The sequence below is a fragment of the Anopheles nili genome, chromosome 3 (genome assembly GCF_943737925.1).
Source record: "Anopheles nili chromosome 3, idAnoNiliSN_F5_01, whole genome shotgun sequence".
In the NCBI taxonomy this organism is placed as follows: domain Eukaryota; kingdom Metazoa; phylum Arthropoda; class Insecta; order Diptera; family Culicidae; genus Anopheles; species Anopheles nili.
The window spans coordinates 28,807,009-28,868,533 of record NC_071292.1 but is presented as its reverse complement, the minus strand read 5'-3'; the positions used below and the strand labels follow the sequence as shown (position 1 = coordinate 28,868,533).

General features: G+C 48.2%; 1 protein-coding gene across 1 annotated transcript; it reads right to left on the bottom strand.

Moving 5' to 3' along the window:
• Positions 1 to 3,675: 3,675 nt before the first annotated feature.
• On the bottom strand, positions 3,676 to 39,999 carry LOC128725986 (potassium voltage-gated channel protein Shaw-like). Its single transcript, XM_053819761.1, has 7 exons — positions 39,797 to 39,999; positions 36,513 to 36,630; positions 29,886 to 30,080; positions 29,568 to 29,786; positions 27,326 to 27,929; positions 26,932 to 27,021; positions 3,676 to 4,097 (listed from the first exon to the last, which is right to left on the bottom strand). The coding sequence occupies exons 1-7, from the start codon at positions 39,997 to 39,999 to the stop codon at positions 3,676 to 3,678; spliced, it is 1,851 nt and encodes a 616-aa protein (XP_053675736.1).
• Between the last annotated feature and the right edge of the window lie 21,526 nt (positions 40,000 to 61,525).

Here is a 61,525-nt window from a genome sequence, read left to right as displayed (position 1 = left end):
GGACTTTATTGCACCAGACCTGGGACGCCACAGGACGTGAGCCGACCGTTTGGAGAAGACGTTTGGTGCATTACTGCGCTCGGTTGTAGCGGTCGATTGAATTCAACCGAAAACGGGTTATGATTATTCGTTGAAACTGACCAGACCTGAGCTGAAGCTGTGCGCACGATAAGGTGCTTCGATCAATTGGAACGCCATGTTCGCAGGACATCGCTTTGAGTGGTTCATACGTTACACGTTATAGTGAAAACCTTTCTATCGACCCGAGCGGCCAAAAAAGCAAGCAACGAAATCAATTAAAACGAGCAGCCGGTTTTGGTGCGCTGGAGGCAACATCGATGAGAAGGTGGAGAAAAAAAAACCAGCACACCACTACGCACATTGTATCGCCGCCTTTATCCTTTTATTAGCGTTGAAATGTTTTAATTAACTCCGGCTTGCGGCGGCCCTGTGAAGCAAAAAAGCTGCCAAATTGAGCCGGGCCCTGTTGACGTTAGGCCACTGCCAGCATCGCTCTCGGTGGGCCGCTTCTGTTTCGATTCATTATTCATCATACGCCAAACGAGCAATACACCAAGAGGGAGAGAGAGAGAAAAAAAAAACACAACACATAATCACAGTGCGACGAAATTGAACGAAACTCCCGATGCGAACGGAACCGGACCCGGCCCGTACCGTGTAAGCCCGGTGCTCAGGCCGGGCTGGGCCATTCGTTCTTTCTGATTTAATTCCACCGAGGGTCCCTCTGCAACGTCCAGCCTGGTTGGTCGGGGGATTTTTTTTACGGTGCGTCCATTGCCGGCCCGTGGTAGAATAACTTTCTCCAATTGACTTGAGTTAAATGCTTTCTTTATGAACTTTGTTCAACCGGGCGGTGGAAGTTCGAAATAATACCAAAAAAAGAAAAAAAGAAACACAACACCACCCAGCAGCGAATGGGCTCCCGGTGCAATTTGTGCCGTTGTAGTTTTGCGCCCTACCTTCTCGAGGGTGCTTCACGGGCTTCCGCTTTTCCGTACGCGGATCCCGAGCAATGTCCATTTCCCGAAACAACGGCAGCGGACACTTGGCGAGTGACGGAGCGCGGCGGCTTGTTCTTTTGTGGAATGAAATTTTAATCCCATACTTTATTACCTTCAGCGTGATGTTGGGTGGGGCATGAAAAGGCATGTAGAACGCTTCTATCGCTTCGTTCCGGTTCCGGTAGCGTGCGACCTCGACCGTGAAAAGCGTGCGAGATGGTGCCTGGGAAAAGCGAACAACGGAGGGTTTTCAATTCCGTACCGACCGGGAATGATTGCGCCCGAGCGAGCGGCGAGAAAGCACATCTCATTGCGTCCGATTTCCACGATGCTTCTCTCACGACGATTGCACAGATTGCAGTCCACGGGATGACGATCGTTCGTGCGGGAGTGCAGCTGACCGGTGGTGGTGCATTCCGAACGAGGAAACCCGGCATAAATCTCTGGCACAACAAGCCGAACGGGGAATGGAACGCAACAATGGCTGATTGGAAGCGTGAACAGCAGCAGCACGGTTGAAGATCCTTTTGGGGTGGAAATTCGAACGAAAACGAGCGAAACGAGGCGGCACAAAGGCGCGTGGGGCGCTCACTTCCGGGGGTGACAATTGCGAGTCCTTCGGGAGATGAAGAAGTGAAACAGTTTCGAAGAAGTTTCGCTACAAATGCTGGGCATGATTTCATCATCGGAAAAGGCACGAAAAATATTCGACACAATGCGTTCCGTCACATTGCATTCATGGTAATTATATTTATTTCATTCCCAGTGTAATTTTCAATCGTTTTCATATTAATGCTAGCGGCATGCTCGATCGTTTTCTTGTCGTGAAATTGAACTAAAGAAAAAAATCACCCGATTCATTTGCATTCGCGGCACCACTCCTAGACGCCTCAAGGACGAAGCCACTTGCCGTAAGCTGAATTGCATTTTTTACTCCTCCAGAAGTTTAATCCGTTTTATTCGTGTGCCGCGGTGGCTAAGCCGTGAAACGGACGAAACCACCCGGCGCAAAATGGATGGAGGTAAATAAATTAATGCAACAACAAACCGTGTCTCTTTTGTCGCGCTGTATTGGAATAAGATTTTTCATTCGCTTCCATTTGTTTGCGCTGCCAGCACCAGGGGTGGCGAGAAACAATAAATGACAATGATTTCTGATTATTTTCCCGCTGTCTCTGCATTTCGGTTTGCTTCGGGCCGCTTCGTAATCTTTTGTTTGGTTCATTTTCAATATATTTATATATGTGTGTATGTTTGCTTTCCTATCGCTTCTCGAGCATTCTGCAGCTGCGAGGCGCCTGTTTTGGATCGCATTAATGCTCGTTTCAGTTTGACTAAGCTTAAAGAGTTCAGTTGTTGTGTGTTTTTTTTTACCACTATGCTTGCGCAATATATTTCAAGAGCGAGTTCAGTTTGTAAGGGATAGTTTTTGCTTATCAGTGAATCTTGTTTTGATTTATCTTAATTGAATGCGGTTCGCTTCGAAGAGCACACAACTTGTGCCGGACGAGCTCGAACGAGCAAGTGCAAAGATATTTCATGCCTATCTCAGTTTAACTAAATTACATTGGTTGCATCGGTTTTGCCTTCTGTTTGCGTTATATCTACTTGTATCACATTCAATGCTTATGATTCTGTATTTTTAATATCTCATTGTTTTGATTTATAGTTTACACACACATAAGAGAAGAATGTAACGTTTACTGACAAGAAACAAGGATGAATGAGTAAAATAAGGATATTGTTTCATTTTTATTGAAATAATTTGTTTCATTTGTTTTTTGAATGAAAATCTAATAAAAAAAACATTGTAAATAGTGTGTCTGTTTTAATATACAAACAAAAAGACTTGATAACGGTACAACATTAAGAAAACCGAAACAGTCTTGTAAATAGTGACTTAAGTTTTGTTTCATTCCAAACATTATCAATTTTTTAATATCATATATTTTTATCATTAGCTACGAGGAGCAGAATACTTTAAGATTGAGTTCACGTATGCAGAAAGTATAATTCGCTAGCACAATGCAGCATGAATGAAGGAGGTCCTCGAATTGAAACGCATCTGAACTGAAGGCATTCAGATCGACATATACATATGCGTGTATATATAAATATAACTACCATTACCTAGCGCTTAGAAACAGGTTTTCTTACATTAATGTATGGGATTAAAAATATACGTCTCATTGCTGTGAGTTGCGTTTGAAGCGTGAAGGCATAATTGAAAATTGAACCACCTTCGCGATCACCTCGGCCAATAAGGCGTATCGAGGGTTCGACCTTGCACTAGCGAAAAGTGAAACACTATGAGACCTAGCGTCAGGATGAAAAGTTTTGTTCAGTGATTTTCTTACAAATATTACACGGAAACACTCACACTGTGCAGCTTGGCTAGCTTTCGGTCGCTTAATATGCCGTTTGGTGTGGTTTCGTTCCTCTAAAGGAAACCGAAACGATCTGCATGCTGCTGCAGGACCACCTGCTGGCAAATATCTCGTGACCGTTATCGTGCGACGGGTGTATTTACAGGGCTTTTCTGTGCCAAAAGTGCGACGGGTGTTTTCACTTTATAATTTGGCATTGAAATTTGTCACGCACTTGCATACCTTCAGGCGCATAGGACAACGGTGCCCGCGCGCCAAAAAATACCTCAAAGGAATCGTTTCTCTTCCGGTGCCTCCTTAGCGGTGGTTCCGTTGCTTTTGACCACAGCGATCGCGTTCGTCAGCTGCCCGCTCGTACTCTTAACGATGTTGCCCTGACTGTTGCTGTTGGCGATGATCTTAACACTACTGGTGTTGTTGGTGTTGCTGCCCGGCGGTTTGTTGTTGTTCGTCGCCGTAACACTGTTGTTATTGTTGTTGAGGTTGGCCGAGCTGGAACCATTGTTTGCTGCTGCTCCCGTGGAAATCGTTGGCTTAAAGCTGGAGTCACGCGGAACTAGCAGCATCGGAGTTGGAGCAACCGTTGGCGGGCGAACTTCGAATGTTGGCTTGCACATGGCCAGAGCTGGATTGGTGTGAAGGCCAACGTTTTTCGGACACATCGCGACGATGCTCGCACCGATCGGACCTGTTTGGGTTGGGTTGATGGAGAAGATGAAAATGAGAACATGCAAAATTACACCGCTAGCGCTGGAACGTTTTGGGAAGAAAGGACACGTTCCGGTCAACACAGGTACGCATGCCTATATAGGTTTGGCTACACACAATCATGAACCATCGAAACATACCATAGGGAGCACACATTGAAAGAGTAGTGACAAAGAGAAAGACAGAGAGAGAAAGAGAGAGAAAGTCGTGGAGGAGGACACAATAATTCAATAGTAGGAACACCAAACGAGCGGCTCTAAAAGGAAGTGAAAGTGAAACGAATGTGGGAGTTGCTTTCGCATTCGTACTCGAATGGTTCAAATATCAAACGGCCTACATTGAAGGGTGAAAACAACGTACAACAAAACAACGCCTTTCGCATACGCAACAAAACAAACTGCAGAAATGGGACATTTTTTTTTCTATGCTAACAACAACCATCCAACAGGCGACGAATACGTCGTTACCAAATCAAACGATAGAACACTTGAACATTGACGACCTCTTAACACGGATGAACCTGGATGGGGAGTGTGCGGATCAAATCAAATCCTCGAAAGTGATAGAGGAGCAGTGGTCTCGGAACGGATAACTTCTAGAGGACACTACACACGCACACACACACACACACGCGCGCGTGCACATACACAGAGAGATACGCGGCAACAAATGATATGCTGTTCGGTGCAGGCAGCTATCCTGCGGCACGGAGCCTTAAGGAACACATGATTAGGTGAAGAATTGGGTTTGTGTGGTGAAGATGGCGTGCTAATGTGTGGTTGGTCTTTGCCCTTTCCCAAGAGTTATCGAAGGAGCGAACCATCCCCGAAGCTCAAGTGCTCTTATGGTGCGCCATCCAAGATCCAGGTTCACCCGGCTCCGGTTCAAACGGATCTTGGAACGAACTTGTCGCTGGTGACGCCAAGTAGGGGGGCCGGGGGGGTGCGTCTGTTAATTTATGATGAACCGCGGACCAGGGGTGGAGATTTGAGATAATTTGTTTTAATCTTTAAGCAGGCCAGCAGAAGCGACAAGCGATGAACGGGTTGCTCGCGTGTTGACAGGAGATGAAGAGATTCAAGATGGCGCTGGTGGGATGGATGCTACTGTGACGGATGCAGGGTGGCACTGGTGTGCGTGCATGGTGGAAGGAAAAAGGATGCTAAACGCTACCACAACTATATGTATCTAACACGATGTCTAGCTAGCTAATGGGGTGATTCACAACCGGAGACTATTTGGCCATTAAACACACAGGAATGATCCAATTACACACGGCTACACAGCTCTACACACACACGCGTACACACAAACAATCCTTCTAACGGATGAACACACAGAGCGAAAGAGGTGACAGGACAATAGAGCGATTCAAGCAGGCCATGGTGATTGCTTTAGCAACGTGATTAAAAATTGACGTCCCATCGTAGCAGCCATGGGAAAACGTTGGTCGCACGTTTTTGGCGGCTAATCGAGCGCTCGTAAATCAGGTGTATGATTTGATTATCACGTTCAGGTGGAGCAAATAATTCATCCCGGTTGCGGAGGATGCCGCATTCCCGCAACCGCTCCGGGGGTCGAAATGCTAACGGTACGGTTTGAATATGCGCGCTAGCTTCCACCGTGGCAGTTTCCAATCATGAGCCATCAACCCTGCGACAATCTTATAATTCCGATCGTCCTTGAAATGCAAATTGGATCCCGCTTCTCGGGTGAGGGAATCCGGATGCCGTGGCGAACGAATTTAATTACGCCGAACCGTCGGAGCCTTTCGGTGCGTGAGGCTTTAAGGAATGTTATCCCTTTCGGACCCGGGTGGCCTTTGTGACCCAACATTTGCCACCCCATGCCCCACGGGTGGCTAGTGCGTTCTTTTTTGCTTACGTTCCAGAAGAGAGAGAAAATAAAGGAGCATCCACAAAAACCACACGCAGCTGCGGGCGACCCTTCCACGCCCGGTGGCGCTTTTCATGCCAACGATTCGGGGAGCGGCCCCAGGCCAGGCTTTTTGCTGAAGTGAGCCGTCGATCAACGAAACGCGCCTGATTCGTGTTGGCAATTTGCTCGATTTCGCTTCATCCAATATTGACAGTGGCGCTGGTGAAGGGCGTCGATACACCGAGCAGCAAACCGAGACCGAAAGCGAAACATATCAGCACAATCAATATTTGCTTTAATGGATGTTGCCCACCGTTTTCCTGTTGTGCGCCACACCGTTCGAGTTCCCGCGCATTGTGATCGTTGTGGAATGGAAAACAGAGGCCCACCGGTTTGTTGCCCGGCGGGAATTTGACCCACCCGTGTGAGGAACGTAGGGCCTCCCATTCGTACCGGTTCAGGTTGGGGTGTTATTATTTTTGTTTTAGCTTCCAGGTCTCTTCATCATCCGACGAGGTCAGAGCGTTGTAACTCGCGCAAGGTCAGTTGGAAATGGTGGAGGTCGCAAAAAAAAGGACCAATGTAAGGGAGAACCCTGTGGTCCCTCGGGTTGTGTGGGAAAATTCCGTTCGCAGCGTTATCAACAGGGCTTACGTTTGAGGCGAAAAATAGCAGTGGCCCCGGTATTTGCCGGTTCTCCCCCCGGGGGGGTAAATTCTATGATGAATGGAGCTAAGGGATCGGTCGGAAAAAAAGGGGTAGTGTAGTTTTCCAACATCGCATCGAGCAGGTAGAACCTCTAGCTCTGGGTGGAACGTGGTTCTGCTCGAAAAATGATGCAACAAGATCCGGCTCATCCGGTGGAGCGATGCACCGGAGCTGATCGGCCGACAAGAAAAAAACCGGGGGAAAAAAGAAGAAGAAAAAACACCCACACGGATGCAAGTGCGGAAAAGTTGGAAGCCGTACGCGCTAATACAACGCCAGCGAGATAATGGGCGGAGAATTAGTTCAGAATGGGTTCGCCTTTCACCATGGCCCGGGCACCGGTGTGATAAACGATGCCAAAAAGTCGAGCCAAGCCAAGTTGGGTGATAAAGGATGACCACCTCCTCAAAGGGGGTGGCTTAGAGGGAGTAAAAGTGCAGCGAAAAAGCTGGTTATTCCTGGAAAATTTTCCACAACCCGTGGAACATCCGTAGACTAAAAGAAGAGGGTAGAAAATTGCATCACACCTGCAGTTCGCATGCACGATGCGCGATGGAAGGGAAAAAATAACAGTGGATAAAATGGAACTACACCGAGGTCCTGCATGGTCCTTTTCGTGGCGTACCGTACTGCGCTGACACAAAAAGCTAACAAACGCGCTCGGAAACCCTCCGGGTGACCGCCTGCTGGGTCACAAAGGTGGTCACTTAGAGGTGGTTGTGTCGAGTCTTTTTATATTGCAGCAAAAGATTGAGCTTATTTTAGCGCAGCACCGCAGGTTGGGTTTTTGGTCACGAGCTTTCGTGGTGTCTCTTTGTCGTGCGACGATACGATCGTTACACGGGATGCAGGACAACCGGCGGGTTTCGTTGACCGATTGTCTCCCGAGGTCCTGCGTGTGCTACGGAGTCAACGATGATGATGATGATAGTTGGCCGAATGTTCGCCAAAAGCCAGTAAATCACTTTACATAGGTACTGGCATGCTTTACGGTGTGTGCCCTTTTTGCTCGGTGTTTGGTTGGTGCTTCGTGCTGCAATTTTTGCGCCTTGCTGTTTTCGTGCATTGTGTTCAAAGGGTTTGTTGCGTTAATAAATCAAGGATAATCAGCGTGTTTTCGGGGGTTCGGCCTTTCTTTATGCGAGTGTGTAAAGTTTAATCATGATGCTGTTTTATGCGTCATAAATTAGATTTAGCTTAAGATTGCTTGGGAAGGCACGATCGCTTGAGCTTTGTTGCATGTCGTGTACACGATGGTGGGTCAGTATTTTGTTTGCGTAGTGCGAAGGACAGAATTATTATCGTCATTTTGTTTCGCTTTTTGTTTTGCTTCTGTGTGGACATTTCTTGGTGATTTTATTTACTACATGGCATGGTACAAGTAAAAATTAATCGAATTAGATACTGTACGCTATTCTAACCAAACTGAAAATTTTCTGGGTGTTTCAAGGAATGGCAATAAAATGAACAAAATTGTATAAAATGATACTGAAAGTGTATCTTTCTAATCTAAAATTTGTTCTAGTAACGAAAGAAAGAACAATTTGTGACTAGAAAGTGTGGCTAGACTTTTCTAAAACGATTGAACGGAATCATACTAATGTTCGTGATTGTTTTAACATGTACATTAATGCAGTTTTTTATATAAAAAAATCGAACAAGGAAATCCAGGATATATTTTCATTTACGCTAGTGAAATGCATTCTACTATCATTCTTTTGATCCATCTTTTATAACGCAATACATGTTCATTTGAAAAAAGCGGTTTTGGATTCAAGACGATTAATTTACGATCTGGAATCGAAGTGAACTAATGGTTCGTAGTAACACCTATTTATGAACTGTACATGAAACGCGTGCATGGTGATTGATATTTTTTACGGTCCGTTCAAATGACCACCGGTAAACGGTAACATTCCGGGAAACGTATCCTTGCAGGGCCGGAAAACAGGTGGAACAAATGATAACAGGAAGCAACAAGTAACGTGGGCTAACAAATACCAACCGGCAGTTGGTCCGGCGGCCGGAGATGGCAAAGAAAATCGCTCCTTCCCGGAACGTGTGCGTCCGAAGCGTAGAATTCACGCGTGGATCAACAACGGATGAGCAAGACGTTTGAATATCCATCATCGTTTGGTGCATATGAAGGTGTGTCAGTGTGTATGTGTGCTGCTTTTCCAATCTGTGCGCGCTTCCTGATTGGAAAGAGGAGCGCATTTAACCGCAATGGCAGGGAAGATCCAAAAACCGAGGCACGACAGGAGACAAGATTGAAGATTACATCCATTTTGACTGATTCGTTCAGTATCCGATAAGCTTTACCCCGCCGGAGACCGATGCCAGGGCAGTGGAGTTTCATTTTTAACATGCTGGACTCTGGCAACGCCATTTGCTTAGATGGACAAATTTTTAGCACCGCCCAACACGCTAGTCCCGCGAGAGCTTTGTGTTGACTTTGACCAGATTCATGGCGTTCGAAATGCGGCGCTTCGTTTGCTCTGTGGAAAGAGAAAGACGTGAAGGTAGAGACATCGGGCATCGGGTGAAAATGACGATCAGATGGCTGCATCCGTACGCAGTGCTGTCGCATGAACGGAGGCTGACCTGCGTGCTGGACACGCGTCGGAAAACTTTCCACCGCGTCGAGAAGGAGTTGAAGTTGTGGCAATGCGAGTGGAAAACGCGAAAGAAAGAAACAAGGGAGGAAAAAAAACCCAGCCAACGAAACATGGGCAGGATATGAACCATTTTTATGAGATCGTCCCCAGGGGGGGTGAGTTTGCTCCTTAGATTGAGGTTTTTAGTGCTGGGTTTATGTTTGCGAGTTCACAGCTCGGGGTGGAAGCATCGTGACATTAAAAACGACTCGGCCCAAGGACAAACTACTGGTGGCGCGATGATCCGTGTGGGAGAGCTTTCCACACCCACGGTGGGTGGTCTCGGGCAGCAGGTGGTCGACTGCAATAACAGCAGAACATCGTTTGGAACACACCATCGTGGGGGGGGATGAAATCGTAACGAAAACGACGGCAAAACGGCGTGATTTTTTGGTGGTACGTTGTGCGAAAGGAAGACGGATCCGTCTGGAGGAGCCTTTTTTTTGTTCTGTACCGTTCGATTCGAGCAAGGAAAGAAAAAAAATGCAAGGCAGAAACTTCAACTTATTGCAGCAAGAAAAACGTGTCGGCGTGAAGTGGAACAAGAGCTGTGTGTGACAGAGAAAGAGAGAGAGACCGAGTGAAACAGAGTAAAGCACTCACACACACACACAGGCACACAAACACCCACTCGTGTCCTGGTGATTACGTACACTCGTAGAACGACACGAACGTCCTGCCGGTGATGGCTGATCGATGATGGTAACGATGAAAATGGGACGAAATATCGGGTCAGATAAAACCCGCCCGTTAGTGGGTGAAAAGAGAAAGAGAGAGAAAGAGAGAGAGAGAGAGAGAGCACAGCAGGATCGAAACACATCAGGCTCGGTCGGTTTTAATACGCGCAGGAGCTTAATATCGTTATAGAAACCATTTGTGTAAGCGCCACGGTAGATATGAGTTCTCACTCCACGCCGTTCTAAAACGGAACGAGGATTTCGGATTACCTTCAGGAAAGGAGGTGAGTGAGAAAAGGACTTCTTTAGTTCGAGCGTTCATTTTCTTTTTGGTATTCGCTTCATCTCCACCGAACTGTTCCACCCTTTCGCGCCGTAGTTTGTGTGGTGGGAGAGGATTCGATCCGCACGAGGTGGACGAGGCCAAAGGAACTGATTTGATATGAATTTATTCTCCAGCTCGTGGCCTAACTGGCACTGGGGGTTGAAGCGAGGAGCCCGAAATTCGGCCAAAAGCAAGCAGGACAGGCAGGACGACGACGAACGGCCACGAGGCGAACCAAAAGATCAACGAACGTACCGGTGAGAGCCGGTCCGTCTTGTGCCAATTCCCACCGGGGGTTTGGAAGCAGTAAAGATGCTCGTTTTCGATTCCGACCCGCACCGAGGGATTGGAAACTTTATTGGCACAACGCCGGGGCGCGGCGGTTGCAAAAACCGGGGACACTCACAACTTTTGCCCCCGTCGGCTCGAGCAGGATGGGTTGTTTTCCGACCCCGGGGGAAATAAGGCGAAACTAGGACAACGGTTCGCTTTGGCTGGACAGGACGCTCCCGTGTGCCAATAAAAGGGGATGTATTTCAAAGATAATAAATAATCTCATTCTTCGCGCTTCCTTTTGCAGCCACAGTGAGTAGGTTCCGGTGGGAAGTGCATCGCTTGTGGTGGAGAATGGGGAGCTGACACTTGATCAAATTGTGCTGTTCACTTATTGCAATAAAACGTCACTTATCAAGGTGTGTGGGTCACGCACTAAGTGATAAGGAATATGAAAGGGTTACAACTGAGTAGGAGATTGATTTGGGCTTTATTTTAAAGCTGACGTCAGAAACTACCAATAGAAGGAAATAAGAAAATCCACTTATGAGATTAAGACACATAATTCATACAGCCTTTACAGTTCAGAAAGGAAAGGATTTCGATTGCAGTTCCGAACAAATTGCGACTAGATTTATCACGTCTCGTCAATTCATTTAATTCGGTTTCGGAACATGTGTCTCTATGGCCATAAATCGGCTTAAACGAATAGCTCAATGCTTTTACGAGCGATGAGTTCATCAGAAACCATCCACCGAACATTGCTGACTCGTCAGAACGTGCCCGAAAGAACCCCGCTCAAATGAATTACAACATAACGAAACCGTGGAAAAATGATAGCCGATCCTTGTGATACGGACAGCATCAAACGAGAACATTCTTTCCCCATCCCAAGGATCGACGGTCAGCTAACCCTTTTTCGCCAGAGGAGCCAAATTTATGGCCCTCGAGCCTCAAACGGCAAATAAGCAGCCATCATCCCGAACGGCGGATAAATCGCCCCATCACCCGGAACGGCGATATGTTGCGACATTGTTTTCGGTCCTGTTTGATTAGGACACATCGAACGCTTCCGTGGTGCGAGGATGGCGTTGGAGCCTGGGAATATCCAAACTTTTCCCGACCGTCGGGATCGGGAGCGGGCCGGGCGACAAACGGGTTCTCGAAATGATTTGAATATTTATGGCCACCACTCGCAATCACGCCTCGACGGGTGGGTTTTAATTTGAATTTAGAATGAATCGAAAGATAATTTATTTGAAGCCCGCGTGTGCCAGCCCTCCCACGAGCCGGGATTGGCCGACATTAAGGGGTTTGGCGAGGTTGACAAATAGCTAATGATTTATAGCAACGCGTGCTGGCCGGCTGCTGCCGTTAGCAAAACTACGCAAACATCATAAATAATGACCATAAATTGTGCGCCCGACGAGGACCCGTCCAGTGCGGAAGTTTTAAAGAGCGAACCCGCGGGTGTCCTGAAGAATGGTGGGTGGTCCCGTTTCCGTGTTGCTGCTGGTGGCGGTGGGATTAGGAAAAGTCGTCAAATTTTCACGCAACAAATCACCAATGGCCAGTCAGCTGGCTAAGCTGCCGGCTCAAAGCCTCGGACGCAAGGATTATAACCAATGGCAGTAGGTTGATCGTGGTTTATTTGAAGCGTTTCGTTGAAGAGAGAGAGAGAAAAAGACCCTCTGTTTCACTGTTTCCGGCCACACTAACGAGCAGCACCTCGATTGGACCACGGTGGAAGAAAATTAGACTTAACTTTTCAATTTTTCAGTTCGAAAATTTTACGACCCATTACGTGGGGCTAGCCCGAGTCTCGAAACCGATGCCAGATGGAGCCAATGGGCTAGCAGTCGGTAGGAGTTTTTGGGACTCAATTTTACGATCGGCTTCTCGCGTCACAAATAACTTCGCGTACTTCGGGTACTTGGGTGTTCAATTAGGCGCGCTCTAAAGTTTTCCACCGAGCGGGTTTTCCGAGCGGGACGCAAACAAGACGCCGAGAGCTTTCCGCGTTGTGCAAGGGAAGGGTTCGGATGGCGCGTGACGAAATGCCACAAGATAAGGCCGGTTGAGAGGAGGATGGAAAAATACCGTTGAAGAAGGTAGCAAAATCGCACTCCCAAACGGGTGGAAATGAGCAAAAGGCATACACCGAACGGTGGAATGTTTTCTCACCTGGAACGAGAGGACGAAATAAAACGAGTATTTCCACGGTGCAAACAGAGCGCCGGTGACGTCGTCCGTTGTTTGCAGACTACTTTTAGATTGACAAAGTTGGACCATTTAACATCGCGCAAATGGTGATGGCTGTGAATCGGGCGCATCCGAAAATAGCGCCAGATACGTGGAATACATTATCGGGGTTTTTGATTCGCGAATGCCATAATCATTTAATGGAGTCACAAAAGTCAGCGCTATCAATTTGGCGAAATTTATTAAGATTGATTGACATTCAAGGAGCTCGATAGCCGAAGCGTTTGTGTGCGACACAAACACACGATAGTGTCGGGATCGAATCTCGTCTGAACATCCCGCGCTCTGTGTGTAGGACTAACTATTCAGCTACGAGTAATTAAAAAAGTCATAAAAGCCTTGGCTCTAAACATAGCAAGGTAGGCCATGTCAAGTACGACGTGCTCAATTTGTGAGATGTGACCAGTAAAGAAGAAGAAGAAAGCATTCAAGGAGGCATTGAAATGATATCGTAAGCTGCATTTTTCATAAGAACACATTATCATTCCGGTTACTCATATGGTTGTTTGTTTGAAATCACACATAATCATCGCATGGTGTTGATATTCATCTCACGATACTTCAAAAACACTCACCGAGATGGATGTTGAAATTGAAATGAAAACAAAAACCCCCTTTCCCCGGCAAGTTGGTATAGATATTAGAGGTTTTTTTTTTGCACTTCTCTCCCACGTTCCACCGAGCTAGAAACATTTGAAATTTATTCGCTCCACGTGATCATCGGAAACGGACACTCGCGCTGGCGGGAACAATAAATCGCCCGACCGTACGAAACACTGCACTTGTTGGCACCGCTCGTGTTCATAATGCGGAAGCTACGCCAGCAGCCTCGAATCGATATAAATTACTCGCCGAAGCACGTGAAACCCCCTGGGACATGGTGCTGTCGTGCAGCATCGAGAGTGCTTAAATCCTGCCGCTCGCGAGCCAGCCCACTCGTGCCGGCTTCCGGCTCACTTGGCCAATAGGTCGCTTTAAAAGATTTCCGGAACGCGCCGGGCAGAAACACATCCGTCGAAATAAGCTTTCGCTACGTGACATGATTTACAAGCGGCCGGTATTGCGTCACCGATCCGATGCTCGAGGTTCCTCGGTTTCTCGGTCACACGTTTGCGAATTATTTTCCACATTTTTTCGCACAGTTTTTAGTGAAAAATTCATACCACACACACCCGCAACGGGAGTGGGCGCTCGTTCGTGCGTTCACCGCGATGATATACTGACCGGGGGTTTGAGTTTGGTGAAAATAATTGCCGATCGATGGTAAACACTAGCTCCACGGGAAAAAAAACCCGCAAGCGAGCAAGGATAATGACCTTTCCTTTTTGCCTTCCCGGCCCGGGTCTCTGGGTCGGAAGGTCGATCCCCATTTGCGGTGTATTTATGATATGGCAAGCCGAAGCCCGATTAGTGAGCTTGCTTTGTGGCACCACATCAGGACCACTGACTTTCTGTTCCCGGGTTTTTCGCGGATGGCGCGAATCCTTTTGCGAAGGAACCGCAGGAAGGGCCGGTCGACGGTTCAATCGGGACCATCAAAGTGAATAATTGCATCCGCCGGTTGGGAAAGCTAACGGCACAAAATGCGCCCCACGGGAGGCTGGAACGCGAAAAGCACCGAAAGAAGTCTGAGTCTGATGATCCCCGAGGGCGTGTTGTTTGGATTTATAGTGGTAGATTTTGCGATTAAATTTAATCATCGGCGGGTTGCGAAATAAATGTTTTCCCGGATCTCGGTTGGTGGGGTGGAATGGAAAGGCGCAAAAAAAAAGGAAAACATGCCAACATGCAAACTCATACATGGAAGAATTATACGCGCCGGTTGCGCGGTGTCGCGCACGATTTATGCCTCGGCGTGTTGGGAGGGATAAAAATCGATCGAAATAAATATATTTCGAAGCAAGCAATCGAACGCCTGATTGCATAAACACGGGTTCGTGTCGAAAGCCGATAATCGCACGAGTACAACCATCAATTAACGATAATTGGTGAGCCTTTGCCGGGGAAGCACCGGGAATCCGGGAGGCTTCCGGGTTCTTTGTTCGATTGCAAAACCCCCCCACTGCAATGGCGACGGGAAGCAATTGTTCCAAGAAGCTCGAGGTGCGGAAAATGGGAACGATTTAAATTTTCATTCCACCGGAGCACAAGGCTCTTGGGACCTGAAAGTGCGCCATCGTGACCCGGTCGGCCGCGTGTTTGCAGATGTCCTCGGTGTTCTAATTTACATAGCAATCAAAGCACCTGTTCGGTATTCCACACCAGCTGGAAGTTAAAGTAGAGCTGAGCGGCTGTGCGATGGATGAAGAGATAGAGAGTGCGAGAGAGAGAGAGAGAGAGAGAGAGAGAGAGAGAGAGAGAAATGAAGCACGCAAACCCAAAAGGACCTGCCCTTCGACCATGAAAACTCTTATTTTCGTCGGCATAAGTAAGACCCTTTTTCCAGTGGATTGAGTGAGTGACAGTGTCCTGTGTCTCGAGGAAAAGAGGCTGTGGTCAGTCAAGCTGCCTGATTTTCACCCGAAGAAGAAGCGATTAAACAGTTATCCTTCGCTTGGTGGCACCGGTTTGAGCCGCCTTCGAACAAGCGATGGGAACCGGACGCAGATGCCACTTTGCACGATTTCAAATGCCAAGCACGAGCTGTAAATATAATTTCAACTCCCACGGGGTGACCGAGTAAGCTGTTATTGCCTTTCTCCACCGGCTTTCCCGGTGGGGACCGACCGGAGTGCCGTACCTTGGTCCTTCGACCTCAGAGAACGCGATCGACTGTATCACGTGTTTGTCACGTGCAGTTTGTTTTAGCAGCGATTCCGTGATTGTTGACAAAGAGCTTTCTCAAATCAGAACACGGATGGGGCACTCCGGCGGCCTAAGTCTGTGAGCGGAATATCGATCATGGCGCGGAGATATGCTAAGAGCCAGGCCAGGTCGGAGAAGCCGCATCCGCTAAGCTGGTCTTTTGTTTGCGTTTGCTCCTTTCATGCGCAACAGTTGCCGGTGGGATTACGGAGGAATGCGATAAGGATCGGAAGCGGGAGCGGGAGCAATTTATTGATTTCATTTTGATCCGCGAAAAACATTCGACTGAAAATACCGCTGAAACCGGGGCAACGTTTGATGGGCAAATGAACGATTTAACCGTTCTTTTTATCACCTGATCGTTTTGATTGAAAGCAGCATTCGAAATTATGTATTCAAGACGTCGCCAAGGGTTATTTTTATAGATATTTTCATGATTAGAGCATTATGAAATACTCGCATACCAGACGTGATGTTTGATTGATATTTTAATAAGAGTCATTAACGTTTTTTACAGATTAAGAACAAACGAACACGAATGCGTAAAACAAAATAGCTGAAATAAAGAACTGTGAACCATTAACCGTCTTTTTGGCTCGTTTTTCTTCGCATCTTTTCACGCGCATCCTCTGCACGTACGCAAGAAAAAGTTATCCCCGAAAGCATGCAAAAAGAAAAAGTACAAAAACCGCTCCCAGCGATGGCGATGTAAAAGCGCCTTAGCATTATTTCATACCCTCGCATCGAACAAACGAACGAACGCGCCAGTAAAGTTTGGCAAACGTTTTGTTTGATTTTTCCGAATGGCGCATCGGCGCCCTGGGATGCCAGCAAGTAATGTTCCATCTCACTGGGGGACGGACGGACGGATTATCGCACTGGGCTTATGCTTCGCTGCGGCCAACGTTGCCAGCGCGCAATACGCATCTAATGTGGATCTCCCCCCCACCCCAAGGGTGACCTTTGGCTCCACGAACCCACCGGCTGGCCGAAGGCTCATGAATATTCATCCGACCGATCCGGGTGGACGAGAGGCAAATGAATAGAATAAACTATTATCTTTCCCCGGGTCGGTCGGACGCTGCGGCTAAAACGGTGGAAACATCGCCGAGACGCATCGACCGAAAAAACGCAGGAAAACCGCGTCGCGCGGGCAAAGAAAAACTGTCGCACCGCATTCCGCGCACCAGCGGTTCGGGAAAAGTCCCGCATCACGGTTGACGTGCGTGTTGATTGAGTTTCCAGCAGAGCGCATAACTTCGTTAACGCGCTCGTGAGCCTTGCGTGTCCCTTCGGTGCGCTCGCGTCAATGAAGCACATGCCGGGGTCGGCAAAAGGATACTAATTCAATAACGGCCGTTGAGGTGGACGGTGAAAGGCGGTCCACCCGTGGGGAGAATGCGGAACCGAAAGTTGTCCGAAAATAGTTTCCACCCGGCGCTTATCGGCGATTCGTGATATGGCTAAGCGATGTGACACTTGTACGAACATGGTTATTTTTACGAGACGGGTTTATTTGCGCGCCACCCGCTATACGATGGCTCGGACCAGATGGGCAGACATTCGGTATTACCAAACTCAAAGCAAACCACCATGGTTGGGCATGGTTGGGGCGAAATAATGCCGAAGCCGAATTTGTGATAGCGAACGCCGTTCGCATTAAATGGTTGCTAAGCGCGGTAATTGAGCGTATGTGATGGGCCGTGGGGGGAGTGATGGAGCAAAAGGCGACGATCTTGAGCCGGCCAAGAAAGTATGGGGGTGTGTGTGTGTGTGTGGGACGAAGAAACGAAATCCCTTGGCGTGAAAGTTTCGTAAGCATCATTGCCTTATTATACGATAATGTCGTTATTTTATTCAAACTACATCCCAATCATGATAACAGATTTTCTTTTTCAGAACAGAATCATGCGGTGGAAGTGCGATAGTTGTGTACTTTTCAATTGTGCTGGACAGAAGGAGCTATAAAGATAACAAAAATAGCTTTAAGGAGGATTATAAGTGTGCTAAACGAAAGCCAAATGGATGCGTGAGTAAATAAATTATTTATGTGTACTTTTGTTTTATTTTTGTAAAAAGGAATAAATTGATCTTAATAAATTGTATGAAAAATTGTGGACAATATTCCTGAAGCTCTATTTTTCCGGACACGCAGATTGGAAAGTTATCGAAATGAATTATTTCACTTTAAACTGCTGTCATCTATATTACGTAGGTCTGCGTGATGTATTGATTGCCTGATGGTGGCTAATTTCATTCTTGAAGCACGTTTTTCTTGGTAAAATAGAACATTACAGCTACTTCCCTGACGTACAAACCATCGATTCGAGTTTTCCACTGATGGAAATATGAAAACCGACCAAAACATATAAGACCCACACGAGCAAGCAGCATAAGCACCGTCCAATCGTCAGCTGCCGGTTGATGTGTTTTCCACGCACGCGAGTGAAAATTCCCACAAACCCCCATCTGGTACGGGAGAACACGGAACCAACCAACCGGCCACACCTGAAGGACCTGCTAGCGGGAAAAAAGGCCGCCAACTCGTCCGGAACCACGCGCGGGAAGCCCGGGCTTCGCGTGGCATGGTTTCTGATTGTTGGAAATTTGAATTCGATTGTTACGACTGGGCCGAAGTCCGGAGTCCGGAGAGGGATGATGCGAAAAACCCCGACACAAACACCAAAAAGTGCCATTGTGTCCGCAAAATTCGAAACGATCACGGGGCGCGTGTTGTTGGACTGTGGACGAAAGTTGGCCAGAATATTCATGCTATCTAATAAGAAATTTTGAATCTTTCACCCAACGTTTGAGCTAACTCAAAAAAGGGCCTCCGGGCGGGTTTTTTGTGTGGCCGTTGATAAAGGTTAGATAGGCGTGTGGGTGTATGTGCGCTAAGCGTTTTCCCCCGACGCCTGACAAGGACCTCGACGCCAGCCTAATTTTCAGCCATTCATACGACGACCGTGGCGATGAGAAGCGCGCGCAAACTCGCGTATGATCTCGAGGCTACCCGGTCCATGTTTACCATGACGCGTGCTTGGAAAACATGTTGCGGGTGGTGAAGTAAACTCCACCCACAGAAACGCACGTGAGCGCGCACCGTCGCAAGTTGACAAACAAACCCGTGCCGCACAAATTATAGCGACAAAGCATAATCCTTCTCGGATGCGGTGCACAACGACGGTGCAGCAACACGTACGCGGCTCGTAGTGCCGTGTAGGCGAGATCGCTTCCGGTTTGCGGAAACGTACGCCCGCATTGTGCCCGTGACTACAAAGCAATCAACCGACGGACCGACCGTATGCAAAGCATAACGTGAAGACTTTTTGGAGCGTTTCCTTTGCTCTGCCATTTTCCAGCGGGCGGAAATTTCGGAAGCACAGTGACGGCCGGATGCACCACTCACTTCCGGATTTCCTGGTAATAGTGGTGGATTACCGTTGCGCCTCCGGGGCGATGGCACTCGCTTCCAGGTCTGGTGTAAATGCGGGAAAAATCCTCAACCCAAGCACAGGCGAAACACGTGAAATTTTTGGAAGAACGCTTTTCGCACCTTTTTCAGCTTCCGCTTTTCACGTGCACTTTGGGTTGCCGGAATAATGGAGTCGGAAGGAAAAGCCCACGTTGTGTATGTGATTTCTTGCCAGGTTCTTGTGGCCCTCTCGGGCACTCGGAACATGTCGCGGCTCAGCTGAGGAAAGTTGATTTCCCAAAGCCCACTAAGGAAGGAAAACCGACGGAGGGACGGGTCTTATCGCAGGCACAATCTCGCTGGTGTGAGGCTGGGGAACCAAAAAAAATAATCCTTCTAGCCACCAAGCGACAGGCAGGTGCCTTTGTTATGCTTTACGACTGCCGCAGCACGTTGCTGCAACGCCATAAAGGTCTGGTCCTGTGGCCCCGGTGTCCCGTTTACCCCTTTCGTTCGATTCGGGCGCACGTGATGCTGGGTGAGTTTTTCCAACGCGTTTTTTTTCTCTCTCAAAAGGCGCACACAATGGACACGAGAGTTATTACTACAATATGCATTAGTCGCCCTCGGGCAACTCGGGTGGTACCGTGATTCGGTGATGCTCGACGATCGACCAGGATGCAGGAGCAAGGATGCTCGCGAAAAATCTCCCAAAAACCAAACACGTTCAGACGTGGCCAGCGAACGGCGAACGGAAAGTTCGGTTCGTTTGGGAAGGCATTAAAGTGAAGTGTGCTTCGAAACGGTCATTGCCGCGAGGCAGTTTAGTGAAACTTTTCAACCGGGCGAGATTTTATCGCGCGGAATCGTCAACGGCAAAGCGACTTTCCGTACCTTGCAAGTGTCGCGTGGATAAATGTTCATCAATTTCTACGCCGTTTCGTCGCCGTCGTGAAGCTGAAGGTGCTACCGAGCTACGAGTGAATGTGTGACGTGTCGAAACGAATGGCGATTGGCAGCGGGACACGGGCTCGTTAGTGGTTCCGGAGGTTTGATCTTTCCGCGCGAAGCATGCGCGGACGGATAGTTTGGGGGCACATTTTTAGATTGGCTTCGATGACATCGCTCGCAGCAATCAGTGGGTGGCTTTGGGCGAATGACGCAAACGATCGGGGGCTCTGCTATTGGCGGTGCGAGGAAAAATTGGTGCAGAACGTGTAGAATTGGTAAATAAATGTGAAGCGTTACTTGAAGCAGCGTTAGATGCGGATATGAAATACGAAACAGACACACGTACACTAGACGGGAAAAGTGAATCCAAACGTACGTCGAAAGAAACAAAAATTCAAAAAATACACATCAATATCACACCGAGAGGGAGGTTAAAGCGCTTTTGTCTAAAAATCCAATGTCTACTGTTCGACAAAAACAAAAAACTCTCACACACATAGATCAGTTTGAGTATGAAGCAAATGAGACATAGTAGGCGGGATGCGGAGTACAAAATACAAAAACGAAAAAAAAAAAAACAGGACTCATCGCAGACGAAAACCTAACAAAAATACGCACAAACACACGCGCACACACCGAACAACGACGCGGGTTGCAGCAAGGGTCATCCGATCGGACCGCCAACGGAAACGGGCTGGTGTGGGCTAGTTTTTGTTTCTTCCTTTTTGTGCCCACAAACCGGCTACTGATTAAATACTTTTCCACGAACCGCGCGTGGACACACACACACGTGCACTCTGTCGCCGTCAGGACACGTGCGGATACAACCGGAAGAAATGCAGCATCCGGGGACATCTGGTGATATTGCTGCTGCTGCTGCTGCTGTTGCTGTGCTTGTTGAAAGCCCGCGGGCTGTTGCAAAGGACCTTCGCTAGGATACGGGAAAAGGTTGCGTGCACAACCAACGTGGTGGGCAGCCATTTTGGTGGAGTAATGTTGTCTCAATCGGAGCGCGTCCGCAGCGTCGCGGTGGTTTCATTAGAACACATGTGCGAGTTTTATTTTGCCCCTTGTTTTTTTTTTTCACCACCGCACACGGCTGTTATTTTTCGTTGATTGAAACGCGAAGAGCGACCGAAACGCGAAGTAGGACGGAAAATGTGCGCGCCCCGTCGAGGCGGGTGAGTTTTCCACCAGCCGAGTTGCTTTTTCCACCGCAGTTCCAGGAGCCCAAAGCCCAACGCCACCCCCAAGGGGACCGTGTGACAAATTGTGTGTGTGTGTTTGTGGTCCGGTTGTGCTCAGTGTGTCGCGGATCGGGGACACGGTGCAGGCTGGTGATCGGCGCATCGTAATTGGCGTGCGAGTGGGAGGCTGCCAGGACCGACAGGACGATGGCGTGCTGCGAGCAGCCGTGCGGGGATTAGCGCAAAAGCTGTTCGTTATAAAAGCTGTGCCATTTTGCCGCCAGCTTTGCCTATGTAGGCCGAGGCGGCATCTACAGCGATTGTCGAGGACGCAGGTGAACAGGGTGAGAGAGAGAGAGAGAGAGAAAGAAAAAGAGAAAAAGGACGAACACGGACACGGAAGAGCGATTCATTAGCGAAGGTGAGCGGGTCTCGGTGCTTGGTGTGGTGTGTGTGTGTGTGTGTGTGTGTGTATGTGTGTGTGTGATCATTTCTTGAATTATGAAGCCAAGCCTTCAGGGGAAGCACCGTTGAACGCTATGGGGGTTGATGGTGACCGCATAGGGGTTGAAGCTGACCGCAAAGGGCAATTAAGCGAATGCTCCCGAAAAGCCCCACAAACTACTACGAAATGATAATTAAGTTTACCCGCTCGCTGCACGTTCGATAAACCGCGGGTGTAAAATGAATTGCACAAACCACGTGCTACAATTAAAACAATTTCCCACACTCACTCTCTCACGTTGGGAGAAATGCAAAAAAACACCTAAAAAAGGACACGACGACCTCAAAAGTTAATCCGCTTTGTGGGATAGCTACTGATGGGGCGATGGGGAAAAGTTTTCGGATTCGATTGGTTAGCTCCGAGGCGCCTGGTTTGACGAGGGATCGAACCCGATGGTCCCCCCTTTTTCCTAACCAGCTGACGAACGGGCCAGCCGACGCTGAGGATGATGGTTGATTGGACATTGATTGGATAGTTAAACAGGCGAACAGGACCTGCCCACCTCCTCCTAATAAGGCGTTAGTGTTGGCGCATCATGTGTGAATTAATATTTGAAAGGGGATTCCACGGGCGTCTTCTTTCGCCTGTTTTCATGTGCCACTAATTAAATGGCTTGTTTGTGGGCGAGTATTAGCTCTAGCTTTAAGGATGAATGGTTATCCTTTGAGCTTTTGAAACATGTAAAGCGGCATAACCAGTTGGGACAAACTAGCAGCAAAAACCACAATGCAAATGCGTTGAATATACACACTATTTGATGTTATATCTCGACCAGTCGTCGTAGCACTTTAAAATTATATCAAACCCATTTTCGTAGATCGTTAGCTTTGAAGGGGACTCATTTTCTGCTTGAAAATGATGCGTTCAGTCACCAAACCCCATTCCAGAGAGTCGTGTCGGATCGTAAAAGTTCGTCCAAACCAATTTTCCCCTTTTTCCATTTGCTGATGAAGCGGCAGTTTAGGCTAATTAGCTAAATGAGCTACCCCAAAATGGAGCGTCGGAAACACACGGTGGCGCGCGCGCGCGTGTAGAAACGAAACGGAACGTCGTGCCCCGTGCGGTCGTTTCCGGAGAGCTTTTCCGGCGGGTGGGTCGGTAGGACGTCGGAAAAAAAATGGTTGCAAATATTTTTCGCGAACCTCAACGCATCCGTTGCGTTCGTCCTTGCCCCATGCGAGGGGAAACCTAAACCCAAGCACGGGCACCGGTGATACTCCGCTTTTCCCGGGAGTTTCCCGGCTGAGCTCCGAACGCGGAAAAACAAATCCACTGACACACAGCTCACGCGCGCTCGACGCTGTGTCGTTTTACGTTTGGCCGAAAAATTCCACCTTGGCCAGTGATAAATGAAATAATCACTGCCATTTATCTTCGTTCCGTGTGGCCACCGGATACCGGTACCGGATGGGAAAGAATTTTCACTCCACCTCCGTCTGTGGGCTGAAGTGGAGAAATTGTTGCGGGACAACTTATCTTGTGCACACGCACATGCGACCATCACACTGGCACTGGTCAAGGGCAAGGACAGTCCGAATTCGCTCCAATCACTGCCCGCCGAGACCTTCGAAGGTGGGAGTTTTTTCTCTGCAAATCGCCCACGAAGAGCTAGACGGCAGTGGGTGGTCTCGGGCGCGTTGTTGGAGGGGTGAATTAATCATGTTAATGACACCAAACCCACAGGTTCCGTTCTCTGCACCTGCCGGCACCGGTTAGACTAATTACCGATGCGCATAATGTGAGGGTGAGTCCGTTGTGCCAGCAGTTCGCAGTAATTGCTGCACCATTCCGAGTGCTTCTACCATCACTAAAAGAATCAGGATGTCGAGCAAAAAGCGAGGATCGCTTTCTTTATGCTCTTGTATGTAAATCGGACAAAGGTAGCTTCAATTGTTCTGCCGTGTGGCTAATGAGATTTTGATCGCAAACTATTGCCGAGCACTAGCAGCGAATGTGGAATGCAGAAAAATTCGATCCCATCTCGAAACCCGTTACAAACCTTCATGTCTGTGTGGTCTGTGATGGTTTAAGGATACAGTCTTCAGGCAACGAAGAAAGCTTCATTTTTTCTTTTCCATGCCGGTTGAAGTCAACTGCCTGCATTGCAGCGCCGATGGCCATGACTTTGGTTCGGCTGAATCCTTTGAGAGTTGATTCAGGGCCATACGTGCCTGCGGGCTGTGTCCTTACGTCGAGGGAGCCTTGTGGTAGTCGGAAACGGCTGCCACCAGGCAGATGACAAATGGCCCCAACGGGCAACTCGAAAAACCGCGTGACAGAGCCTGCAGAATAACGCGATGGTTCGCAAGAAGTGCCCTTTAAGTAGTGTCCTTTTCGAGTGTGGAAGTAACGATCGCCCCAGCAGGAATAGTCTGTGCCCGCGTGTGTGATCACCAGAAGTTTGAAAGAAAAAAGTAAAGTTTCCCGTTTACTTAATGTCCCCTGTAACGAGCTCTAGCTCTTCTGCCAACAGCACACGGGTTATCCTTTGATAATCGGTTGCTTTCGTTCGATGTTTACTCGACTAGACAGACCCTGACGGTCGTCAATATGAGCAAGTCGACGTCCTTCCTTGCGTCGGTGGGGATGGAAAACAAGGCTCCCCGTGGGTGGGTTGAAAGGCGCGTAAAATAAACCATGCCACACCGTTAAAGCCACACCGCACACCGTAAACGACGCGACTGCGTGTGTCAGCTTCAATCAAAGCGAACGGTATGGCGAATGGATTGAAGATTGGCTACCCAATAAGCAAACAATGCGCGTTGCTGCGTGGTGTGTGCGGTGTGGTTTTTGGGGGAAAATTGTATTTACCCAAGGCCTTTACGAGCCCGCGATGGAAGGGGTTTTCCGGAAGTCGCGCCAGTCGCGAAGTGAGGGAGGAAAACTCCATCGTAGCGTGGAGAAAACTTGTGACGAGGAAGCCTTCACTATGGAGCCGAGTTTTGTTTGTGGCTCGCTACGAATGGGCTCAAAGTGGTCGATTCTTTGCATCCACCAAGCGAAACAAAAGGACGAAGGACAAAAGTGCACCCGAGAAGCGTACGAGAAGTGATCGCGATGTGCAGCAGCGGGACAACAAAAAAAAAGCGACGATTCCCATTGTGTGGGGCGATAGTATTTATCACTTCCTGCGAACGGGTACAACTAGCACGAGCAATGGTGGGACATTTTCTTCGCGCCATTCGCTTGCCCAGGGGGATGTCTCCCGGAAACGACCGACGGGTGCACCCTAGTAAGCGTTACACTTGGCGTCGGACCTGACCCATTCCGAGGAAGGAAGCGACACCGAGTCAACTGTCATGTTAATTATTTCCACCCCGAGCACATGGGCCATGCGGGTCTCGCGTTCTGGGGTCTGTTCTTCCTTCCGGGATTGTGGTGCCGGCGTTCAATTGGAACGGCACCAATCGAAGGACAATAATGGCGCTCCCGGATGGGTGTGTTTTGTTCTGACGCTGGAATTCACGGCCCGGTGGGTAATTTCGGACCGGTTTCGGTTGAGTGCTTCGGTGGGATTTGGGACGATGTTCTCGAAACGGTCCTTCGGGCTACATGCCGGAAAAGCGACGGATGCTAATTGTGTACCAGGGTTGAGGTTTCGACCCCATCGAAGGATCGAGTAATGAAGGGAGAAGAGATCTTTTGGGGCGAACGTTCCGTGCCATTATCGCGAACCGTTCAAATGGAAGCGTGGATTGAGGTTAGTTTTGTTCGGTTCGATACATCGCGAAATTCGCTGGAATAACTAGCGTGTGGATCGCTTGATTAGGGTTCGCATGTGGATTGAAAAGCGTCTAATGGGAAATGTAATGCTCACATGAACACGTTATGTAAGTGCATTGTTGAAAATCCTTCTACGCACTCATTAATCAGCTCAGTTTGCAGCTTCATCCACAGTTCATTACTTTTTCATACCATCGCGATGGATTTAAAAGACTCAATAAAATCCAATAATGAACCCAAACTTTGGATTAAAACGTGATACTTTCAACCTGCTTCCATGCGTTTTCCGTTCGATCCCTTCGATTGATTAGCTCGTTCTTCTGGCACCGTGGTCCGGAATCGAGCCCGGAAAACGCCACAAAGCAAACAAAATAAAAAACATAAAAAACACACCGAACCGAACGGAAGCACAAACAAGCCCGACCGATTTAATGGATAATCTAAAAATAAAGAAGCGTAAATATTAACTTGATTTAAGCGTCTGAGCAAACGTTCGGTCCCACCGCGTCAACCGAAGGGGAAAATTGGACCGAATTGCCGTAGTAGGCGAGGAGTGAAAATGCGAAAGAAGAATAAAAGGCTGAAGCACAAGAAGAGACAAAAAAATAATAATAACACCGGTGAAGACAAGCCGAAAGCTAGCCTCACGAGGTAGAGAAGAAAAAAAAACCGTCGGCCGGTGAAAAACGAGCAAACGAAATGAAAAAGCTGCGCCCCCCCTGCTGCGTCTTATCGGGCGCTATCGATGGCGCGAAGGTGGTTAATAAAGTTTGTGAGTGAAACTCCCACCCAAACTCTGCCTTGCGCGCGCTGAAAGGCGTAAGAGAACGTAAAATGGCACGAAAAAACGATGCCAGCGCCGTGGGTGTGCTAATGGTTTTGGGGTTTTTTTTCTTCGTTTTTCGTTTAACGTTCCGGTTTCCTCCCGCCGTAACGGAGGGGAGTTTTTGGGAGTTAAATTATCGAAAGAAAACCAAAACGAAGCAACTTTCGACGCCTAGCAGGCGGTGGTGGTGTGTAGCTCGCACCTGGACGAGAAATATTACGCCAGCGATCGCTGGAAATGGGCTAAAGATGGTGTGAAAATGAGTGATGAGTGTGCACGATCGATCTCCACGAGGGCACCGTTCACGAAGGGTGGCACAAAATAGGGGTCGATGAAAAGCAAAAGGACCCCCACACAGAAAGTCCTTTTCATTTCACGCAACTTTTCCGGTGCCTACTGCGATCGCGAACGGCTCGTGGGATCCTTCGTTGATGCGTGGGATTGCGTGAGTAGCGTGTGAAACACATTGACACCGTGATTGAAAGCGTCGCGTTTAATTTGTTCGTTTGGTTAGCGGAACTGATTTGCCCGCGCAAAAGCGTGTAGAAGAGCGTGGCCTGCACTGATCGTCCGAGGCTTGGGTGCCTCACGTGAGCAGGAACTCGGGGCGGGCAGAACTTACCGATTTTGGGGCCAAGGTCCTTCGTCTTCACCTGGTTCATACGGCGTGCCATCGGACCAGACCCGGGCATGCCCATGCCACCGCCAGGACCTGTTCGTGACAGTGACGGCAAGGGATTTAGGCGACATTTTTGCGATCACGTTTCGCGCGATGCCAAGCAGCGTGGTGCGTGTTTTTTTGCGGGGACATATGCAGACGTCACAGCGTAGGAGCGGAGTTTCACAATGACGAAATGGCGTTTTAGGCGGAATGGAATGACGGAGCGACGAAGCAAACGGAAGAAACAAAGAAAGAGAAAGAAAATGGTTGACGAGCCTCGTAATGTCTGCCTTGAGGATCCTCGAAACTCGCCGTTCGAGAGCAGTCGAAACGAGTCGTCGGGTACATCACTCACCTGCCGTGCGGGGTTGTCGAAGCTGTTCCACGGGCAGGACACGCCGTCGCTTTTTGGGCAGCTTAGCTCGAGCCTGCGTGTGCGAGTAATACATCGCAAAGTTGCTCACGATGACGGGCACTGGCAGAGCGATCGTCAGTACTCCTGCAAGTGCACAAAGTGCACCAACGAACATGCCGATGTAGGTTTTGGGCGCCATGTCACCGTACCCGACGGTGGTCATCGTAACCAGAGCCCACCACAACCCTAAAGGGATGCTGTTGAAGTCATTGTGTGGGTTCGCCTGGATTCGCTCGGCGTAGTAAACGAGACTGGCGAAGATGACGATGCCAAGCACGAGAAAGAACACCAGCAGCGTTAGCTCTTTGGCTGAGGCGCGAAACGTCTGTATCAGGATCTTGAGCCCGGACGAGTGGCGCGTCAGCTTGAACAACCGCATGATGCGGATGATGGAGAAGAACTCGAGGATGTCGGCGTTCTCGAGATGCGATGCGAACCGCTGCAGCACGAGGTCCACGTAGAAGCTCAGCGTGGCGATGTAATCGATGATATTTACAGATGATGTGACGAACTCGCACTTGTTGGGCGAGGAGATAAAGCGTATCTGTAAACAGCGAGATAGATGAGCTGAATGTTCTTCAAGAAAATGGGGTAGAGTTGGTCTCTTGTTTTAATGAAATCAGAAGGAATGCATGAGTTTGAAGCAGAAATTTCATACAGTATCTTCCTTTGTAGCGAATGCAACGTTTCGCTGTGTTAATAATTCAAAGACCTTTTTGTTGTATCTTACCGACCAAACGTCGTAAACTTTAAAGAGGCCTTTCTTTATGGGTTCTACCGAAAAAGAGGACTAACAAGACCCCCTTTCTGGCTTTTTATACACGATTATCCTTCCCGGTTTTAAATGTTCACGTTTTTTAGCTTTTCAAAGGGTTAACTCAGTAGGCGTTTGAGAACATTACAAATGTCATTTGTAACATCGAAAATTGGAAATTTATTTATTGGAAAATTCCATCGCAGCATCTTCATCGCAATCACATTCTTTTGCTCTTGAATCGAAAGCTTGCGCCTCCAAACGTGTTCGCCATAAAACCCATTTGACATTAACGACGTCTGCAGCCGAGTGCGACATTGAAAGAAATTGTCACAAAATAATCAATAAAAACCATTTATCAAATCACGCACAATAATGCTACATTCAACAGTGGGTGGCTTTTCACCGAGCCGCGTGATGATGCCACCGTCATCCACTTTTCCAGCCCCTTTTCCAGCGCAAGAGGAATGATGCGAAAAATGTCTCCCACCCATGTACGAACGGCGAAGTACGCGCGCCTCACACTAACGACCGTGCAGCCATGCTGTGCGTTTTATTCCTCTCAACCGCAATTTATGATCGTCAGTGCTGCACTCGGCTGGGGGTCCTTGCTCGGTTTGGGGCGTGCTTTGCTCCGGATGCAGGACTCCCACTGCGCGTGGATTTTCATTCGAATGTAGCCGTGGCGTGGCGAATTCCGACAGCAGGACAGTGGTTTTTGCAACGCAACTGGAGCTGCCCTGTTCGCTTGAGCGCTTGAGATTTTCTCCGATTACACCCTTTACGATGCACTCATTTAGTGGGCAAGCGCTTTTGTCTCGCGTGCGCTTCGCAATCCGTTTAAAGTTTAACTGAACTCAGCCCAAAGTGCCCCCCATTCCAGTGTCGAGCCACGTTGTCAACAAGTGACAAGTTGTTGCACCGAAAGCGTTCCCTTTCGCTCTCCACGGGCGATTGATGGCGTATAAAATTACATTACTTTGCACCATCATCATCATGATCATCATGCCATCATGTGCTTCGTGTTTCATGGCTCCACACGGTCTCGGTGTGCACGGTGAATAATCTGCTGCATTGTCCGCAATCTCAGTTTATTGCCATCATTCGTTGTCTTAAGGAGTTGCGTCAGTCAGCTCGCCCGGGAATGCCACTGAGAATGGAGCGATCGCCTTGATGGGTGAAAGTTTTGCTGCTACAAATTTTCGGATTTTCTATCGAAACGGAACATACTTTTTTTTCTCTCTAAATGAGTGCACGTTTTTGGTGGACGTGGAGAAAAATCAGCAGTTGTCGGGGTTTAGCTTTTAATGGATCGATTTTTCTCATACCACACGCTTGCGACGTTCTGAATGTTTACTCATCGAAACCAACCCGACGGTCCTTAATGCTATTTCGCCTTGCTTGCTTTTTATCGGCCATCTTACTTACCAAAATTTCGAACGTAAACCACGCGTTGCAAACACACTCGATGTAGAAGAACGCCACGTGGGCGTTCGTTTGCGTTTTGTCCAGCACCCAAGCCGTACTGCCGTTGGCCGTCTTGACCGTGATGTTCCGGATGACCGGCACTCGCATGTCCGGGTGGGTCTTCAGGCAGAACGACAGGATGGAAACGCAAATGAAGAACACCGATATCACACCGATAATCTGCAGGCAGAGGAGAAAAGGAGCGAGCGGTTGAGTAAATCCCTGGCGTTAATCACTCCACCCCTGCTCGGTGGGATCGTGGCCGTCCTGTGGCCGTACCTTGGCAGCGTTGGAGCTGTACGGTTCGTCGAACAGCGACCAAATTTGCGGTTTCGTGTGCTGCCACCAGGAAACCGTTCCCTTAAGATAATCGTCCTCGTAACCGAATTTCCTAGCTAGCTCTTCCTCCGTCGGTTTTTCCGTGTCGAGATCGAGCCGCTCCAGCACGGCGAGCGTCTCTTGTGTGTCGCGATGCTGCACAAATGGAGAGTAGAATGGAATTAATTATGCATCGAATTGGGGCAACGAGCAACGTGCCAACAAAGTGCCCCAAAAGCGTCGCCCTTGGACGTCGAACCATGTGCCGGGACCGGCGTTGAGCTGTTGCTCAAGATTACTTCCCTTGGGCTAGGCGATTTGATTAGCCGTGCTGATATGGGCAAACTACGCGTGTGTGTGTGTTTCCCTGCTGATTTTCTTTGCCCCCCCCCAAAATTTTCGCACTAAAGCGATGCTAGACGTTAGGATCAGGGATGAAGAACCCGTCGGAAATGTGCAGGATTCGATCACTTTGAACTGTTTCATTTCGGGTTTGAAGCTGTTAAAGTACGCGTGTTCCAGAACGAATTTAATAGGAGCTAAAATAAATGATTCCCTTTTTTATTCATTTATCAGGCACACCGCAAGTAAACTTCGTAGTCGATTATCGATTTTGCATACTGTAGGCATGGCAGTTTGACACACCTGATGCAGAGATTGTGCCTGCAAAAAAAAAGCCAACCGACTAAACGATGAACCAACCTCGCTTGAATGAGCCGTGCAGCTTTCTGTTTGATTGGACACCGGCACCACGAAGCGAGGACAAACCCGAAGCGTCCTGCACTTGGTCCGGACCTGCCCTTAACGCGCGCGATTCGGATCATAAATTGTACACCGAAGGAGCGTCCCTCGGGAGACCCGAGTGCGGCATATTACACGGCTCAATAAATCATTACCATAAAACGTAAGCGGGACAGACACACATCGGTGCCGAGGCCATACACGCGTCTAGGCCCCACGGCCTAGGCCCAAAACCAACACACCGCGGTCTATCAAACGATTATGTGAGATGTGATGACGTGCCATGGGTCGAGCATGGGTCGAGAGCACGCGTGGAAAATGGCGTCTGGAAACCGGTGGTTGGTAATAATAGCGAAAGGGTAGGCAGCTGGTGGGCTTCCCAGTGGCCAAGGGGGAGGGGGGGGGGGGTGTGTCCAAGCCCCGAGGCCACACCGTTTCGAGGATATTTGCGTAAATAATAAACGAGAACTGATGACGACACTGGCGACGAAAACCGGCGCATGGTTCATCCGGACTCGAGAGCCCGCCATGGTGAAGGGCAACACATTATCTTTGGCAAACATTTTGGAACGGGAGGTGGAATGGCCTGGCCAGGACTCGCCAAGGACGAGCGGCTGGCGCCAGCAGCCGTGTTGTGAGTGTGCGTGTGCGGCACGTGTGTGACGAACGATGGTACGGACGTGTACGGGCCACGGATCATTTAGTCGCATGAACTCACCACACCAGGACAGCATTCCTGGTGAGAGTGTCCTGGTGGGAGAGAGTCCTGGTGGGATTATAAATTTTTAAAGCCACCTCTCGATGAACTCAATGGCCCCCCGTGTGTGTGTGTCAGTGGCCGAGCAGGTCGACCACGGGATGGTCGTCTGCGGACGCTGCACCAGGGTCGAGAAGCTATAGCTTCACTGGCGCCCTTCGCCAGGATCTCAGACGGTAAACAGGCTCAGGCTAATGGAAGATAATCATTCGTCGCCAACGTGGGCCACAGTCGCACTCGACGCACGGTCCTTTAGCGTACTGGCGTGCGTGAGGCCGCTGAAGGATGGCACTTTCGATAGCTGGTGAGCTTTTTTTTTCCTTGCGCTAAGCCACAAGAGACGACAGATGCGTTCTATCGAGCGATTCGCACGTTCCAAGGCTCGCGAAACGCGAAATCAAAGAAGCCTACGACCGAGCGGTCATGGCACCCGTGGATGGCAATATCGGTTCGTCACGCGTCACAGGGTGGTGTTTTTTTTCCCACTCGCCCATTTTTCCAAAGCTTGTTCAGTGTTTTGCCGCGAGTGAGTTTGTCCGTGTGGTCTAAAAACGTAAATATTTTGTCTAAAATTTTCAATCCACCATCGACGGATTCGCGAATGGTTCCGCGATCGGGACCGATTGATGAGCGATGAGTGTGCGGTTTCGTCGGTACGCTGTAATTCACTCATCTCCCGGTGCCGATGATAGATTACCTTTCGCCAGTGGGGCTGATTGGCGGATGTTGATTGAGCGGGACGGGAGCAGAGGAAGCGGATGTTTATGTCCTCAGGGGTGGTATGCGTGTGCATGTGTGTTTGATATCGATATCTAGTGTCGATTCGCTGTTTGACGCTCGAGGATCAAGATAGAAATATCTGTTTTCCTTCGAATTTACTGTCACTGGGTGGAGAAAATGGTAGTGCCGCAAATTGGAGAGAAAATATTTACACTAAACGTGCGCATGACAACGAATAGTGATAATTGATTTCGTACCAGAGAGTTTGTAGAATTCAATCACCTTTTCTGTCGGAGAGGTTAACACTTAAGAAATTAGGATCTCAAAAAGTAGTAATGGATGCCTTTAAAAATTGAATTTTCAGAATTGGAAGCAAACATATACGTTACAAAAACATGATTTTGTACAATTTCCCTAGCATCTTTCGATGTGTTAAATAAATAATAATCTATATTTTGGACCCCTTCCTGTCATATTTATGTCAAGCTCCTCAAATATTTTGTTTGTAGATAGTCTCTAACTCAAAACTCGATTTAAAAGATACATTAAATGGAGTTGTGAGAAATATTTTAGGATACAAATGCTGAATATTTCCAAGATGACAATGAACGGGTTTTTAATGGAAATATTTGCTACATTTCCTGAAACACTTTATGAGTGCAACAAATGAGTGCATTTGATAATGATACGGAGCTAATTAAATTCACTGCAACGTTCTGAATCAATTCCCTGCTGAATACATAAAACGGAGCAGCGAAGATCACCTTAGTTTGTGAGGCTTATCAAAGAACTTTGAGAAATTTCCAGCAAACAGAAATCGTCCACCCTAATAAGCAGTAATAGGCAGCCAAACAAGTTAGCTCACCCTCAGCACCAGCACCGTCCAGACGGAATAATGAAACATAGTTTTCATTAGTGTACGTGGGCGGCAGAGTCAAAAGTCCCCCGGGATGTGTCTCTGGCTCCTTTCCCGGACTGGACAAAACCACGGAAACCGGGACACGACACGAAACAATAGAAATAAACATCTGCCAAACTGTGTGCCCTGAGAGTGGGCAAAGTTTCCGGGAAATTGAAAATACTTTCCCCGGATTCTCGGAGCGCTCCACACTCCCGGGTTTCCATGCGAGCACGCGGAAGTTGAAGCAACCGGAGCTCTCGGAGCCATTTGGTGGCCGGGGTTGCTGTGATCCATACCGCCCATGCGAATGGAGGCATATTAACATTCACGCAAGCATAAATTCTTGAGCGACAAAGTTTTTGTTTCGTTCGTGCGAGTTCCGTGCTTGGTCTAGTGCTTGGGTTGAGGCAGCGACGTTTGGTTTGAGAAAGGATACATTTGCCACGCGAAGACAACAGGATGGTTAGCGTTAGCGTTAGAGGCAGATCATATTTATGCCATCAAACTTCGCTCGCAAGATTATTGCTACGCATGAGTGGTATCGTACATTAGGCGCTCCAATAATTTATTCACTTGTTCTGGAGATGGGCTAGATCCTTGCCATTGACGTACCTCGAGGAACAACGACACATTCATTCACCATGAAACGGTGTTCATCGCTGCACAGCAACGGAGAATTTTGTTCAATTTATTAGTCTCGATAAAAAAAAAGTGTCCTTGTATCCGTAACAAGCAGGTACACGGTCGTGACGTAGCATATACAACATAGCATTCCAATTTGTCCATCCATCACTACATCCGTTGATACGAAAAGTACAATCAACCAGCTTCACGCGAATGCTACAATATCGGTTTCGTACGAAAGGATATTCGACGCAAATAAAATGTAACACCCTTATGCGAGCGGCTGGAGATTGGCACCTTCAACCACTTATTTGCATGCGAAATCGTCCGCCACGGGTGTGCCATCGAATTGGGAATCCTGTTTCATAACAAAAGCTATATTATTCCCTCGATTCCGTTGGAAATCTTCGAGCGTTCTTCGCCACCGATCTTCCGTTTTTTTTCTTCGAAGACGCACACCTTCTACAGTAGCCGTGGAAAGCTTTTTCTCCCTCGTTCGAATCCACCTTCGATTTAAACGTTTCCAAGCCTCACGGGTAAGCGGAGACTCGGTGTTCGTGCGAAGTGCTGTTTTGCACCTGCACGCAAGCCCTTTGAAGTTGTTGGCAGATCGGTCCAGAAAAAAAGAACAGGAAAAACCATTTCAACACAGCCCCATCGCCGCGAGTTATCCAATTCGGCTTTCGGCGGCGTTTTAGCGGGCTTGCGTTATCCAATCGTCATCAAAATATTGCGACCAGCGTACGTGGGGTGTATTTCAACGGTTTCGCTCCCAGCTGACACGCGGAATCGAATACGAATCTAGCCGGCTCGCCGGTCGTCCCTTTTGCTATCCCCCACCGTTTGGGTCCCGGTCGGTTTAACCGAAGCGCTAAGTTAATGCTAACAAATCACGTTCGGTAACAAGTTCTCCCTCATCAATCTTTCGTCGTCAGCTTCGGCTGATCGAAGGGCCACAAGCGAAGGAATCCCACGAGCGTGGGCGAGCACCTTTTTTTTTTCGCCGACTCCAAGCCCTAGACAGACATTCACGTTTTTGGGGGAGTCACGGGTTGGCGCGTACGGTGCGCTTGATTTCCCTAGCATGGATGTCTTTTTTTTTTGGTTGTTGCTTTCCTTCTTTTGGGAAACCGAATTGGGCGAGAAAAAATAATCCCAAAATAACGCTTTGTGGCAGGTGTGTATAAATCAAATTACCCTTCGTTGCGGTCGATCGTTTAGCGAGATTGATACGCGTGGTGATGTGTGGGTGGTGGGCGTACACTCGAGTGAAGAAAGCAAAAAAAAAAACGAAGCTTTTGCAACGAATCGCGCTTTGGCTTATCGTGAGCGGGATTTCATGGTTCCAGCTCTGTTAAGCTGAATTCGGGTGCTGCGTTACGGTTCGGGATCGGGATTGAGCACAAATCTTACGGCGTTGTTGGCTTATTTCAAGTGAATGCAGCTGAGCAAACACCAGCACCAGTGGAGGTCGGAGAAATACGCAGTGGGTGTAGAATTCAGAAGAAAGAACTTCGTGCCGTTGCTTCAGTTTGTGCCGAAAGTTCAAGCGCCTACGAAGGGCAATAAGTTTGACGTGCGTGAGGATCAACATGAGGCAACTATCGGTGATCGTGATTGGTATTATCGTGCTCCTGCTTGAAGTTGTGCAAGGGTACGAGCTGTTTCGTCGTCGACACGGTCAAAACTACACGTTGCTGTACGAATGGCCGTGAATCTGAGAGTGTATGAGAAGTAAGGCGCAAAAATAGTTATAAATTCACACTGTCAAGCCCAAGGAAGGTGTCTAAAAGACCATTGAAAGTGGAATAAAAAAAACTCGTCACAAAACAAAAAAGCGCACCACTTTTCTATTTTCGTAGTGAAATATCTAACACGTAGCCCTTGGAATGATTGGACAATCATGCATGTTTGCAGCCAACGATAACTTTTCCCCGCAAAATTACGCGTACTGTCACTGTTACGCGTGTAACTGTGTCGTCCCGTTTTGTTTCGTGCAAAAAAAAACTTTTCCCCCCTAAGCGCTCACGGGTGGCGATTTATGTGATCCAATTTCGAGGGAAATAAGTTTTAGGCAGCATGTCCGCGACACGCCATCCAAACCGGGCGTGTAATTGTGGCACGCAACGAGCAAGTGTGTAGATATGTTTCCCAATTTACTGGCTCGATCGTACGGTTGCTAAGACGGCTACACAATTGCGTTGCGAAGTTTATGGCCACACGTGTATCAAATGAAACGGTCACCGTGACCTTCCGGGGTGCCCTTCGAACCGAACCGATCGACGGTTGTTTGTCCACTTTGGCAGCATGTCGAGAAGTGTCATTTCATTGCACACGCAGGGGCCCAAATTTGGGGCCCTATTTTTCTCTGCGACCTTTTCCCCCAACGATACCCATCCCATCCCATGCCCGAAAAGATAAGCTTAGCGCTGCGGGAGGTCACCCCGAGCTGCTGAAAACAGCCGCAAGGATCAGACGCGGGACCCGGATGACACGGAAATGTCAATATCCTATCCACCCGATGACGGTGACCGTACGGAAATGTGTGTGTTTTTTTTTTGGTTTTCATTTTTGCTCGCCCTACGGCCATTGCGCGACGTCCTGCCTGCTATCAATCAGGATTGAATTAGGAACCATTCATCATCCGGCCACGCTGGTCGGGAAATAGCCACGAATGTCCTGGCGCCGGTTGCCGGTGCCGAAAATGGGGACCTCCTGCGGAGGAGCGAGCACACTTCACTGATCAATCAAATCGAACGGCCAAACGAACGCACGAACGAACCGGCCCGTTGGTCGTTTAGTGCCATCGATGTTGCAGAGGCACACCGTTGGAAAGCCAACGTACCTGCGTGTAGGTCATCCAGCAGCACGGTTCGACTTGGTTGGAATCGAGGCCCCAAAACTCTAGCTCCTCCTCGAACAGTGGCCCGCAGACGTCGGTTGGGTAGTGCAGTTTGCCGGTTCTGAAACGAGATGGAAAACAAGCCGGAGGTGAGATAATTACTGAGCTACGACCTTCCGGCCGCTCGAGAGGGTGCGTTGATTGAGCCTTTGAAGCCGTAGGTTGCTGAGGTCGGTGATGTCGGTTATCAGTTAATTGGATAGACTGACTTCGATTCCACCTCACGACGATCGAGCTTCGCGCGCTTTTATCCGTTAATTCATTTTCAACGTGAATTTTTTTTTATCTCCACGATAGCATCACGTAAATCGCTTTTTACCAAGGCAGTGTAGGTTGGTTTCCTTTTTTTTTTCCTCTGTATGCATTATTTTCCACATACCGGCCCATTTCACCGATGAAAATTTGATGAAAACAGCGCCACCGACGGTGGCAGGGAAATTCATTTCATTCCACGCTCACGCTTACCTTGCGACTGGTCGAGAGCGAATGAAAAATTCAGCTGAAAATTCATTACGTGGAAGTAACCGCGTGGTAAGCGAATTCCCAACCCTCGATGGAGTTTGCGTACGCGAGGGTTTGGATAATTTATGGTCCCCGTATAATGGACTGCAGTGCTTTTTGGTATTGCTTTCATCGACACCACTCGCACCCGGCAGGGCACGGGAGCTTATCACCGAGGGTGCGATTTCTTTCTGGGTGTCATTAATAAATTAATCAAACTGAAAATGGTGACCTGCAACGGCTAGTCGAGGAAGTCGAGGAAATGTTTCGATTTATGCAATGAAAGCTTTAGCCACGAAAGCTTCTAAACATCAAGGAAATTTGTAGAAGCCTTTCTAGCCTAGTGTTTAAAAATGTTGGCTCAAAGCCACAGCGTAAACGAGTGTGCCTCGCTGAAACCTTTCCAACAGTAAACATGCATTTCAAATCAACTCTCGCTTCCGGCAGTAAACTCTTCCCCCTGCTAAAGGACGCCGCTTTGTGCACCGTAATTACCCGAATTTAGGAATTCAATTGCACTTCAACTCCACCACGACCGAATGCCCACCTGCTAGCAAACGGTAGCAACCGCATGCACCGAAACTCCTTCCGAAAGCGAGCGAGCAGTAATAGTGGTAAATATTCCGAGCTCGGCACGCCCGAGAAACACCTGCCCAATGCCGGGTGCTAGCGAAACAGCAAAAGTCATACCTTTATTTATGAACTCGTAAATTATCTGCCTCAAATTTATTTGCGGGTGGAAAGTTGCCGAAATTATGAGTGTCTGGCGGCGCCGGTCTCGCAAGCTTATCCGATGCCTGGAAATGGCCGGGAATCGGGGGGGGGTGGGTTCTTAAAGCGCCAGCGCAACGCGTTTCAATGTGCGGGTTCAAGTGCCGACAAAGGTGAACCATTTGTTGCGGTCGCTTCTCGCGTTGGGTGGCGAGAGGTGAGAAGATAAATATTTCGTAAATTTTTATGCGCGCCCATTTTTGCTTTCTGCCCTCGTCTGTCTTTTGCTGTCGCACGCTGCGTTTTTAAATTAATGAAATATTTACAGCACAATTTATTTTCCACCGTGCCCTGATCCGAAATGCTAATAGAAATGATTGCAATCGTGTACGGCGGTGCGTTGCGAGCGAATATTCATTCACTATCTGACGGGGCTGAACAAAATTTTGCGGCGGGTACGTTGTTTTTTAAAGGGATGGAATATTCACACACGCACACACACCTAGGACAGGTGTGTTTTCCGGCGAAGCACAGGTGGCCTTCAACATTCGGTTCCCGCGCACCGAACACCGTTCATGCAGCAGACCGAGCTACGCCTAAAGGGGCTGGTCAGCGAGCAAACAGTTTTGATAGAAGGTTTTCATAATTTTAAGAATACATTAAAAATGGACAACCAGGTTCGAGAACGGGCATACCCAGGGGGTTGTTTGTTTAATATGCATGGATGTTTAGCTACACATCCATCCCATTTGAGCGATGGCGCCCCAGGGTGAGTTGAGGAAAATCGTTTTTCCTGACCAACGCTGCTTAGGCGCTCGCATTGGGAACAAAACATCGATCTTGTACCGGGTGTTTAGTTTGGGCCGGCTTTGGGATGGTAGCTCCCGATAAATTATTCATTCCATTCGACACGCCTCTCGGTGTGTTACGTAGGGGGGCTGTGTGTGAGACCAGCCCACCGATAAGCGAGCTCATTAAGGCAAGGTTAAGCTAGCGGAACAACACACGTCCACACTAGCCGCGTGTGAATAGCGAAGGATGTGACCATAGTTGTTCTGAGCCAAAAATGTGTCCGCTTTTCTGGGAGAAAGCAAGCGTCGTGTAGAACGCTTGTTTCACTTATGCGAAACGTGCATAAACGTACCCGGGACATGGTCGTCCGTTGCTCAACTACCACCTCATTCGGCTTGTCAACGTGGAGCGTTAGCGCCTGAAAGTATGCAAATTCTTAACATTTCGTGTCACATGCAACCACTCCAGGTCCAGCAGCGCACAACTTTGCAACGCGCACGAGGCACCATTGCGGAAAATTTTCACACTCATCCTGGCAACTGCAGCATGTAGCAACCAGTACGAAAACTGGTGAATATCATCTGGATTCTCTCGTTTGGCGTGTGGGGGGGGGGGGGGGGAACGCTTCTATTTGTCGCCTCCTGAACGCCTGGCAGTAGTGGCTTCATCGGGGACATTGCCTGGCAACCGCCTCGGTTCTGGCAGTAGCTGTGAGATAATTTGGAATTAATCTGTGCGCTTCCCAGCTTTTCGGGTGTGAAATTGGGGGCTTGAGCTGATGTAACGATAGTGTGTTAGCAAAGTGGGTAGCGTGGGAAATTTCTCGCATTTTCGACCAGAAAAACAAACACCCATGCAAGAAGTGCACGAAAAAGGATAATAAGCCAGCCCCACGCTACCCGAAGTATGGTGGGCATAATTTGAAACCCCAACCCTGAAACCCTGAATGAAGTAAAATTCACACGAAATTTGCACACTTGTGGGTGGTATGTTTTCTCGAACCTTACATCGGCAACGTCATAATTATGAAATGTGGCTCACCGGGGAATTTCGTTGCCCAACGACGGGTTCTTGTTTACCGATTATTTTCTCACCACTAGCTCGCATAATTTCTCCCCAAATGCCACCCCCGATAGCGGTGGCGGTTCGTACGGGGATTTTGGGGCGACATAATTGCTAATTGTGAATATTTTATCCACACACACCCACCCACACGAACTTACCGGTAGTAATTGAGCACCTGTGCGAACACGCCCGGGTGCCGATCGAAGAAGTACTCGTTCAGGATCGGATCGTAGTTAGCCAGCGCCTCGGTGAGCCGGGACAACCGAGTGGCCGGAATCTTCTTGAGTGTCGCCTTGTACGTCTCGTGCCGGATGCCGCCCACGTTCAGGACGACCCGGTTTTCCGAGTCCATGATGTTCATCTTGACCGAGTGGTCTGAGGCCGGCTCTAGCGTGCCTGCTGCGGAACGTTAACTGAATTAAACACGCGCTCGTTGCCTGAACGGTGGGCTCTGGCATACACGTGTGCCTTCGGTGGTGCCGATGCGTTACCGCAAGCGTACCACTGACGCAAACCGGTCGTTGGCGCAACCCGGCAGGCAACTCATTCTCGATCTGACGTTCGCCTCGCTGCGTAGCCTAAGAGGAGCTAAAATCGCGCTGAATTCGTTGCTGCACGCACTGTGTCTTGGTTGTATCCTTGGGGCGCTGTTTCAGGACTTTCTCCGTCACGGTAAACGGATGAAAATAAGCCGCTCAAATGGTCTGGACTACACACACACATATAATTCGAGCACACGGAGATCTCTCTACTTCATCGCCACCAACACGAACTGGCACTGAAATTGCACACCCAAAGTTTTGCGTGTCGCGATTTCCTTCACGTGCACATCGTTTTCTTCGCTTTTCTTCTGTCACTCGTCACCAAAAAGGGTCACTTATTGAAGCTTACTTTTGGTGGTGATTATTTTTGGAATTCCCTCGCACTAATCTTCTCCCTGGCTCCAAATAATGGTGCCCTCGTGTGACCGGTTCGTCCTTGCTTTCCTACAAACTACACCCACCCGTTAGGGTTCGCACCCAGCCGACCTTTCCCACTACTATACGCCGTCTAGCTGGGCCAAGGATGTGCACAAAGAAACAAACGGACACCACTACACACACCCACACACACACACACTGCACCAATCAGCCAGTTGGCATGATCAACACTTTCGCACGCCTACTTCGATTCGGTTTCGGTCGCCGCGCCTACTGCTATGGTTTGATGCGTTTGCGTTTTCTCATTTCCCGTGGGTATGCCGGGAAAGCTCCCGGTCCGGACCAACGTATCGGTTGACGGAAGTGACGCCGGCCACCGATCGATTCGTCACCGAGCCTCCGGCCACACCGGAACGCACGCGGAACAGGCAAATGATGTGAAACACCACGCCGATGCTGAGGACCGAGACGCTCCTGCCGGATACGTGCGCCACAAATGGTGTGTCTCCTCAGGAAGGTCCTTGGGTGGTTAGGATGTGTGATCCGAGCGCGGTGAGTCGCACGGGGAAATGAACCGGTGGAGTCAATTTTTATGGTCACGTCCGGCACCGGCAGTAGGGGGTCCGGGATCCTTTCCTTTCACAAGGAATGGGCGAGTTTTATGGTCGTTTATGCCTGCCGCTCGACCACTTCAGCCGTGTGGAAGGTTCAGTGTGTCGAATGCCGGGTGAAGTGTGCGTATGGAGTATGGCGTTTGATGATGGGTTTATTTCCGCATCGTCCAAGATGACGCACACGGCCAGGATGACCGCGTTCGATACCGCGTCTTGCGCCAATTGCACACACATACGCTTTGTCGGTTTACTGTTGCATTACTTCGATTCGGACGTACGCACCAGTGCCTAGGGATGGAAATTACGCCAAGCTGGGGAGGCTCCGAGGCTGATGGGCAGGTAAGGGAACGGCATTTACCAAATTGGATCGAGTTTATTACGCGACTGGCACGAAAATTTGGCACCGGATGACGGCGGTGGTAATGATCGCGCTGATGACGATGAAGTTGACGGCGATGACGAAAAAACAAAAAAACACACACGATCCACGTGACGAATGCTGGTGGAGCGATAAAAAAGCTATTCCGTAGGCCTTCGAAGCTGCAAATATAGTCCTATCTTCCGGTCCGGTGTGCACTGGACGTTCGTGGTTTGAAGCAGGCCTGTGTAGAAGAAGCCGAGAGGAAGCGAGAAAGAACGTATTAACTGCTGACCATGCTAAATCAATTGCTGCAAACATTTGAAGTTTGTTCCAAGAAGTGGAACTCATTTAGTACTCGTTGCGCTGTGTCGTCTGAAGCTTGGGAGTAAGAAAACTAATTTAAAAGCCTTACAACAGCGGAAGTCGTTTGAAGCAGGCTGGATGTTAAGAATGGGAGGGAATATCGTAGGAGCATGATAAGGAATAAATGGTATTAGCAATTACTGGATAGCAATGGCCCGAAAATATTTTTAAGAGCTCCCCAGGAGCTAATATATTATGAAATAAAACAAAAATCCTGTCAGAAAATCAAAACGTTTTGAGATTGCTTGTTTGTGGCTTCTTATGAACGATTTTTTGTTGCATACTATTTGATTATCAATAATGATACTAAAATATAGGACTACAACATTTTGATCTCAATTTTCAACGATCTAGCCGCCAAACAAGTTCCTTTTTTGAACTCCTTTTGTAATGAGTTTTCCCGGAAAAACACATGCAGTGAGTGGTCGCAATTAAGCATTATTTTCTGCCGACAGAAGTCTCTGCTTGCTGGAAGTATAAGGTGCTAGGCCCAATTTTTCTCGAAGCCAATGTTTACCGTAATAAAGAGAAGGCTTTGAAGACGGCAGCACTAGCCCCACCGACTATAAATCAAATATTACCCAACTAATTCCCGCCACCGTGCGGTGTTTATTGTAGGAGGGATTGCAGTTGACGAGGCTTGTTTAGAGTAGCTCCGGAGCTCCGGCCGGATGTGCTCATCAAAGAATTATCCGTACCGACGTCCAGCAAAACTCGTAAACTCGACCCACCCGCCTCACCCACGCTGGGGGGCTTCCTCCGGAAGGACGCCCTTCCAAGGGTACCTTTTTCCCGGGGAAAAACGGCACATCCATCGGCAGTGTTATTTCTAGTTCCCGTGGCCAAACAGCGCTCGGCAGGCCAATCTTGGCGGTAATTGTTTATTTAGCCGAAACAAGCGCATCCCCACAACCCGGGTAGTTGCGGCGAGTACATGTATGCGTGTGCCGAATTTCGTTGCCATTTTTCAGACTCGAGCAGCTAGAGGTGGCTTTATAACGTGATCTGTCAAGGGTCAGGGTTGAGATAAGAGAAAGAAAGATACAGAGAGAGAGAGAGAGAGAGAGAGAGAGCAAGCGAGAGGGCACGTAAGTAAGACAGTGAGAGATAGAAAACGGTGCCTCCATTTTGTTTGGTGGCGTTTGAAGTGGAGCCCGCTATGGCCTTCGGTACATATTTTCATCTCATCCTGCCCGACCGTTTCGTTGTCTTTGGCAAACATGTTTTCTTAACCTCTACCCTCGCACCGTGGCGCTCGGGCACCGGAGTTCATTCATAATTCCAACGTACGCGCCGCAAAGTTAGCGCCAACCCGGCCGACCCTGAAAAGCCACATAAAATCTTATAACGTTTCCACGAGACCGCCACGGAAAACAGCGAAGCACAACTAATCCCGGTCGCGTCATCGTGAGCTTATTTATTTTGAGTACGATGATGGGTTCATGCCAAGGGACCGTTCCCGGTTATGGATCGCGTTTCATGACCGACTTTGTTCGTCCTAATGTTGACCGGATGATGATGACTTATTAGGAAGCAGTTAACTAGCGTTGAAGGCATGAAAATATACCTTTTTATTGCATTGCAATAAGAAAAATAAATCCACCACCGATAATTCATTGTTCAAACAACCAAAGTACAACCGAGTTGTGTTGATTCCAATAATTCCGCTTCCTTACCATACGAGCGTTATAACTACGACTGCAAGGCTGACAATTGAAGTAGGCGCAGTTCTGTTATCAAGAAACAGATCGTGCCTCTTCCCGGACGACGGAAATCCCTTCCAAATCGGATGTCATAATTTTCATTTGGTTTAATCACCTTTTTCCGGGGGCTCGAAACCGACTTGACTTTGGTCGGCCGTTATGGCACAGAAAGGACCTCATCCCGGAAAGCATCGTGACGTTATGAAATCTGCCAGCTGCCTCATACGATCGCTTGCGTCATCTACCGCAACCAAGCAGCATAAAAATAGAGAAAAAAAAAGAAGCCATCATGCCCAATCCAACCCCTATCCAGTGGTGTTTTCTTTAGATTTCATTTTCGTTTTATTCCAGCTTTGAAACCCACCCGATAAAGTTTGTCATTTTCCAGTGCGCAGCATCTTTAGACATGAATTAGTTTGCTTGTTTCATTTTTCTTCTTTTCCGCTCGTCTGCTCATTCCAGCCAAAACCCAGCTATCATTCTGGTTCGCTTTCGGGAGCAGCAGCGCTTTGTTCGCTCTCCCTTCTGAAAGTTCAGTTTTCATCGTTAGCGAAAAGTGTTTCGTGGCCACCCCGTCAGCTGGTTTGTATGACCGCCCAACCACGGGGCTTGCGGTGTGAGGTCGATGGGTAAATATTATGTCAAGTATGGCCCTGCGAAGCGCGTCTTAGCGCAGTGAGGGCAAAGGCGATGTCAAAAATCCAATCAACATTACTCGTGTTTAGAAAGCGATTGGATGGTTCAACCGACCGGTTCGCTAGCCCGTCGTTCGATGAGCGTTTATCACACCGCGAAAGAAGAGACTCGGTGTTGAGGCAGACACCGCTCAAAATGACTGATGATGTGAGTCTGGGTGCCTGTGATGGCCACCCCCTTTCGGTGAGGAGCAAATCACGGGATTAGGGGTGCGCACTAAGTTTTCCGGAGAGTGATTTATAAAGTTCCTTCGGATAAAAAGGATTGATGGGCTATGAAATGATGAAAAATAGGATTTATGCACCGAGTCACGTTGGTTATTTTAGTATTTAACGAGAAAACTCCTTCCACCGTCCGTCAGTTGGTCGAGCTCATTAGGGTTTGTAGAAACCGGCACAAGAAGTGCTAATTCCCAACAACCCATCTCGGGGGAGGGCGATAAAACGGGCCATGCGGACGCAAAATGTGCAACCAACCGAGTTCGCGGGTTGCTATTTATTTCGGGCTTTGTTTGAGCGGTAGAAGAAAAAAAAACGAGGGGGCCATATGCATCTGCTGCAAGGAAAAACAAACTGCATGCCTTCCCGCGGCGTGTGTGCAAGATTGTTGTGACGCCGGTGGTGCATCGCCGGAACCGTCTGTTTGTGCGTTGATCTGGGGCATAAGCCTGCTGCGGCTGCCAATTTTCCAGATGACGACGGTCGAATAGACGGGTTTTGTGTGCTTAAACGCTTGTTTCCGCATCTGGGAAAATGAAGGGCGCACAACGGGCAGTTAGCGCGAACCTGCCATGCTTTACAGGGCGGTGAATTTGCATAATTAAATTTTCCACACAATTTCACACCATTGGTCTCATGGTTGGGGAATAGCTTGAACGCAATCTGCTTCGATGTCAATTTAATCGCATAAGATGGTGCAACCGATGATGGAGTAATCGTTTTGAAAAAGCCGTCCCCGGTGGAATAATGCTTCACTTTGTGGTATTGAGCGTTTTGGGATGACTTTTCGAGAAGAACATCATGCGGAGATGGAATATTCGATGCGATAATTCAATTTCGTATAAAAGGATTAAATCGCTACTACAATCGACGCTGGGCAAATGGAAAGCAGGTTCGATCTCTTTTGAATTTAAGATATGGCTCGCTTCGAATCTATTTGCATCATTGGCGTGTTTTATTACGCCTGCTGAACATCAGGCCATTGGCCGTAGCCGCTCGTATTCGCCATTCGCCATTCGCCAAGAAATAGCTGAGAAGCTACAGCGAAACACATTCCCCGACACCTAATCCTCTTTTCGTCCTTGCTCTCTGATTTATTTTAACCACAACCCATGGACGGAGCACCACGTCTTATGGTGAACGTCTCCAACGATACGATTTCGCTTGCTCAGCCGAAACCGTGCGGCTTATCTAATGCCACCACTGCTGCTGCTGCTGCTGCTGCTTGGGGCTTGGCCGGTGACGCAATCGAGTGCTTGCAGGCGAGAACGGTTCTGCCATGCCAACACAAGGATGTGATAATGTTCGCCACGTCACGGAAAGTTTGCGTGAAAACGAAACCATCCGATCGGGATCATGGGGTTGGTCGGTGCGGTTGAATGGGCGAGCCCACGAAAGGACACCGTGATAAACCGGGTATAAGTTACTTGCGTTACTGATACGGTTCCGATACGCCGAGCAGCGGGAACATTAAAGAAGCCGAGAATTTATGTAATCTTTGGAAGGCGTGCAATGACGTGACAGTAGCACCATTCTAGATTCTAAGAGTTTTATGGAAAATTATCACCTACGGTAGGAATGAATTGAATGCAAGCGCATGCTTGTTTCCATGGCAACGAAGTTATGAGGCGAATTTTTGTGGTTTTGCTGGAGCTGGTTGAGAAACGCAGCAGCCTGCGTGATTGTATTTTGCAGATGTATCAGTTTGTCCCGATGTTGTGGTTTGAAAAGAAGTTTTAGTTACTACGTTAAAGATGAGTTCCATCGGAAAGTAAGTGGTCAGCGTTGTGGGCGAAGAAAAATATCTTTTTAATGATTAAAGCTATCTTTTTTCATTTTCCAGAGTTGTCAAGAAGTGTACCATAAACAGTTCGAGTGCATCAATCACCAATACGCCAAGGAGCTCGAGCAAACCAAGCTTCGCTTCTCATTTGAACAAACCCGGTCGAGGGACACCGACGACATTGAATAAGAAGTTGTAACAGCGCAACGCTGGTTGTAGATCAGCGAGTTTATGAATTTTTTGCTTTGTTTCATCAACAGTAAAGAGCTTGCACATGGGAAAACACGCTGCGTTGAAAACAAAAAGGTGGCGCTCTCCCGATCGAAGACAATGAATGTGGTGCACATTGAGCACGAGAATTTCAGTGCACCTGTGGATCTACAGAAGAACTCGTGCGAAGGCGATACAATCGCCAACGGAAAACCACATAAATGCTCATATCTTAATGTATGCCATGAGCATCGGCCAGCTGCTTTTCCATGGCGAACGCTGCAAAGGATTGCGATCGCATTCGGTAGGCTCATGATACTAACAATGAGCATCGCAGCGTGCCTTGTAAATTGGCATGCTATTTATTGGTTCATACAACAAACGGAAACACGCACTGATGAAGAAGATATCGCGGAAGAGGAACCACCCATCGAGCCAGTCAAAAAGTATGCGCTTATTTCTACCAATCCAAAACAGAATAGTTTAAGAGAAAGCACACAGTACCCCACAATGTTCCAGCTGCTTTTGATTGCGCTTCGGAAATTATTTGGTTGGTTTGGGGAGATTGTTTTGGGGGAAAGAGAGTGATGATCTTGCGTGACGATCGAAACCGATTTTTTATCTATTGTAATGTTTGCTCGAGTAGTTAAGTTTAATAAATGAAGTTTAATAAACATGTGTAGTGAGATAGAATGATTTATACATGTATTAATACATAGATTTATAGATTTATTTTTCCAGTGGATTGAAAGAAGCTTTTTGAAAATCGTTTGTACAATTATGTACCTTACGGGAGCTGTTGTCGTTTATTTTTCCATACCCAGCGAAAAGAAGATAATTTTCATTGCAGTCAAACAACCACTTAAAAATGCGTTTATCTTTAATGAAACGAGTGTTGAATGGGACATTGCAGAAGAAAGGATAATCACTGTTGGCATTCGCTTGGCAACCCATTGTTTGTTTCTTTGTTAAAAAAGCCTCCAATTAACATGTGCGCTTTCTATTGTTGTCCTGTGACTGTGGCAATCGTCGTTGAATGGAATGCTTACCGCAAACCATAAGTGTAGCGGACAACGCGACATCGAAAAGGGGCAGCGCGTTATCCGCGGATCGATGCGTACTAAATCAATAAGCCCCCCCCTGCGTGATTACTCGTGATTGCAGCCATAACTGCTTTTCCGACCGAGTCGGTAGCTAATGTTTAATTCCCCTTCATTTGCTGCTTTATTGATCGCGATTCAGACCGTCTCGGGGTGGCCGCTTGAGTGTATTTGCAATTCTTTTTTAAACGTTACTGGAAACAAGCAAATCAACCTGTGCTAGCAACAGCGAACATAATTGTAATCCAACAGGGGCCCACATCAGCCATTCTCGTCGTCGGAGGCGCACCGATTCCGCAATCAATCGATCGCGGTAGCGCGGAAAACGAGACGCGACAAGACGCAGTCCGTGCGGATTGGCTTTGGTCGCGAGTGAAACGAAAGCATGTCCTGCGGGAGTACGCTGAAACCACCCAGACAGCGGTTGCAATCGATATCCGGCCTCGAGTACGACGACGACGGCGGGTACGTTCGTTTGTTCCGGTGGCCATACGATTACGCCTATTTCCCATTTTCAGCCGATGGTCGGATTGCGGTCGAGAAGACAATCGTCGGCCGGATGTCCAGCGGCGCCAGTGCATCCATAATGCTCTCCGCGTGTTACGGGCAGGTTCGAGCCTGAACTTGTCGCTGTTTTTTTTTCTTCACACACTAATCCGATTGCCGTTGGTCGGTGCTACCTTTTGGAGTGCAGACAGCCCTACATTGGGTCACGGGACGCGCACTAAAAGGGGCGCGATTTAGAGCATCCAGCGCGCCTAACGGCACCGGTGAACGGTGGTAGATGTAAATTGAATCTAAATAATTGATATCGTCTTATTGTCGCTTCGCGCTGCTCACAAACGCTGACCGAACGCTGTGTTTCCGTAGCTACGACCGGCATTTGCAAATAAAATCGATCGAATCATCTGCGGTTTTGCGCAATGTGGCTCGGAAGTTGTCCTTTTTGCCACTCCCAGACTTCAGTGGTCGGTGAGATGTGGGTGAAAAGTTAAAGCTGCTGGGCCGGGGTTGAAAGAATAAAAATCAATAAGCGCACCGTTTGCTTTAGAGCAACGTTAAAGGCTCGTGACAAACGGAAAAGCACGAAACGATGGGTAGGCGTGTTAAGGAAGAAAAGCGTGCCACCAAAAAGGCGACTGTAATGTAAGTGGACAGAAAGTGGTCAACAAATTGAAATACGAAAGTTTCTCCTCCAGCAGTGAATGGAAGTTTCTGCTTTGATGAGAATGGTCTAGCGTACATTCAAACTAGCCGTTGCAGGCTCCCGAACCAAACGACCAACTCACTTATGTTTTCAATCACATGATAAACTTTTTAAAACCACTTTTCGCAACATCGCACGCCCGCGCGCACACTCCACCGATCACCATCGCGGGCGGTAGTTTGCTGTAAAAATAACATTTAGACGCCGAGACGTTCTGACCCAGACGAAGGAAAGCCCGCATGTGCCGGACAGCGTCGTGGGCGGTGAGATTCATCTCGCTGAAACCGATCGAGCTATTTTTACGCCAGGCTCCAGTCGAAAGTCGGCACGACTCCGGGTGGCACACGGACCATCTGGTGATGGGATGAGGTGTATTGTGTGTTGGGGGGGCTTATGCTGAAGATGGGGTGCCGCCGATGGGCGCATTTCGACAGGCCGGCCAATTTGTGCGGCCATTAAATCTGATCGCCCGGATCGGTGTTCCCCGGGGGCGTTGATGGTAATGCGCTGATTAAATGGCGGATAAATTACCGGCGTGCGGAGCGATGCGAACCACTCCGTAGGAGGGCGCTGATAAGCAGAGAGAGAGAGAGAGAGAGAGAGAGAGAGAGCATCGGAAGCACTCATCGCACTGGCGAAAAAGGCGATCAATTAATTGAGAAGTGTTGTTCAATCACATCTTTTCGATAACGCTTGGGCTTGGGTGGCAGCGAATGCGCGCAGATTGTTGTCTAAACGAGCGCGAAGTGTAATGAAGAAAGCTGAGCTAATGTTGCGATGATACTCACTGCCATTATCCGCACGACACTGATCAACTTTTGGGCAGGGTGAGCTCGTCAGCATAATTAGAGATTTAATCAAAAGCCATCGTGGAACATGCACTATGATGCACCGCTCGAAAACGCGCAGTTGTACAAAATCATTCACCTTTCCATGGATTTGTTTATTTCTCTTCTAGTCACTAATTAAACAACCATTGTGTGTGTGTGTGTGGCTGTGCCATGGCACCTTCAAGCTGGGGGTAACATTTCGGTGAAATTGACAACCGGAAGCCACATCCCCGGAAGCGAACCAACCGCACCCGAAAACAATGGCAAATTAGTTCACCGAACCACGTGGCATAATTGGTGCATTTGCTGGCCGTTAGCTGGCTGGCACACCCGTTCGGTTTATCCTGTGGTGGCAAACGGGTTCGTTCCCGGAATGTGGCACGTGCCACCGTACCACGGACGGGGAGTCAATTGTTTGTTTGGTTTTTAATTCCCTGCACCGGGGAAAAACCGGCACCCACCGAAGTTTCGAAGGTTTTTCGCTTGCTCACGGCTCACGGGTTTGGTGGTGTGCGGTTGCGATCCGGAACCGCGTGGGGGGGGGGGGGGGGGTTTGGAACCACGGAAGACAAGCGACAATTGGTGGCAATTAAATAAAATTCAATTGAAAGAATTTAATTTAATTCCGCACAGCAGCAACCCGGGCACGTCACCCTTGGTTACCGTTGCGAGTGGAAGAATTCCGTGACAGGAAAAAGGATTGCTTTTGTGGGATGCGCTCAGGTTGGCACGGTTTGTTTGGTGAGTGTGCTTTGTGTGTGTACGTCCGTGTGTATGTGTGCTGCACGCCTACTTGACGAAGCGGTTTATAAAGTGCGCATCGTGTGATTGCTTTTCAAATGAAACTGTTCTCACAAATAGTGAGCTAAAAATCGTGCTCCTGCCAATGCAATCCAATTACGAGCGAGCCAAAGCAAACATCAAAGCGATGATCGCCATGACTCTGACATTGTTGATGCACACACAGCAGCAATCTGTTGCTCTTTTAGCATGAGCGCAATTCAATGCGAGAAGCGAAATTCGATGCGTTATCCGTTGAACCGGATGCTGCGCCGCGGGAGCATGTATCAGCGGATCGTTCTGTGGAACGCCAACACCATTTCCCTGCCGGATGTAAAACCTGGCCGTGAGTCACCGGGGGGGTGTGAGTTGTAAATTACTCACCACACCGGTTCACCCGGTGACGCCATTGTTGAGTTTCAGCACCACGGGCGGTTCTGCTGCGTTTCAGGTTCACGTTAAGTTCCGGTCCTTTTCCCGCATTTTCCTACGGTAACGCGTCCGTTGGGATGGGTGACTGCACTGTACCGCATTAAGATAGCATCGAACCTCGCTTCGACAAGATGTTAGCAATTTGCATATAGATTAAAACATCACGGCAATTGCGGGCGGATGGTTGCTTGATAGTTTCGTGTGGTCGCGGCGAGTGCAGCGAGTCGTTTATGTCGAGTGAAAATGGCGAAATGGCAAGCGGAAGCGTTGAACCGGAAGTGCGGTGAAGTGGCATAGTGTAAGAGTGTATGCAGCTCAAGATGCGTCATATTAGGCGGCGTCCTTGCGGAGTTCCGGATCGTTCGTTAGTGTACGTGAGATTACTTAGTGTACGGTATTTGCATTAGCTATGCGAGTTTGTCTGGTCTAGTGAATATTTAGTTTGTACGAATAAAAGCGAATAAACCTCACACGAGATAAAAAAAACGAACTTCAGAGGTACTTCAAAATCTAGCCTTTTGATCGATAAAATAAACCTGTATATCATGGCTTTTTGTGTTGGGAAAATGTTCAAACTATACTGCTGTTTTCTCTGTTTTTTTTTTACCATTGCAAACATGCAAAAGTACATGATTTTTATTCATAAACCATGATGATCCCGGTGGAAATCAAACAGAGCAAAGCACAAAAAAAATATGTTTTTACTGGCCTTCTGCCTATACGAATCGACCACCATTGAACCGTGCTTTATGTAACGCCCTGTTTTTTTTTATTTTCGTAAAGCGCGCATTCGCTCGTGGGGAGTGAGCACAAATTCCCTCCCACGCGCGCTTTCCATCTTAGGGGATGCATTTTAATGCGCGTACGAATGCTTTGAAACACTTTATTTTGCACTTACACGTATTTCCGCCCGACGGCGAACGAACCAAATGTTTGCTTTTAATTACGAACACTTATGTTGATACTATCCGCTTGCGCTTTCCCTTGCCCGAGTTTTCCCGGGAAAATGGCCACGTTTCGATACGGCACACGCTACCTCGCTGATGATGTATTGACTCGGCAGGCGTGGAAAAATATTCCACATTTCCACCGGGTCGTCATGGTCGTCGCTTTGTTGTGCAGCCACTTGCCACTCGAAGCATCGCTTGGGGGAAAAGGCCGTGAAAAATGAAGTGCCCCACGTCGGCCAAGCAACTGGGCAGCGCGGCCGCGATCCAACATTAACAGCCTGGTTTCTTTTTATAGGTTGCGTATAGGTTCGCAGTCGGGCGTTGGCGCACTGTTTTGTAAGCAATCCCGGGTCCGAGGGTGTGTGATGTTTCCGTGCGAGAGATTTACGATCGCGCGTGCGGGTCCCGTCCGATCGCGCTGATTTGGAAGATCACCCAAACCGGAGCGGGATACGATAATGTTTGTTTGACAGTGCCGTGGAAATTTGAGGCAGAACAACTTGATGAGCAAATCATTACGATGGATGGAGTGGGTCGATTCACTTCACGTCGGTGGTCGTCAAGTGGTCGAGTGAAGTGGGCAGTAATGTCTTTGAGTACTGCGCAAGTGGAGCGGATAATTATTTTAATCGACAGTCACCACATGCATTACAAATTGCAGCATAAAATTTATCCGCATTATGGCCATGAAGTGTGTGTATTTTGTCGTTTGTTGAGGTTTTTTCCCTTTTCAGAAATGGTATAAATCCGAACAACAACAAAAAAAAACACGCCTTTCCTTTCGGTTACAGCTCGCAGATTCATCTACCCGATCGAAAGATTAGCTCTCAAACGCGCGCAAGCAAACCGAAATGTGAGATTCGATCCCCCCCCGAAAAACCGGGAAACATAAAAATTGGCTTGTGAAATAGCAAACCAAGCCGGTTGGAATTCAACCACACTATTGCAATTTTCATCACCGATGTGCCAGTTGCCCTGGGCCGAGTGCTAATAAATCAAATCGTCCCCAAGGTTGCCCACCCCGTGATCCTAAATAAGCTAGCCCCGTGGCCCTGTGGTCGATCGAAACCACGCAAAACGAGGCCCTTCCAAGCAGGAAGCACGTGAGGTGGGCCAAAAAAAATAGCGACAGAAAAAAAAACACCAACACGAACCAAGAAAAAGGGTACATGAATAAACATTTCTGCAGTGTCGCACGCTTTTCGGCGTGAGTGGACGCCGAAGCTGCGATTTGCGATTTTTTTGCCACTCGACTCGGGTTTGGGTATTATTTTCGCAAGCACCCATGTTTCTTGATGTTTTGCAGTATTTTTGGACGGGCGTGTGGCGTTTTTTTTTGTCCTCCGCTGCCTAGAACTCACCGAACTCGAGTAGCCACCAAGCGACCAGCCCGAAGGCGATGTCGCCTTGTGCTGCAACGATGGCGTGCTGTGGCCAGCATAAGGGTTTCGTTCGCCTGCGGTTTTCCGGCTACTCGGTGTCAGTCAAGGCCGTATGCTAAACTTGGCCAGATGGGGAAGCAAAATCGAGTTCCGATTCGATTCGCCCGTGGACCCGGGCAGCTCGGATCGAATTTATATGCAAATTACCGGCTGGCTACCATCGCCGGGTGCTGACCGATGGGGTTTGGATGGTGCGCTTGCTTTTCGAGCGACGAAAGAAAACGCGCACAGACGTCTCGGCCTGGGGGGCGGTTTGCAGCCGGAACATGGACCTCTTTGCGTTGAGGGTTGTATTTGCGCACGAGACACCGCTTGTTACTTGCCGTCAGGGGGAACGTCAACCCGGACCCGGACTGGACACGACACGACAGATCAATCATTTGGTCGAAAGCAAATCAAATTTAAAATCAAACTCTTGTAGCGACATGGCCGTGTCGGTTCTTCCAGCACCCGGTCGGGTTTTTCCGCGCATCCCTTAAAGCACTCGGTGGGGTTGTTTGTCTCAAATTTCCCTTCATAAAACGCTCCAAGTCAGCGGGAATCGCGCCGCTTTAAGCGGAATTATGATAAATGGGGAAGCTCCGTTGGCAGGTTATTTCATCCGTCCGTCCGTCCGTCCCGCCCGGGACTCGGAGAGAAAGATTAATTGGAAATGATTTCCGAAGGATGGATGCGTTCGACGCCCGATTAAGGGGTGGAGCGCGTGTGGAACGAACATTCCAATCTCGGGCACCGTTGTGACAAACAACGACAAATAACGGCGCACCGGGCGAGATCCCGAGATTGGATATTTCAATCCCGCTGATAAAGCCCGAAAACGTGCGATGGTGGGTGCGTGGGGTGTCCTTATTTTCGGCAGCGGAAATGGGAAGCTTTTCGCGGTGGTTCACCAAACCATTTTGCGCGCCTTCGATGCGTTCTGGGTAAGCGGTGAGCCGCAGGTGTTGTTTGGACTTGGCACAGAGCGATATGAGGCGATGAGGCTTCACGCTGAACACGAGACAAAAGCGAGGGCGTGGAAAATTGGAATTGAGCCACCCACCAACGGCAAGAGCTTGGAAAGCCAAGGAAAGAGTTATGTTTATTTAATTTATCTCAGGGCGCACGGATTCCACGCTAACGCAACAGGAAAGCGCAACACGGAGCCGGCTCGTGTCGATGGTGGGGCTTTTGTGTCTTACGATTTGGAATGGAAATATATTTACGCCACGGTGTGACGAGAGCGTGCTCGATCCATCGGCCTTCACCGGATGGCGCCGAAAAGCCGCGGTGTGTGAGAAAATGAAGCGGAAATCCGCGGCTCACTGATAACGGCGCCATTTGCATTAACGGCACGCGGGTGTTGTTGCGCGGGAAATCCATCTTCCGGTTGAAAGCGCGATGAAACACAGGCGGTCGGGCCACCCAAGCGAGCGTCACAGCGAGGTTGAGCGGAAAGTGTCAAAAAATAGAATTTGCGCCCCGATTTGCGGATGTTTAATGGCGGATTGTGCCGGAGCGGTGGAAGAAAAACACACCCGCTAGGCTGGGCGTTTTTGGAGAAAATGTATGCAATATTAAGTGGGTGATGGAAAAAAAAATCGCCCTTCGCCCCGATCGAGGTGGAAAAATTGAGTTTGTGACCTTGACATGGCACGGTAAGATGGATGAGCTGTTTCCGAGCTCGAATGACCCATTTATATAACATGATCGCAAAGTGGATCGAGACAGCCGCTCGATCGGGAAGAGCGTCAATGAAAAGCCACGAAAAGGTTGAAACCAACGTTTGGGGAGGCAAAGAAAAAAACATGCCGATAAAAACACCCGTATCTTGTGGCCTATTATACGTGAATCCGATGAGCTGCAGGCATTCAATTACTGAGTATTTTTCTGCGTGCGTGAAAATGTTCAACCACTGTGTCACTGTGTGACGAGGTGGACGTCGCGGCCAATGAACCATATGCCACGGTAAAGGCAAGGATTTGGGTAGCTTACTGGAAAGCGCTTTCTGGTGACACGTGTGCTTGACCAAGCCTGGGGTTTCGAGCATCCTTCTGCCAACCATCCGCACCGTATTGAACTCAAATTTCCGTTCGCTCACACTCGAGCCTAGACTGCCCTGGGGATTTGAATTGCAAATGCTCGTTTCGCTGCGGCAAATGCTTCACCGATGTCAGCGCACTCGGAAAGCCACAGCTGACATGCACGACCGCCCGACGGCATGCCACAGGGGAAGCGTGACGCACTCGGGTACGGAAGCGGTTGGGAAGCGAATTTCCAAAAACCGTTTCCACCGACGGGACGTTGTAATCGGGTCGCGGGAAAGCAGCCCGACCACCGAGTACCAGGGTCGAGAAGCGGCGCGCGACGTTGCATGATTCATCGGATTGTGTTCTGGAATGAAAATTCCGCTCCGGCATTAACTTCATTAAACCGTGGCGCACGGCGATGGATGGATTTTGGGGGTCCGATCAGCGTTAACGTCGCGAGTGGCCCCGATTCCGTGCGGCGACGGGCACATTTTGTTTATTGTGGAACGGGTCGGTGAGTGGCTGGGTCGATTGCGATCGAGCGGATGCCGGCGCGCGATGGATTATTCGTAAACTTTATGGACTATTGGGCTTTATTGACTATAAATAGTTGCAGGTGAAGTTGGAGCAGAAGCAAATGAGAGACATTTATGTTGATCGCATTAGCCAAATATTGGCCAAGAATGCTTTAGCTTCGCAGCACAAAACGAAAAAAACAATAGGAAAATAATGTTTGGAAATTGTGGATGAATAATGTAAACGTTTACGATACACAACAGTAACATTTTCTTAATGCGTTGTCATAACCATACCTAGAAGTAAGTTGTTTCTGGTTCGTTTAAAACAAAAACCCGTTTAAACACCAACATTTTTTTCTTGTCAAAATTTTCACACTTTTTCACGCATTTCTTCACACATTATCGCATCCATTAAACCTCAAATCACATCGTCACTCGAATCACTTTGGCACGTTTACTTCGGTGGAAATTTTATATTCTGTCAGGCTGGAAAACATAATTACACAATATTAAAAGGAACACACTCACACTGAACAACAACAACAACATTGTGTTCCCTGCATTGTACGGTACGTTTGGCGGATGGTAATTAAAACTTTCCATTCACTTGAAGGCGGCACAGGAAGATAGTCCTTGAGAGAGAGGCCTTTCAAACGGTGGAATCGGATCGTACAATCGTGCGGGCACAACGATCCACACCAGCACGAGTGGTCGGATGAATCAAGATCGTAATCGGGCGCACAAAGGTTGCAGCGATGTACGTAAACGGTTTAATTACACAACCATAACCGGGTGCAAATGGTTCCTCGCATGGCCCTTCCCGATGCTACTGATTGCGATGAAAATGGGTGAGGCATAATAAAAGTTTCGTGTTTCGAGTCATAATTACGGAAGTGTAATTGAACTTTGTGCACCGCGGTCATGGGTCGGAAATGAGAATCTATTAGAGGGGGAGAATTTGCAATATTTCGAAGGGGTTTGTTATTGCTGCCCAATTATCCTTGAAGTTTATCTAACTGACTGTCCGTTCGGAGACAAAAAAAAATATGTGGGAAATCATCTAAAATTTCGCGAGAAAATGGCCATTCTTAAAACTACACCGCACCGTGCGGCGTGTGAAAAATGAGTCAAGAAACAAATGCCAACGTGGCACGGCGTTCGTTAAGCAAAATGAGATTAATTAGAATCATGCCTTTGATGTAGGAAAGGATCCACCGGAATAATCTAATTAACCGTTCCGGGCTTCACGTTAGCGCCGTCTGCTAACGAACCATCGGAACCGGGAGTTGTGATCCGGCCCCGTACGCAACGGTGCCGAAAATGTTTTATTTATGCTTGCTCAGCTCATTTTAAATTTCACGGCATGGCGCGAAAGCACGTGGCCTCGTTCGCGTTAGCTTCGGCATGGGATGGAGCCGCGAAAAACAAACTTCACTCTAATGTTGAATTCAATTAACACATTTTCGCAATATTCGAAAACAAAGCCACGGGGTGTAACGAACGATGGAATGGGTGATTCCGGGTGTGAAAGTAACCATATCACACGATCACGTGCGCTGCATGGGACGCGTATGCCAGCACAATGGTTCGCGGGGGCAACCCGATCTACGATTCGATTTGGAATACTAATTATTCACTGTTTGCAGCGTGTCGTCTTATCGTCACTTTAACAACCTGGAACAACTCTTTCCCATTCTATTGGCTAGTATACCGTCACTTTATCCTGAAACTGCGGCACCTTTAACCGCGGTTGGTCTCGATTTCTCGACCTGTGCGAACGTGGTCACGATTTGGCACCGACTAACCGTGAATTTCACGCTATCCCCGTACGATCATTCCAGACGGATTCAAGCAAGGGATAGCCTCGAATCGTTCGCTTGTACGCCATGAGATAGACAGCGTGCGAAAACATGCTCGCTCTCACTCACTCGTGGTGTGGAAGGAACCGAGAGCCGAAGTGGAAAAGGTAAACAACTCCCGATGCTGAACGACTGCCAGCCGAGAGAGGGACGGTGCTTTCCGGTACGCGGAACACCGGAAGAAGGCGAGCTCTTAGGGATGAGGTGGACGAGAAAAGCAAGCGGCATCTGTCAGTGCGCTGTGTGGGGTTGAGAAGGAAATAGCACTGTAATGGGAAGAAGCGAGACAAAACCATTCCGTCGGCAAACTGTTGACTGCTGGCAGCGTGAAAGACCAGGCGTCTCCACTGCCAGCATGGGCAGGCGAGCAGCTGATGTATGGGTGGCTGGCAGTCGGAGCACTGCAATTCCAATGTGCTGAACGAACAGTGCAGTCTATCTCGTTTTGTCTTGTTGGAGTAAGAGCGAGAACATACACCGAAACTTATCGTTTTGATCGTTTGAGTGTTTGCTGCCAGGATTCTATTTAAAATGTCTGTTAACTTCGAACGGTTTGAGTATAATTAGAGTCAAACAAATCATTTTGGTCCAAAAAAAGGTATCATAAATGAATTGCACTTGTTTTATCGACTATAATGCGCATATAACCGATGATTTTATGGAGCCAATGGAGCTGATGAAGCTAATATGTCGGTATTCGAAACTGCTTTGGGTTAATACAATGCAAAGCATAGTTTTGTATTATTTATTAAGCGAAAACATGTCGTTAATAAATTCGAAATAAACTCAAAAGCTAATATTTTTATCGTATATGTTTTTTTGTATTCATTATTTACCAAGTAAAAGCTTATTGTTTTTCGTAATACTCTTTGGATAACAGCCTTAAAGTTTGTATACTTTTTACTCAAGCTTGTAAATGAAATGAAGCGTCTTGTTTGTGCAAGTGTTCTGCTTGATTGCAGAGCCCTACCCATTACAAACCATCTATTGACTCGTGTCTACCACAAAAGCCGTCATTTGTTTGACACACCAAACCAATAGCTCGAGGCAGGCGCTTCACAAACCGCAACGGCTTAGCAGAGCGTTTGGTGCCGATTTGATCGCTTTCGAAATCAATTAGCAACTAATCAATCGGTTGACACCTTTCTCACTTCCGCTCTACTGCTAAAGCTAAATCAAGCCAGAAAACATAATAAATTATCGCTACAATAAATAGGGCGGCTAATCGATGGGTTAAGCAGCATCGTGAAATGGGCGCAGTGACGTAGAAACGGGCATCCATTTATTAGCGGCCTTTTTCCCTACTACTTTTGGGGCAGGAGCTTAGTGTTTGTTCCGCTTCCGAAGCTGTTTGTATGGGAAAAATTGGTTTCTGTCAAGGATGCAAGGGGCGAACGGTTTCGAGTTCCCATGTCTACCGGAAGCAAACGGCATAAAACTGGACAGCTTTACTTCTGCTCTCGTATGTCAACGTTGTTGATTGAGTTTTGCGCAGCATTCGCGTTTTGCCATGGTAACGGCTGCCATCCAACCAGGCAAGCGAACAACGTAACAGCAGGCTACGCGAAGCAGTTACGAGAAGCAATAAAAACCACCGCTACATCTATTTGTTTAGCGTTCAGTGTTGCCACGCGTGGCATTCAGCCTGTGTATGCCACCAGCACCCGCTCATTAATCATTTTCTTAAGTTGGCTCGGTAAATAATCGCCGTTCAAACAATCTTCTCTTTCGATTTGTGATGCGAGAGGGTTCCCAACCGAAGGCGTAATGGGATTTTGGAAGTGCTAGAGCCTGGAAGGATCTGAAGGCAGATTTTTGCGATTTTCGCGCAACGTGCGGCCATTTATCTTGCTGATCGAGGAGGACAAGCAGTTTGCTTCCTGCTGGCAAATGGTTGTAATCGTGTTCGCAAAGGACTCCACAAGCTCCGCAAAATTAGCGGAAAAATTTTGCATTTAATAATATATTCTTTATAATTTGTCTTGAAACTAGTAGCTTAAAATGATTGCCTTAACTATCAACGCTGACTTTAAAGAATATTAAAATGTATTTATTTTGCATATAGCTCCGTTTTCAAATCCAATGTACAGAGAAAAGTAAGGTCAAAGTATTCAAACAGCACATCGTCATTAAAAATCATTCCAATCTCACCATTTGAAGTACATGTTTTCAGGTGGCGCTTGAGATTCATCATTGCACGAAAATTCTTACACCGTCGTCAAAAAAAATGCCGAAAATAATCACTGTTAAACTGTTCTCTTAGCTCCCCGGACAGACGACACATGTGTTGAGTAAGCTTATGCAAACGATCGAGGTTTTAAGAGCATCACGATGCGAGTTTTCGTCACACAGTCGTCATAAACAAAAATGAGCTGCGAAAGATAACAACCGGTGTTGTTTTATTTTTCTTTCATATTTATTGACACATCTCTTTCCCTTCGTGGGTGTTGCCAGCTCGAAGGCAATTCTAAGACGCGTGAGGACACGGAGCACCGTTAATGTAACCGTTCGTTAGCACGAGTGCTGCGTTGCCGTTTTGGCGTTGCTCATCTCTCGCTGGAATTTGAATTTCTCATCCTTCTTAGGTTAAAGTGAGTTTTCGGTGGGTGTGATTCGTAATGACTGTTATATTTTATCAAGCAACGCAAGCAATTAGAGGTAAGTCAAATCGTTTCTGCTCTCGGGCTCAAATCATGCTTTGCAGAAGAAAAGCACTACAAGATAATCACGGGTTAAATTATGATCAAGTGTTTGTAGCTTGTGAAAGGTGGCATTCTGAACCGCGTTTAAAAAAAAGGAGTGATTCAATGGGAAAAAGGGAGAGTGAGAAATAAAGAAAGAGAGACAGAACCAAACTGATACAAAGAAAAAGACACTCAAAGAACATAGAGAAAAAGGTGAGGCAAATGTGCGCACATTTTTGTTTTCAGATACATGCAGGACGGGACGACAATAAACATAAATTTGCAAACTTTTTCCACAAAACAAAACAGGGGGAAAAAAGTTATTACAATCATATCGCAAACAATGGTGCTTGTGGAGAAATAAGAACTGCTCCCGTTTCATTTACGTTTCGCAAGACTTTTTACGATATCGTTCGTTTTTGCGTCCCTCGGCACGCTACGAAGTATGATTTCGTGCTCAGGATTTTTATCCATCGTACGGTTAAGCCTTTGAAATGGCGATCATTATGAATTTTAACGATAGTCTCAGCGACGTTCCAACGCAGCAGTGGGTACTCGTGAGGTGCGAAGTAAAAAAAAAACCAACCCAAGTGCAAGTGATGGTGTGCAGAAAGAAGTCAAGAAGCCACTCGGTGTTCTCACTTTCACCTGGTCGCTGCTTTGGCCCGAGTTGGCCTAATTAGAAAATCGTCATTATAAAGCAACCTCTTCGGTCAGCAACCACCGCGCGTTGTACCCAAGGTGGACGGCTACTTCAGCCGAGTAAGGACCGGATGTCGGTGCAATTGTTGCGCTTGGTTTGATGAGCGTAAGCTTGGTTTGGTGAGGAGAAAGAGAGAGAGAGAGTGAGTGAAAAAAAGCAGCTAAAACAAGACGCCTCGAGATGCCGAGAAAAATGGATCCGAGTGGAAAAACGAAACAAAGCGTTTCGCACGAGTGTTCACCCAAACGCGCTCCGGTGTTGCACCGGATGTTGGGATGCTGACCTTCTTTGGAGGCTAGCTGGAGGAGATGCCATTAGACGAGTGGGTTCTGAAGTCAATATTTCTGTTTCGTGCTTCCGACCATTCGGTTGGTGTCCTTTTTTTTACGAGAGTGCCTCTCGAGCGGTCGGCCCGGGGGGAAGCCCGGGTAAGTATGTAATTATATTCGCACCGTAACCTTGGGAAATAATGAATTCCGCACAGCACATTTAGTACGCGGGGCAG

What these genes read in the sequence shown, in the direction of transcription:
- LOC128725986 (XM_053819761.1), bottom strand. Translation starts at nt 39,999, where the DNA reads ATGAACATCATGGACTCGGAAAACCGGGTCGTCCTGAACGTGGGCGGC. An exon ending in CAGGTGCTCAATTACTACCG is followed by an intron (nt 36,631 to 39,796) that starts GTAAGTTCGTGT and finishes ATCTCGTTTCAG; the next exon opens with AACCGGCAAACTGCACTACC. An exon ending in GGTTTACGTTCGAAATTTTG is followed by an intron (nt 27,930 to 29,567) that starts GTAAGTAAGATG and finishes CGCTGTTTACAG; the next exon opens with ATACGCTTTATCTCCTCGCC.